The sequence below is a fragment of the Chlamydotis macqueenii genome, chromosome 3 (assembly GCF_036417535.1).
Source record: "Chlamydotis macqueenii isolate bChlMac1 chromosome 3, bChlMac1.mat, whole genome shotgun sequence".
In the NCBI taxonomy this organism is placed as follows: domain Eukaryota; kingdom Metazoa; phylum Chordata; class Aves; order Otidiformes; family Otididae; genus Chlamydotis; species Chlamydotis macqueenii.
Window position 1 is genome coordinate 6,550,113 of NC_141558.1, and position 71,206 is coordinate 6,621,318.

At 50.3% G+C, this 71,206-nt stretch overlaps 1 protein-coding gene across 2 annotated transcripts; it reads right to left on the reverse strand.

Annotated features, from left to right (window-relative positions):
• Window positions 1-8,957: 8,957 nt before the first annotated feature.
• Window positions 8,958-46,735, reverse strand: TNFRSF21 (TNF receptor superfamily member 21). Of its 2 annotated transcripts, XM_086745507.1 has the most exons (7): window positions 46,472-46,735; window positions 38,749-39,403; window positions 36,527-37,024; window positions 21,130-21,395; window positions 14,366-14,419; window positions 11,573-11,792; window positions 8,958-10,434 (listed from the first exon to the last, which is right to left on the reverse strand). In XM_086745507.1, exons 1-7 carry the CDS (start codon window positions 46,514-46,516, stop codon window positions 10,205-10,207), a joined length of 1,968 nt encoding a protein of 655 aa, XP_086601633.1. In that variant the 5' UTR covers window positions 46,517-46,735; the 3' UTR covers window positions 8,958-10,204. The 2 variants fall into 2 exon arrangements, with proteins under 2 accessions (XP_086601633.1, XP_086601634.1); XM_086745508.1 differs by lacking the exon at window positions 14,366-14,419.
• Between the last annotated feature and the right edge of the window lie 24,471 nt (window positions 46,736-71,206).

Here is a 71,206-nt window from a genome sequence, read left to right on the forward strand (position 1 = left end):
TGGAAGGGACCTTCAAAGGTCATCCAGTCCAACCCCCCTACAAGGAGCAGGGACATCTCCAACCAGATCAGGTTGCTCAGAGGCCCGTCCAACCTGGCCTTGAATGTTTCCAGGGATGGGGCATCCACCACCTCTCTGGGCAACCTGTGCCAGTGTTTCACCATTCTCATTGTAAAAAATTTCTTCCTTATTTCTAGTCGGAATCTACCCTCTTTTAGTTTAAAATCATTATCCCTTGTCCTATCTCAACAAGCCCTGCTAAAAAGGGCCACTTAATCTCTTCAAACTCCAGCCTGGAATAGGTGACGACACTGACACCAGTCATGGCAGTGTTGAGCATCATATATTGGGGCACAACAACCACCCCTCGTCTTTAACAAAGAATTTCAGGTGCTTTAGTGGTGTCAGTCACAGGAGTTTCCCAGAGCTTGAGGTTGGGGATGGGGAGGTGTCTCTGGGGTGCTGCAGTGAGAATTACTTTAAATAGGATTTTAATATGGTAACATCAGCTTGCCAAATTCTCCAAAAAATAGAAATCACCGGAAAATCACTGCTCACTCTTGTCAAAATACTAATTTCTTTTTGTCGTCAGAAAAATGTCTCCTCTGGAAGGAAATGGCTGCACACTTAGAGATGGGCAGTGGCAAGACATTGGCATTTCAGTCTGAAAATTACATCTTGTGCTTTTTCGCAGAGCCTTGGGGAATAATGTGAATGAAAAAGTAGAGGACAAATGCTGCAAGGCTTAGTGTCGCACTCTGGCCATTTCCCTCTCTCCCACTGGAGCTACTGGTGGGGAGCATCTGTCCCTCCTTCAAAAAATCGCATGCAATTTATTGCTCTGATATTAAAGACCGGACTATGAGCCCAAACCCCACCCTTGGAGCAGCAGGGTGTAAATCCCTGTCGCTCGCCATGGGTTCTGCCATCACGGCATGGGCATTGTGCTGTCATCTTCAGACTTGGAGGAGGTTTGGGACCAGCTGAGCAGCACTCACGCTTCTTGCAGCCTCGCCTAAGAAATGCTGCTTTGCTTGAGCCTCGGCTCTATAATTAGCAGTGCTGCATCAGCGTGCGTTGATGCCGCAGTGCTAATCACTCAGCTCATTTTCCAGGAGCTGCTGGGACTCCAGACAAATGTGGGGTTATTTCGGGTGACTTGCCCATCGTGCAGTTTCCTCCTGTCTGTCCAACCCTGCTGAGCATAGGTTTCCGCACCCTGTAATGGCAGTGATGGATTTTTGCAGACGGTTCCTCCAGAAGGGTCTCAAATGGACCAGAGCACCCGTGGCTCAGGATGTCAGGCTCAGACTGTGACCTGTGTGGCCATCCATGGCAGCAAAGCACTGTTGGCATTATTCATCCACGGGGAAGACGTACGAGAATGCATCACCTTGGGGATGGAGGCAGGAAAACAGCCCCACCCCAGCCCTTCCCACTCCACATCCTTCCACACTGAGGTCCTCTAAGAGAATCCTCCAGATCAGGGGAAAGTGGAGAAACATGAAGGGAGTGGGAAAGGATGGTAAAGAGGAGGGTGCTTCTGAAGAAGCAGAAAAGACAAGTTACTTTTATTTTTCCCATCGAAAGAGCTTTTTTTTCCCCCTCCATGAAATTGCTTGGGTATCCAAGGGGCATACTAAGCTTCTTCCATAGCACGTGCCCGTGCTCATGAGTTCAAAAACTACATTTGCTAGTGACTTGCCAGGATTCGGTCCGTGTTGGACCAGCTTTTATTTCCCAGTCAGATCCAGAAAACCTTGCAGGTTTGTCTCTTTGGCACTTCATCCCACACTCTCACAGCGCAACCGAGTAGTTGCACTTACCGAGTGAGCGTCACCCCCAATTTATGTCACCGTGGAGGGAGAAGAGCCAGGACTATTATGTGTTTATTATATTAGTGGCCTTATTTCTAGGCTAACAGCAAGACCAAGGTAGGATTTTGCAGAAGCCTGTGTGCTTTATCCCAGGCAACAAATCCTGACTCAGCCTGTTACATAAATTATTTATTGCAATCATGGAAAGTCAGAGGAGAGAAAGGCTGAATTAGTCCAGACAAGGTGGTTGATGGGAGTGAAATGAAAGCATAAGCAAATGCAGGGCTGTGATGAAGTATCCTGGTTTTGCAAGGGCAAAGCTTGCAAACTGAGCATCACTAGAGCCTGCCTGTGAATGCCACCAGTGTGAGGACCATCCTTGGCCCAGTTTTGGCTCAGGAGAGTACAGAGTTAATGTTTCAGATGAGGGGGGGGTCACACCATACCAGCTGGCCCTGGCACTGTTGAGTTTGCTCTCCATCTCAAGAATATTAGGCATAAACAACAAGACTGCAAAGAATTAAAGTAACCAGGGCTTCCCAGCACCGAGGGCCCTCCCTTGAATATCCACAGTGGGAGGGAAGAGGGGAGCAGCCAGGAGTTTTGCTCACTGAATAGCAAAGAGCTTCAAGGAGGAAGACTCGCCACACCATGCAGAAAGCAGAGCTTGAGACAAAGGCAGGTGCAGCCACCAAAAAGAGGCAGGCATCAACAAATATTTAACTTCTTAAATTGCTATCCATTGACCCAAGTCAAGCAAATGCAGGGAGGAATGTTGGAGGGAAGCTGCAAGGAGAAGATCCCCCAGGTCAGTGCAGAGGTGATGTTATTTCACCTTTTGTTAGAGTCATGTGCTGATGGCACGGGGCTGTCTCCATGCATTGGATGTACAAGGGAGGATCCTGAGGTCCAGAGCAGCCATAGCACCAGTTTCCCAAACCGCAGATGGAGGGCGCCCAAGGGGGAAGGACGGACTCACCCACCCAAGGAAAAGGGGTTCTGGCTCATGCTTTCTGCTGGGTTTAGCTGTGGCGGGTGGGGAGACGCCTGCCTCCTCTTCCTCACCTCTGCTGCAGGGGTGAAAATATCTGGAGGTGGAGTGAAGATGCTTGGTGATGAGAAGCCCTTGAACGACCAGTCGTGAGTCAAAATCCTGAGAAAACCTGAGTTCCTGAGCCTAGAAGAAAGCAAAGAGGGAATGGGATCATGGTCTTCAGATACCTCCAGCAGCGCGCCAAGGGTCAGGCAGAGAAGGATAAACATCAAGCGGGGAAAATATTTAATATAGCTGAAGGACCATATTGACACAAGACCAAAACAGGATTATCTGCCTGTGGATACATTTAATTAGAGTGAACTTCCCAGCTGTTAGAGCAGAAGAAAGCAGAGGAGAGGAAAAAAAAAAAAAAAAGGAAAGCTGTTGTCAATATTAAATGTAATTTTAAAATAAAGAAAACTTAGAAGATGGCAACAGCAGAGGTGGGGGAAAGGGACACCTCCTGACACCTCCTTTAGGTGGTCTGACTGTATCTGGGCTGGTGAATTCATCTTCACTGTCCAGTCAAGAATTTTTTGGAGGGTCCCCAGCCTGGATTTGGTGCAGGCCACCTTACAAGCTGGCAATCAGCTTGCAGAGCATCTCCGAGGTGGGGATGGCACGTGGGTGCTCCCTTCCCACAGGAAGGTTTGGAGGTGCCCCCCATCCTGGAGGCTGGTGTAGCCCCAGTCCATCCTCTTCTCATCACTGCCAGCCCCTGCTCCTCTGTCCTTGCGCTGCAGAAATGATGGCTAGATGCAGGTGGGGAGGTCCTTGGGAAAGGAATAAAAGGAGAAAAAAAAACACAAAAGGAGGAAAAAATTGCTGTTGCTCAGCTGAAATCTGTATTTCAACAGCTTTAATTCCCCTCCCTCCATTGAGGGAACCTGATGAGAAGGTTTTTGCTGCACTCATCCAGCTGTGATATCCAGGTGTGAATCCCCTGGCCATGTGGAATTGCTTCCCTTGCAAAGCCAAGAGCTCTGCTCACCGATTTTGGGTTTTTCTTCCATGGACAGCCGTACGGGCATCACTGCCATACCGTGCCCTTGCACGGAGTGGAGAGAAGGAGCATCCTTGGGGAGATGGGACAGGCTGGGGCAAAAGGCAAGAGCAAATGGTTTTCTCTGGTGGAAACAGGGACAGAGGATGGAGGACAGGCCCGTTGTCTCAGGTCTGGAGCTGGACCTTCCTCCCAGCTGCACAAGGTGAGATAGGTGAAGAGGAAGGCAGATGGTCTAATCAGGGAGCCAGTGCAGACATAGATTTATTTCCAGCTTGAAAACTAATTTAATGGGCAAATTAATTAACAGAAAGCACGGTTTGGAACACTGCCTCCAACTCTCAGTGTTTGCTGTTTCTCATACATATAAAATATCAGTAAAAGAGAAGAAGTGGTCACCATGAAAAGTGCTCACCAGCCCATCGAAGCAGCCTGGAAGATCAATGGTTTGATCAATCTAATCCTCACCAAGCATGAGCCTGGAAAGACCTGAGCTGCCAGAAACAAAGGCGGGCAGATTAATGTCCTGCCCACGGCCTTGCTCTCCTGCTGAGCCTGACAGGTCCTGGCAAAAGCTCCTGTGCCCAGAAATGTATTTGGAGGTGAGCATGTTTGCAGAGTAACGTGTTCCCTTCAAATTAAATTGAAGTGAAGTTAATCTTGTCTGCAGTGGGGCGGGAGCAGGAATGGGGTAGGAGGAGCACAGAGAGGCAAGGGTGCGTTGGCCCGGCTCTGCCAAGTCCTGCAAGCTCAAGGGCCTGGGGTACGGTGCCACAACCACAAGCCGCCAGAAATGCCCACGGCTGCCAAAACAGGCAGGTCCCCCATCCTCCCAAGACAGCAGGCCACGATCTGCGGGTTTAGTGAGTTTAACTGGCTCAGGCGAAGGTGCGATGGAAACGAGAACTGGTGGAAGGGGGAAGGAAGGCTGGGCCTCCCCTCCAAACCTGCTATTGAAGAGGAAGTGAAGAAAACAAGACAGCATGCTTGATTTTTACAGCAAAACAGAAGTCTTTCATCTTAGACATGAGGTGTTTTGAGGTTAGGGATGAGGTGAGCTGAGGAATGATGAAGTTTCCAACAATAAAAAAAAGCATTTTCCCCTCCTGGCACTGAAGCTGGATCCACAGACCTGCCCAGGTAGAAGATTGCCAGCGGAAAACAAGAGGACGCTTGGCTTGGGCATTATTGAGTCACTCGCCTTGGGCTAAGGAGTGCCTACATGTACATCTCTCCTATCTTCCCCTGTGGTCTAACCATCTGCTTTTTATACCAAAATTTGGGCAGGAGCCCTGCCTGGCTCAGCTCCCCACCAGGACTGGCTGCTGCTGATCAAGGAACTCCTGCCTGTGCAGGGCAGCTTTTTCCCAATGTTAGGACAAAAAAGGGTCAATCCTAGGGCTCTTCTCCACCTTCACACCTTTCCCAGCCATTCCCAGGGTGAGGTCCCCAGGTTAGGGGCTCACACACCCCCAGGGAAGAAAAGTACAATGGGAAAGTGCCATAATTTGTGTCTGTAAATCACCGATTGTGAGTTTTCTTAGGGGGGTTAGCAAGGCTTCAGTGACGTCCTGAAACAAGAGATTTCCTTTTTTAACATCAGAGAAATAAAAAAAAAAAAAGGAATAAAGAAAAATTTAAAAGAAATGTAACCATTAAAAAGAAAAAATAAAACTTGCAGAGGGTTGCAACATTTTATAACCTTATAAACCTTTTTCCTCCCCAAAAATATGAAAGGAAAGACTAGTTTCTGATTTTGAATTAGATCACTATTACAGATAAATCACACAGTCACAGCAAATCTGAGAAGCAGAGAGAGGAACATCTCTAACATCACTTACGTGATTTCAGAGCCAGATACTCCAAGAGCATTTTAGGCACCTAAAGAACAGAAATGAGAACCTTGCCCGGTGGTAACAGCACCTAAATCCACAGAAAGGTTGGTACACATTTAGGAAATCCCACAAAGTCCCTGCCTGAGCTGCTGGCCAACATAGAATCATAGAATCTTTAAGGTTGGAAAAGACCTCCAAGATCATCAAGGCCAACCATCAACCTAACACCACCATGCCTACTAAACCAAGTCTTGGAGTGCCACGTCTACACGTTCTTTGGACATGCAGCGTCTTCATCAGCAGCTGATACAATGTTATTTGGATTTTTCTGGTTTGATTTTGGGCTTTTTTTCCTTTTTTTTTTCTGGATTATATGGATTAAGAAAATGCTTGAGAAGTGGAGGGAAGCTGGAGGGGAAAATGAAATTACAGCAGAAGGAAGGAAACTGTAAATCTCATAAATGCTCACATGGTGAAGAAGAAGCCGTACTCTAAAGGCTGGTTTGATAAACACCTCAGGGGGTGCCACCACTAGGCATCTACTCGATGAATACACAAATGATGGCTCCTCTGATTTTTCCTCCATCTTCCCATTTTCCTACTGGTTGCCCTGGAAACTTCCCTGTCGCAGTATTCACAGGAGCAAAGTCCACGAGAAGAAAAAGCCACAAAATCTTTGAGACTTGAAGCCCAGGGTGGAGCGTTGCACAGCGCTGCCCCGCAGTCCCAGGGACGGGCACGAACCGCCCCCCACCAAATAACCCCCGCATCCCATGCTGAGCCCGGCGGCATCGCCATCGAACTACCCGCAGGTTTTCACACAAAGGCTGCACAGATGTTTCCTCCTACGCAGAGCCTGGGTTGCAATTCGCCAACCATTAGCTGATGTAAAAGGAGCCGGAGGGCTGAATGACCTCCTGCAAGATCCTGAGATGCTTTTCCAACCTAGAATGTGAGGGTTACAATTAATTCCCCATTAGGATAAATTCCAATTGGGCTGGGTAGGAGGAAAGTGCACCACATATGTTGTTGTTCATGGAAAAAAAAATAAAAAGAGAATTTAAAAAAATATAATCCCAAACCTCATTTGCACTGGAGCACTGAAAGACCCTGGAACAGCAGAACCATCCACTCTGAGGATGCCAGGCCACGCTGAAGGCATCTCTGGAGAGTTTTGTCCCAGCAAACACTGTGACCTTGGGGAGAGGTGCAATTTTCACGCCTCATGTCCAAGCCCGCAGCAAGCAGGACTACAGTGGCTGACTTTTGTGTGATAGACATGAGAAATTTTGGCAAGATGCCTGCAGCAGGCAGAGCAGGAGAGCACGGCTGCACTCATCAAACCCACCGATGTCTGGTTTATTTTCCTAAGGTGTAAGAGAGCCGTCTCAGAGGAAGGGTGGGAGTGCTGGGCTTTTGGCTCCTCACACCTCCCACACCACCAGCAAATATTCTGCCCGTACGTGGGGCTCAGCTGCTCTCAGACATTTCCCCTGCACACCCCCAGATACAGAAAATATTTATATATATATATGATACACATACCAAAAAAAGTAATAATTTTAAAATACATAAATAACACAATATAGAAAGATGATCTCGTATATATTAATATATTTTGTATTAAGTATATAAAATAATAAATATATTGCACACATATGCATATGCATACAGCAAAGGGGTGCTTAGAGGTCACAGCTAGGAAATAGGAAATGATGGAGCCAGGGACAAGACCGACATCCAGGTGCAAGCAAAGGAGGGAGCAATGCTGGAAGCGTGCACAGCACAGAGGGAGCCAAGGATTGCCCAAATCTTGCTGTGTCCCATGACCTGCCACCAAGATGAGTTAAACAAGTCCAAACAGCCCAGGGACCCACCTGCGTCCACTTTCACGGCTTCCTCGTGCCTCCTCAGTATCTCCTGGCCAGGGCACCTTCACGATGTACGCACTTCATGATGTTTCTTCAGCTGCCTGCTAAATCCTCTTCCCAGGACCTTTCTGGTTTTTTTTGCTTTACCTTCAAACCCCGTCGGAAAACAGAACTGGCTGCCTGCGTGGGAATCGGTGCTGCAGGACAGGGCCGGTGGTGGCCTGGGAGGGTGGCACGATGGCTCTGGGTGCTTACAACCTGTGGGTTTCGCTTGGAGCACCTGGACCGTCAGAAAAGCAGGAATCCCCAATTTCCCAGTCAGCCTCACTTCAAGAACCTGCTAAGGATAATTTAAAGCCAGAAGTTTGTGCTCGCCCTAAGCTGCTGATTGAGCCCACAATCACACCCCTTCCCTCCCCTTGCCAATTCTTGCCCAGGCAGATCGACAGCAGAAACCACTGCTCCCACCATGGAGATTAGAAAAACCCAATTTCCAACAGGGTGCTACTGGGCTCCACCTCAAAACACTGCTTTTAACAACCCGGCATAAGCCAGGCGCACAAGCCAGGCTCGCTGTTTCTTCGTGATGCTCTGAAGATGTGCTGCAGGCACCGAGAGCTCAACGCTTCATTGCCAGCAAGGGAAAACCCCACCCCAGCGCTCCCAATAAAGGTTCTCGCTAGTCTGCACCGCACTCCATCTGCCCATGTGTTGAAAAGTTTTAATCCTGTACCTATGTATAGTCCTGTAACAGCGAATTTCAACACCAGCCAGAAGGAAAACACAGCACCCCAGATAGCAGAAAACACTCCAGAGCTAAGTATACAAAATGACAGTATTATAAAGCAGAAGCATTTGTCTCATGAAGGTTTCCATTTGTAGACAGAATAAGAGACAAGTTATCTGGAAATGCAAATTTTTAGGACATTGGTAATGTTAACGGGGCAAGGGAAATGCTGCGGCTGCAAGACCTTCGCTCAGGAGTGACTCAGCACAGCAGCTGCATCCTGGAAAAGCAATACTTCAGCCTCCTCAAAACGCCTGCAAAGCCTTCGAGAGCTTGTAAAAACCAACCCTGGAAGCCCCATCAGCCACCTGATCTGCTCACTGCTGCCGGGATTAACACACGTCTCCCAGCCCAGCTCCTTTCCCTGTGGGGAAGCGTCCCCTGCCGCTCCTGAGAGCTCCAGCAGTGACTGCAGGGACTCCAGGCAGTGTTGTCAAGAGAAAGCAACCACATTTGGGCCAGGAAGCTAATGGAGACAACTGCCTTACCACCCCCCAAATCCCAAAATCTCCCTCCTCACCCCACCACAGGCACCCTGAGCAGCCTCCGCTCCGATCCAGCTACGCCCGAGCAGAGGCAGGTGTTAAGGAGGTTAACACAGAATCATGTCAAGTAACAAACACCTAGTATTTATTAATAAATTAGTACACTGGAAGGCAATTTTTCAATTCATTCCCCTCTTCCCCCACTCCCACCCCTTCCCACGGGGCGGCACACGCCACCCTCGTATCAGGATTTCTTCCAATTGAGCGTAGTACAGACTGTTCGTTACGGGAGCATAACAGTTGCAAATATAATCAGACAGACTTCTTACGATGAAGCTTTTTCCCCCCCAAACCTCCCCCCGCCCCCCCAACTCTTTTTTCTTTTAGTAAAAAGTGAAGTGTGATTTGAAGAGACTATTAAGACCGGGTAAGGTCTTTGGAGACCCTATCGGCCACGTCTGTATAAAAAAAACCCAAGAGACACGAGTGTAAAAGCGTAGCTTGGTTGAAGTCTTACACCACGAGGAGAGCGGGACCACCAGCGGCCGCCTTCGCCTCCCCACGTCCAGCACCGGCTCCCCTCGGGGCCCCGCCGTTTCCGCAAGCAGTGAGGCAAGAGGACTCCTTACATTCCACTGAAGGCAAAGGACTTTTTTTTTTTTTTTTCTTCTCTTCTCATCGCCACGAAGGTTGGTGGCACTGACCCTTTTCTTCACGTTTAAAGCGCTTCTGCTGTAGCTTATAGGAGCGCGATGCACTGTCCAGGTGAAAACCATACAATAAATAACCGTGCTAGTAAAATCTCAGCAATGGATATGAGCTATATAGTACATTTAAAAAAAAAAAAAAAGTCAGCTCAGGTGTGAAGCTCAGCTGCATTAAGAGACAGTAACCAGCAACAACTGGGGTTTTTTTTTTTTGCGTGTTTTTGCCATTTACCGCTCCAAGGCGAAGGTGGTGGTGGGAGACGGTCACTCCGAGCAACAGCTTTGCCAGAAGAAGTGAGTTACAGAGCAATCCCCGATATGATGTGTTAAATTACACCAGGTTTGTGGTCTTTTAGTTTGTTAACTTCATTTTTTATTTTTTTTTTTTTTCTTAAAGTGCATCGACTGATCTGACTGGAATGAGAACAAGGAGAAGAGAGGCTCGGGAAGGGGGCAGAGGGTGCAAAGACTTGGACTGAGCGAAAGAGTTAAGGTGGAGGGGTGCAACGCTGGCAAACTGCCCCCCCTCCAGAAACCAAGGACACCTCAACGAAAATACTGGCCATATATTCTACAACAAAACCTGCCTGCGTATTGTCGGTTGTCTTTAACGAGTGCCAAGCTAGCCCTAGCAGATATTCGGAGTGTGTGGTGACCTGGTGCCTAGAGTAAGTCGGGAAGGTGGCTATAGACAGAGTCCAGGAGGGTCTGGCTGGCTTCCTGGCTCTTGACTCCAGCGATCTCAAATAGCCTGTCCAGCTTGTCTTCGGCCTGCGGGATCTCCTCTATGACGTGGAGCTCCTCAGGGTTGAGGATGTGCAGCATGTCATCAAAGATGGGCTGCAGGTCACAAGGGTCCAAGCGCACCTGGCGCAGGACAGTGTCCTTCTTTTCTGTAGGAGGAAAGGAGAGGGTGGTCAAGAAAACTCTCAAGAAATCTCTGCCAACCAGGACTTTTTCTCCTTGGAGACCTCAGTCCAGCCCCTGGTGCCACCTCTGAAGAGAGACACACTACCAGGAAAAAGTGGAAGGTGGGGTGAGTGGTGGGGAGGAGAGAAGATGGAGAAGCCAGAGCTGCTGAGGCACCTAATCCAGGATCCCGCTAGAGCAAACACAGCATTTCTAAATGCTGAATGGCCAATACGGAAAAGTGAAGAAGAACAGGAGCCAAAAAAGCTGAATTCTGTGCTTTTGAGTTGTTTTCACTGGGTCAGCTTCATTTCCACACTCAAGCATAAATTTGGTAGACTGACTGAGCTCAGTGTTTCACCTTCACCAGAAGTTAAAGAAGGTTAAATGCAGCAAGTTAAATGAAGTAAAATTAACCCCCCTCAAAAAGGGGAGGGTGATTAATGGTGATTTACATTTCAAGACATGCGCTCCAGCAAGCAGGACCAAGGGTGGGGGAAAAAAACCTTCAGTCTTGAAATAACATTTTTCTGGTTTCATCTCATGCAATAACCCATGGGCCAACACAACAGCCAAAAGACAGGAGAACTCCCCTCCAAACACCCAGGAATGCCACAGCTTCTCTGGCAGCACTTCAAAGAGTTAAAAGCCTTTAAAGGTGTTTTCCCCTCTCAAATCTGTAACATCTTCGTGAACAGGATATTCTGGTCTGGAATGAGGATGTGACAAACGTATCCTGGAGAGCCAGTTTTCCCAGTTACTTACTTTAACAATATCACGTTGGGCAGCTTCGCCACCTGCGCTGACCGCAGGGGACACGCTGTGGTATCCCTTCGGTCCTCCTGCTCCTCCCGGCACACCCCCAGGCTGATTTTCATAGAATACGGAATAGTTAGGGTTGGAAGGGACCTTTAAAAGCCATCCAGTCCAACCCCCCTGCAAGGAGCAGGGACGTCTCCAACCAGATCAGGTTGCTCAGAGCCCCGTCCAACCTGGCCTTGAATGTTTCCAGGGATGGGGCATCCACCACCTCTCTGGGCAACCTGGGCCAGTGTTCCACCATCCTTATTGGAAAAAAATTCTTTCTTACACCTAATCCGAATCTACCTTTGGTTTTGGTACCTTTGGTAATAAAAGAGCCTGTCCGGCTGAGCGCAGAGGAGCCGCTGGAGGCTGAGTCGCACCGCAGGAGGGGCTCCGCTTCGTCCACGAAGAAGCATTTCTTCTCCGAAGGAGAGGGCTCTACGGTGAGGACAGCCGCCTCCGGGGGCTTGGGGCTGGGGCTGGGTGCGGGGCCGAGCGGGCTGGGGCTCACCGGCAGCGCCAGTCTGTCAGCTTCCAGCTTTAGGGGGGAAAAAAAGAAAGAAAGAGAAGGAACATTAACTCACAGGGATGCTACACAATGGGCTCGCACTCTAAGCCATCTGCGTCCTTGGCTTTCAACACACCCCAGCCCGTCCTCGGTGAATGGTTCCTGCCTTCGGGTGGCCTCCTCCTCCCAGGGGACCTGCTGAGCCAGAACGGGCACTGGAGGTGACCCGGGGTGGACATCAGCGCTGGCTTTTGGCACCCCAGAGCTCAGCAGGCAGGAGGGGTAACGCGACCTGTGCTCCTGGTAGGAGCAACCGCAGCACCAGGATGGCGCGTGCAACCACAGCAGAGCATTTTAACTCGTTTTTCCTTCTCTCCTAAGGGTATTAAAGCCCAAAGCACAGCTCCTGGGGACAATGTGTGACGATGCCCAAGCAGGTAAGCCCTGCCAAAAACACTGCACCATAGCTATCGTTTCTTAAAAACGACCATAGCCCAGCTCCATGCCTCCAACCGGTGCCAAGGGTGCAGGGAAGCGAAAGCTGCCAGACCCCTTGGAGATCGCCGCCGCAGCGCACTCCAGTTACCAGCTACACAGGTAACATTAACTTGTTTGCTCCATCTCGCTGCTGCTGCCACAAGCATCCCATTAACAAGTGATGGAGGAATCCATCCCACCTGACTCCAAATCCAGGGTCAGGAAGGAGAAGCAGGGGCTGGCACTGACCACAGCATCACCCTTGGCTTTTGCCCCCTTATCCTGACACCAGCCAAGGGCAAGGGATCGGCTCCGTGGTCCCGAAGACGCAGGGAGCAGCAAGCACTGCTAGGACATGCTGCGCTGGGAAGTGGCACTGTTTGGATGCCGGCATGAACCTGCTTCGTAACTTGACCGTGCTCTGCGCCTTCCTTCTTGCATCTGCTTCCTACCAGCATGGCAGCAGCCAACATTATCTACCCTCCTCCATCTCTCTGCATCCCCTCAGAGTGCAAACCTCAAGCAGAGCATTTCTGGTTCCCATTCCCTGCAGGGATGAGAGGCCCAGGGCAGCATCCTCACATCCTGTGATTCTATAGATTAGATATTAGGAAAAATGTCTTTACTGAAAGAGTGGTCAGGCACTGGGACAGGCTGCCCAGGGCAGTGGTGGAGTCACCATCCCTGGAGGTGTGCAGAGAATGTGTAGATGTGGCACCTCAGGATATGGTTTAGTGGACATGGTGGTGTTGGGTTGATGGTTGGACTTGATGATCTTAGAGGTCTCTTACAACCTAAAGATTCTATGATTCTGTTCTATGATCCCTGCTTGGCAGCTTGGGCACGTCCACAGGTCACCAGGTCCCCCCAAGCAGGCTGCTCAAAGGACCATCTAATATTTAACTTCTTCCCAAATCCCTCATCCCTGCTTGACCTGCCAAAGCACAGATTTGCAAGCCTTGCCCACGTGCAACCCACTCTCCCCAACAGCATTTTGCAACCCTGTCCTTTCCTCCTGCAGAGGAAAGATCGGGCCATTCCTGCTCAGACAATTTTTGCCTACCACCCAGGAATTAAAAGGCAAAATTCGAAGTAAAGGCTGCGGGACAGGGAGCTGCTGAGCCACCTCCACGCTGGCATGGATGTGCCTGCGCATTCCTCATCCGTGTCGAGGAATTCACCGCCCACAAATCACATGTCTGCTGGGACGCCCATTAGCTCACATTAAATTAACACTGAAGCCTGTTCCTGGTGGAATAAAAGGGGTTTTTTTTCCCCCCATTGAAAATAAACAGGGGAGGATTTGTTCTAGCTCAGCATGTTACACAATAGGCATGTTAAAAATAAGTCAGCTTTAATTTTTAATTAAAAGAATCTGCCCTCTCCTCTGAAACTCCCTTTCCACTGCAGCTCATCGACAAGCAGCAGCCGACCGCCATTAACAGGGGAAAAGCCAGCGAAGGACCAGAACAGCGGCTGGCCGCTTTCCAAATGGCAACATGCTCTGATTTCCCCTTTAAAAACAACAAACAGGCTTCGTTTTACCTTGTGCAACTCGTCTATTTAATATCCAGCCGCAAACTCACCTCCTGATTTCCAAAAAGTGGGCCCGACGGCCAAGGAGCAATTACACGGAGGGCAGGGAGCAACCGGCCGCCCCGGCTCTGCCTTCCCAGCAGAGGGGAAAAACCCTTCCCAGAAGCGTGCGAGTCATTTGGAGTTTAATTAAACAGCTGCTAAAGCACGCTAGGAAAAAAAAAAAAAAATATCACCCAAGGTTATTTTGGCTGTAGGTTGTCCCAGGAGCCCAACGCTTTTCCAAATAGCTGAGCTTACGAGGCAAAGTCAACAGGATGCTCGGACACGCATTAATATTTAAGCCGCGGGAAGAAAGCGAGTGGGAACGAGGGTTTTGTAAGGGTGGGGAAAGCAAAAGGTTGCTGTGAGGTGAAGCCTGTGGCATAGGTGTAAAAATACCCTATTCACAGCCCGTGACTCATTCACTTGAAACCAATTCCTATTTTTGAGAACGGCGCCGCTCAAGCGAAACTGAGCTCCGGCTGGAAAAAAAAAAAACCCCACCCTCTGCAGCTCTTCTGCCTTTCCGGAGTCACCGCGTTTCTCACCTTTCCGTCACCGTTGCAGGCGTTCTGCGCTTGCCACTGAGGCTGCGTTTGCACCTGCACAGACAGACACATGGGAGACTGTTAGACGCACGCTCCAGCGCGAAAAACCGAAGGCGCCGCGGTGGCTTTGCCGCACTCCCGTGACGGGGTCAGTCGTACCAGAGCGCTCTGCCAATTTTTTTTTTTTTTATTTCTTTTTCTACTGCAGCAAGAGGTATGCAATGCCAAAAAAAAAAAAAAAAAAAATTTCTAAAAGCTCCTGTGTACTTGCAGCCCTTTAGGCTGCTGCTCAGGCACCGACATCCTCTTGGATCCCAAACAGCCTGGGAGCACCTGGGAGGATGCTCTAAGCAGCACAGGGTGTCTGAAGGTCCTTCCTAAAGGAAGACAAGGGGACAGAAGGCAATGGGTGCAGAAGATGACATCAGCTTGGCTTTGTTTTCTTTTCACAGCTGCTCCCAGCAGCTCTGTTTGAACTGGTTGCTCCCATTTTCTGCCTCTGTTTTACTGTACTGCAATAAAAGCTCAAGGCGGGCAAACAGAAACTGCAGCTGCTGTGCTCATGTGAGGACAGAGCAGCCGTGGGCACTAAAAAAAAAAAAAAAAAAAAACACAACCCCTCCCTTGGGCGATGCTTCCCTGTAATTCCTGCTGCAGGAACCAGGCGCTAATAGAAGTCGGTGCCAGGTTTGGTTGCTGCATCAGCCTGGCTTCGTGCAGCAGTGCTTGGGTCAGGTTTTCTTGCCCCAACACAAACATGACTCGAACTACTGCTGGTTTTGAAAACAAACAAACAAACAAAACCAAACAATTAAAAAAAAAAAAAAAGGGAAAATTCCACAGGGAGCTGAGTTTACAGTAGCAACCTCTTCTCGGCATCAGGGATAAATTTAGCACCAAAGCCATTGCTTCCCAGATTCCCTGCCAAAAGACGACAGCTGGCTGACACCAGCCCTATTCCCAGGTCTGGTACGTCTCCGTAGGGGACATGGTGGGAGAAACCCTGGAAGACATGGCAGGGTGGGCTGGGCTGGGTGCAGGCGGTGCTGCGGATGCAGGGTCGTGTCGGGAGATGTTCTTGCTATGGTCCCTACAGGCACAAGGAGGAGCTACATGGACGAGCACATCACGGAACATGTAGCGTTTGGTGGTCCACCTTTGGGTCAGACCAGACCTCGGAAGGCAAAGCACTGCTGGCCAGGCCACAAGATCTCACTAAGGCGGCAGAGATCTCTGCAGGTGCTGTAGAGCAGGAGGCAAGCCCTTGGCCAGGATGGGAAGAGCACAAGGTTGCTCAGCACCCTGCGGTGGGAAAGGCCAAGTGTCCTCTCCATGTCCTTCACCCCTCACTGGCCAGGTTTCAGAAGAGCGCTCACCACCACTGCTGTGGTGGAACCGGTGTCCCTCAACACAAGGCAGCCTGGAGAAGAGCTACTCAAGCCAAGCCTCACCACGACCCACGATGGGCAGTGCTGGATCTGGAGAGGGTTTAGACGCTGATACCAAGACACAGCCATCCATGGAGCAAGCAGCTCTTCCCCACTGGCCCCAGCTATCCATGGGTCAAGTGCTACTCCAAGCAGGAGACAGTGTCCCCATACGAGCTCCGGGTGACTTTTCCTTTCTATGGATTTGCCCAGCCACTTTTTTTCAAATCAAACCATGATAAGGAGTTGAAGAAGCCATGACGAAGAGTTTCTAAACTCAACTACAGGCTGAGTAAGCCAGTACCAAGGTCAGTTTGTTCTGACCCCACCACCTTCTCATCCTGTCTTACACTCCCGAGTACAAAATCCTGTGAAAACACAGACCCAAAGAGATGTGGCTACCACAGCAGGGAAGCCTCAGTTGTAACCACATCTACTAAAAAGTTTATATTTTTGTGTTTACGGTTTTAACATTTGTATTACTTGAAAAATTATTATTTTTTTTTATTATTGCATGTTCTCCAGCCTGGTTCAAACCCAACCTTGGTTTGACAAAAACCACCTGATGGTTTCGAGCAAACCTGGAGGAAAACAGTGATGTCCACTCCAGCAAATCCCCAGCAGCCCTACACCTTCCCCGGGGCTCTGGCCACTTTGTCCTACAGCCTTGTACCTCAAATAAAACCTGATACAAGTCCAGAAGGAAAAACTGCATGCAATTTTATTTTTTTCCTGGCTGCCTGGGCATTTCCCAGTGCTCGGATCGCAGCCCCTGGGCTGGGAAATCCATTGAAGAGCTTCACCGTTGCTCTGCTGCCGACACGCAAGGCTAACGCAGCGCACAACTCATTGCTGACTACTGGTCCCAGCCCGGTTCTGCTTTGCCAAAAGAAGAAACGAAGGAGACGGGCAGCAGCTGTCCGGAGCTGGATTTGGGGAAGGTCGCTCCAGGCTCTTGACCCACCCCGGGGTTTTGACCCACAAAAGAGGAAGGAAAGGAGCCAAAAGGCGCTGCCGTAGCCGCGTGCCTGGACACGGGGCTGCTTTCACATCCTCTTCTCCTCCGGCACCTCCCAAAAACCCCACGGCTTAAGCTCACAGCAGAGCCAGCCCTGACAGATCTGCTGATTCACGGGATTATCCATGGCACGCAATTAGCCACGCATCTAAATCTCATTGGGCTTGGGGCTGCAGCCTCCCCCCTCCATTTTCAACATCTCCCTTATGAATTTATTATTATTTTTTTACAGTTTTGCTAAGGCTGTGGTGCTCAACACCCCGAGCAAGGCTGTTTGCTTTCCCTCCACCCATTCCCTAGAATATTTCAGCTGAGGCCAGCGGAGCCATAAATAATAAGATAAGAGCTTAAAGCATCGCTCACGGGAGGACATTTACGGTAGCCAATGCGGCCAGCTGTGCCAGCAATGCCCTGGTGAGCACAGACACCCCTTGATATCTGCAAAATGCTGCTATGCACCCCAAAAAATCACATTACCCAGTGCATGCACTGCGTTGAACTTTTCTGGTTTTAACCTCCAAACTGAAAATTGAAATTATTTGCCGGGATGGCAGCGAAAAATCTCTCCCTTTCCCTCCTCTACCCCCTTTTTGTTGCTGTTAGCATCGCTAATTTGGGGTGTGCCTGGGCTTGCACGCCGCTGCCTCGCAGCCGCCCCAGTGAGTCTGCCTGCAAGGGCAGAGATTTTGCGAAACCTCGAGCCCGAGAAGCGTTTGTGGCCGGGGCCAGGGCCAGCCGCTACCTGGAGCCCTGCGAGCTAAATGCACTCCGAAAAACCTTCCCGCAGCTGCTGTGCTTGCTGTATTTTCTGGATCAGCTGAAAAAAAAAACAAAAAAACAAAAAAAACAAAAAAAAACCAAACCAAAAAAACCCACAAACCCCTAGCAAAGCGATTCAGCGGGCTAATCTCGTTTTAACCTAAATTCGTCCAGCGCGATGCAAAACCAGCATAATCTTCCCCGGCAAAAAAAAGACAGTAAGACTTGAGCAGAGCCCTTACCTGCCCGAAGGAAAATGTTTCTGCCACGTACCGTAATGCCCCAGGGACTCTCATTAATTCCCCTGTTCCTATCAGGGGTTGTAAATATTTGGATTTCGAACCCCGAAAGGGTGTGAGGGAACGGGGCACTATGGGAGAGAGCAGCTTTGCTTCCACAGGGTTCGCAGGCTGAAGGCAGACGTCGGATGAAGGATTTGGGATGAGGATGCGACAGCGAGTCGGATGGGATGGCGAAGGGAGGCTGGTTGGGTTTAGGGTACCTATCTGCTGTCTGAGACCTATGCCACCCAGTAACACAATTTCTACCTAGGAGTTAGGGATGCTGGTGCTTTCTTACGATGCAGGGCCATGGGGAGAGATGGAAGAGCACCCGTTTGCACCCAGGGATGCCAGGGAAGGGCCAAAGGCATCCCGGATGGCATAGCCACCCACGCGTCCCTCCCGGACAAGACACACTGGCACGCGTTGGACGCTTGCTGCTGGGTTGAGTCACCCCAAGGGCTTCACGCTGTTAGCTGCGGCGAAGATGCAGGCATCTGCATTGCATATGAGTGTCCTCACTCCCTCCACAGCATGAAAAGCTCTTTTAATTTTTTTTTTTTTGTTGTGTTTTGCAAGACTGCTTCTGCAGGGCCGCTTGCTGCAGAGGTGCAGCACAGCACCCATCCCTGCCACCAGTGCAGTGACCTGCTCCTTTGGATCAAACCGGTTCTGTATGGACAGAAACTGCCTCGATTTGCCTGCATTTGCACAGACCAATTACCAAGAGCTAAACCTGGATTAGCTCTAATTAAAGGCTTTCTAATCAGCATAGACTAAAAGAACCTCAAACAAACCGACCTCAACCCCTGCCCCTGGCTCTTAGCAATGGGCTGCCCTGGCCGCTCGTGGTCTGGACCGCAGTGATGCAGCCCAGCCGCCGGCACAAGGCTCCAGGGATTCGGTCTCCCTTCCTCAAGCGGCTTCCCACAGCTCTCTGCATCCCTCCCAGGGCCATTCCATCACACACACACCCGCAGAGTGGGAGCCATTCCAGGGAGAGGAGGCAGATGGGTTACAGCAGGTAACACCTTGCAGAAACGCAGCGCACTGCTGCGCTGAATCCGCACCCCAGGGGTGCTTTCAATCTTCGACATCCCATGCACCGCTGCAGTGACCAGACAGGGACCTTTGGGGAAGAGGGACCTCACAGGAACGGCCAATAGCTAAGGCTGATCTCAGATGAATTTTTAAAACCACCTCATTTGCTGAAAGAAGCCCTGTTTCTCATGCAGATCCATCTGAGCCATCTCTGAAAAGATCAGCAAACCAATTCTACCAATTTCTAGGAAAGCAAGTGAAAGCCACAGGGGACCACCAGGGTCCAGGTGTTGCTGGACAGTGGTGAACACAATGGATTGTTTTAAAAAACAAAGAGAAACATTCTCCAGGAAAGCTAGTTAGGAAATCCAGAAGATCTGCCTACAAGTATCCATGAGATTTGGGTTTGCTTGCTCTGTGGAGTATCTGCTCACTGGATTTTCAGAGTTATGGGCACGTGCAAGGAAACAGCTCGTGTTTACTCCATGATTTGGAGTCCACCATCCTGATGGGTCACCCAAAAACCCCCTTCTTGGAGCTACCACCTGCATTTTTGTGCTATTTGAGAAGAAGCGCCTGATAGTCTCAGCCAAAACAGCACAACACTCAGGGGCATTTGGCACCGCACAACTCACATCTATTAATTACCTGGTGTGCTGATGAACAAGCCCCACGTTTTATCTGATGTCCTAGCCCAGTGCTTTGCTGTAGTATTCAAAGTTAAAAACTAGGAGGACAGAGCTTACTACCTGCTCCAGGAGAGCAAGAGGACAACATGACCCTCTGGGACATGGCACATTCTGGAAACTTTAATCCATCTGTGTATAGATTTTTCTGCGCCTCCTTTTCCCAACCATAATTGTGTCTCAGGCTTTTCACTTCATTTTTTCCATCTTTGACATTAAAAAAAAATAAATCTTGGAACACAGTAGGAAAATGAGGAAGCTACACGCTGCCAAATTATCAGGAGCTGGAAGGGAGAAACCAAATCTGGACGCACACAGCGACTGAACAAGACAGGAGTGAGCATGCAGCTGGCAAAGCAAACCTACCCAAAATTTGGGCAGGATGCACGGGGCAACACTTGGCACACACCTGATCTGGGGTCTCTCAAAAACGCAAGCCCAGGAGCTAACGCATTCAAACCTGTGATTTCACACCATGGTTACCAGTTCGGTATGCTAAATGAAGTCACGTGAAGGGACCACAGTCCCTCTTAGAGCAGGAAAATCTGGGACAGTCAAAATGGGATTTGGGAATCCCCTGCCCTGACAAATGCCCTGCCCCAAAGTCTTTGCTATACATGAAGGTCCCCCTTGCCAGGCCCCCACCAAGTGTCCAGACAGGTTTGCAAGCACCCACCCGTTCCGCTTTGGGTCTGGGTCACTGCTAAGGTCAACGGGAGATGTCTGATCAGCTGGTTTAGGGGGAAAAGCCCTGCCTCAACCACCCCCACCTCCATCCATGTGTTGTCCTATTGTCTTCCACGTTCAGAAGTCTCATCCCTCACCTTTATGAACACCTCCAGAAGGCCACCAAATTATTAGAGCCAAAGAACCAAAAGCACACTGACAAGGTAAGGCAGGGGTGGCTAAAACAAACAGCAAAGGTCACCGAGGCAGCTCCCGATGACTTACATCCGACTGAGACCCTGCTGCAGAATCTTCTGCAACCATTTATTTATTCTCCCAAAATACAGGACAGCTTGTTTTAAGGCCAGAGCTGCCGCAGAAGGGCCACAACTCTAGACGACAGCACGGATGGAACTCCCATGCCACCAGCCACCACCCTGGAGAAGCAACTCGTGCTCTCCAACAAAAACATTTAGTGCCCAATGATGCTCAGCCCTTCTCACAAAATCCTGGGGATTTAGTAACAGCATTTAAGAGCAAGTTGAAAGTGGGATGATTTTTCCTCCATCTCCCCAACGCAAGGGCTCAAGCAGTAAGTTCATCTGGTGACCTTCAAAGACACATGCAAACCACAGTGCACGGGACTCAAGAGCTTGTCAAAACTCTGATAAGGTTTTGAGCAAACTTTGGCAAAGCTTTGCTCAAAAGCAGTGTAAGGCTTAAATACAAGCCCCTGAGGAGCTCCAGAGGGAAATGGAGTCCAACAACTTGTCTATTAGCTAAGCTCGAGGCCACAGCCAGGCCCCACACACCCACACGGTCACCACGGCCACACAAGATGTGCACCGCATCAGACAAGACCGCTCGAAGCCCAGCCCATCGTTACCGGCGTGGTGTCCTCCATCAGGCCTCGGATCTTCTCCACCACGTCGTTGCGGCGGTGCTGGCGGAGGGCGCTGATGAGCTGGGCCAGGCTGGCCTCAGGCCCGCGGATGGTCCAGTGTTGCAAGGCGGCGTAGGCGCGCTCGTGGTCGGCCGCGTAGCCGTTGGAGAAAGCTGCCACCTCGCGCTCGCTGGCGTTGCACAGGAACTGGTAGATGTCCTTCCACTGGCTCCCCACCTGGGCTGCCACCAGCTTCAGGATGTCGATGCCTGTGGAACAGAAAAGCTACAGGTGAGGCATGAGGGTTCGCAGCCTCTTGGCACTGCAGATCTAAGCTTTCCCATCCCTGAATAGCCATGCTTTGCTTTTCTTTGGTTTGTTTTTTTTGTTTGGAGATTTTTATTTTTATAATTATTATAATTATAATTATTTTTAATACCTTTCATGAATCCAGGCTGCAAGGAACTCTGCAGATAAGCAGCACCCCTAACATGCTCAACACCTGCTATGCAAATAAAGGGTGACGGACCCGTAGGTTGCTCCAATTGAGGCACGTGAGCTCTAAAATTAACCATGCTACTTCAACCACAAAATCTCCTGCAGTCTTTGGCATAGGAAGAACCCACGGGTACTCGGCCACCACACAGCTGCAGGAGCAGGGGAGATGGCAACACACTCACCCGTAGGCCTGCACTGCAGCCACCGCTTTGAACAGGAGCTGCATTAGGAGGTGAGTCACCAAGGCATCTTTATAAAGATGAATATTTCCAGAACAGAGCGCCTACAGCAGCTACAGTCCAGTGAGGCACTGGAACAGGCTGCCCAGAGAAGTCACAGATGTCCCATCCCTGGAAGTGTTCAAGGCCAGGTTGGATGGGGCTTTGAGCGACCTGGTCTAGTCGAAGATGTCCCTGCTCCTTGCAGGGGGGTTGGACCAGATGGCCTTTAAAGGTCCCATCCAACCCAAACCATTCTGTGATTCCATGATTTAGAGGCGTTTCCAGTGCAGACTGGTGGGCTGACTCAGTTACAGGATGGGAGACCCTGCACCAGGTGAGCATTGGGTGAATGGCAGATCTGGTGTGGGATCAGAAGAGCAAAAAGGCAAAGCTTCCCTCGGAAAAGCGCTTGAGACACGTTGATTCAAGACCTTGAGGGTTTGCTTCCTTTGGCCTTGAAAGCAATGCAAAAAACACGCTCATCCTCATGCCTATAAGAGATAAGCCATACCTTTTCCATAACAGCTAATTAACCTTGTTTTATCAAGGTGAACACCACCTTGTTTCCAAACACCACGCAAAAGGTCAGCATAGGTGAGCCGCAGAGATAAACTCACTCTTCCCAGAGAAGGGACCACACCTCGGGTTTCCTCGCGAGCCAGCACGCTCTGTCGCTGCGGGGACTATTGCTGCTTCCCTCTGCGGGCACAACAGCTGCGGCAGCAGAAAATAGCTGCTTACGGAGGAAAATCACAGCCAGGGTCTGTCCTGGTGGCCTAAACTTTTAACAATTTCTGACGCAGCTTAGACCAGACTTCCTTCAGGTTGCAGCCCGGACATAGCCAGATAGATACATACATACATATATATCTATATTAAAAAATATATATACATATAAACTATACAGTCTCATATAAATAAATTGATATGTCTTTTTATACATATATATAAAAAGCCTGACATAGATATATCATATATATATATCTAAAAACAATACAGCCTGATATATATTTACATTTTTAATATATATGTATGTGTATATATACACACAGATACATATGATATAGATATTTTATATATGTGTACATATACACATAGATATAAAATATCTATACAGCCTGATACAGATTTTTAATATGTGTGTAAATATATGGATATATCTATCTTTATATATAATATATATTAGACATCTCTATACAACATAGATATTTTATATATGTATCTGTATATATATGCTTATATACACACAGAGAGATCTATATTAAAAAAACCTCTATGGTCTCACACAGGTATTTTTGACCCAAACCTTTCTCACCATTAAAGCAGGTTTATCAATATGTGCTATATATAGCCTTCAGCGTTTACTTCCAAGCCAGATAACGTAGCCACGGCCCCACGGAGCTCAGAGCATCCGCAGCCAGGGTCTGACCCGCTCTGCAGCAGGAATGCCGGAGTACAAACCACATCTTACGTACCCCTACCCTCCTCCCACCGTAACCACCAAACCTCCCTCCGGCTGATTCGTGCCAACGTGCGTGTGCTGTCTCACGTGGAGATGCGAGGGTCGGGGTTTCTCTTGGCATAAAAGCTCAGTCCGTCAGCCCAACTGGAGGTGTAACCCCCAAAAACCAAACCAACCACAGGGCTTGGTTTTAACTACGGAGAGGTTCAGGAAGGAGGAAGACAAAAAATAGAAAAAAAAAAAACCCAAAAAACAAACCACAGCCATCTTCGTTATTCAAAGTAAGTCCAAGATAAAGAAAATATTTCCCAGCACCAAGGACCAAGAAAAGGCTGTGAACATGCTATTGAGATTTATGACGGGGCTAATCATCTGAGGCACAGATAATTATATATATTACATAATAAATATATGCTATCATCCATCACATTTCAACACAGCAGCAGGAACTAAGGCTGGTCTTGTGTGCTGGTTTTGACTGGAGTAGAGTTAATTTTCTTCACAGTAGCTGGTATGGGGCTGTGTTTTGGATTTGTGCTGAAAACAATGCTGATAACACAGGGATGTTTCAGTCACTGCTGAGCAGCGCTTACACAGAGTCAAGGCCTTTCTGCTCCTCACCCCACCCCACCAGTGAATAGGCTGGGGGTGCACAAAAGGCTGGAAGTGGACACAGCCGGGACAGCTGACTCCAGCTGACCAAAGGGATGTTCTGTACCATACGAGATCATGCTCAGGATATGGAGCTGGGGGAAGAAGAAAGAAAGGAGGGACGTTTGGAGTGATGGTGTTTGTTTTCCCACGTAACCCTTACGCGTGACAGAGGCCTGCTTTCCTGGAGATGGCTGAACATCTGCCTGCCGATGGGAAGCAGTGAATTAATTCAGTGTTTTGCTTTGCATGGCTTTACCTGCTAAACTGTCTTTACCTCAACCCATGACTTTTCTTGCTTTTATGATTCCAATTTTCTCCTCCACCCCACCGCAAGGGAGTGAGCGAGCAGCTGCATGGGGCTTACTTGCCAGCTGGGGTTAAACCATGACATTTTGTTAACTTTTCCTGTTACTCAAAGACCCAGCAGTCCTCGGTTCGAGTGGATGCAGGTCACCTGTGGGCTTCCAGGCAAATCCCAAATTCCTGTCCCTCGATCCCTTTGCATTGGGGATGGCCGTCAGTCCTGCACAGGATGGACACACAGCCCAAATCGCATTGGCAGCCAAGCTCAGATATCATACCCTGATGTCGGCAAGAAGCCCAAAAGCCAACTTGGGTTCGAAGTTAGATCCTTTAAACCAGCAAATTCAACTGCTTTTGGCAAAAAAGCTGCAAAAGCACTAAGTTTATGCAGACAAAACGCAATTTCATCGCTCAACCCAAGAGAAAGAAAGAAAAAAAAAAAAAGCAGTTCCTGAATACAAGGTTAGAAAAAGCTCTGCAAGGCTTGTGCACCAAGGTAACAACACTATTGCAAAGAGGAACAAGAAGGTCTGGTGCTGCCCATTATAGATCTAGATATACAGATATACAGAATCATAGAATGGTTGGGTTGGAAGGGACCTTCAAAGGCCATCCAGTCCAACACCCCTGCAAGGAGCAGGGCCATCTCCAACCAGATCATGTTGCTCAGAGCCCCGTCCAACCTGGCCTTGAATGTTTCCAGGGATGGGGCATCCACCACCTCTCTGGGCAACCTCTGCCAGTGTTCTACCACCCTCATTGGAAAAAAAAAAAAAATTCCTAATACCTAATCTAAAACTACCTCCCTCTATTACCCATTGTCCTGTCACAACAGGCCCTACTGAAGAGTTTAGTGCATAAGTCCTTATCTCAGCGCATATGTTATCTCAGAGCTTTTTCTACCCTTGCATTCAGGGATTATTTTTTCCACGGGTTGAGTGATATATGTAGATATATAGACATACAGATATATAGATAATGCTGCCCATTTTTATGGGCATTTTCTATAAAATAAGCAGAGTCCAGTCCCTCTGACAACGCTGCCCTGCGGTGAGACAAAGCTGGGTGGGAGCTTTGCCCACACCCGCTCCCACGCACATCAGTCATACAGAAGCACTAAAATATAATTTGCTGTTTTATGACCCCTGTGTGACACATCTAGTCCTTCCTGGGAAAGAAAAAAAACTCACACACTACCTGCTCCCATCTACGTATTTAATGCTGATAAATCCCAGTATTTACAGCGGCTGTACTGGTGAGAAAAGCTTTCAGCTGGTCGCGACTTGATTTGCACCAGTTTTATGTGGTGGCATGATATTTACATCCCCATGTTCTCACACAAGATTTACGAAAGAAAGCGCTCATGCTCCTACTGATATTTTCAAGTTCAGTATATTTAATCTCACTGTTCAATAAAGTGGCCCCATAAACACATTTATGTCCCTTGGCAATAATATCCCAGGGCACGGAACGCACCAGGAGGACTTAATGGTGCGTAATAATCTTTGGAGAACACATATTCTATTAAAAACGAATTTGGAAATGCCTACCTTAATACTGTAAGAATCTTAAACTCATTTTCTTGCAACTATTAAATGAATTTAAGCCCCATATGTTCGCTACATCCATGACAATATTGTGCAAACAAAACCCCAAAGAGATATGGAAGCGAGACAGATGTGAGCGCAGCTTTGGCTCCAATCAGTTAAAAAAAAAAAAAACATTACTCCCTGTGTTCTTGAAAAATAAGATTAAAACTATTACATGACAAGCTGCTGCTGCACGCTGCCAAGTATTACTGCTCAAGTCATTTACAGTAACTTAATTCACTTGTTTAAAAATAAAATAAAATGTTAATGCTTATAATAAGCTTACAGTCTTACTATTTCCACATCTCCAGAAGCCCTACCAGTTACCCTGTAGAGCACTAATGATGCTGGAGCATCCAGTCGGGACAGGAAGGTGCCCATCAGGATGCACGGAGCAAAAAACTCCAGCTTCATCTCAGGTCCTGGGTCCTCCTCACCCTCCAAACCACATGGACCTTCAGCCACCAGGCTCATCCGCACGCCGAGGCTGGACATGTTGCTCAAAGCCCTCTGGAGCCCAACAATCCCAAGGGAAATGGCTGAGCTCAGCAGGGATGGTGCTTTAACCCACCTGTTTCACGCTTCCCACGTGAGGACCGTCACAGCCATGTTGGTGCAGTGCTAAAGCTGCTCTGAGCTTGCAAAATCTGGAGAACAGCCTGCGTCCTCCTCCTTATTTTAACACTAGCATGGGAACAGCCTGGGAGAGCCGCCACCACCTTGCTGCTAACGCAGGAGGCACCACTGCCCTCTCCATCATCACCACCAGGAACCATTGCTGTTGATCACCCAGCTCTGCTTGCCTCAAAGAACACCAGAATTAAAGAGAAGCCCTTGCTGTGAAACTCGCCCTGGCCATGTCCAGCAGAGCTGTGTGTGCAGCGGCCATCCCAGAGCGGGCAACAGCAGCATCTGAAGGATCCAGGACATCCATGCGCATCCCGGGTACCTGGACAAGTGGCATTTCAATTGCCATTATCTAAACATTGTGATGAGATACTCCATGTAACCACCTAATATTTTAAAGGTGGTGATAAACCTGGAGTAGTGAAGAACTCCCCTTCAAGCCAGAACAAGGCCAACACAAGAAAAGGTAAAGCCTGAGGGTGGATGTACGCACATGGGAACATGTACACGTGGCGTAACCAGGCAGGTCTACAGGCTATGGAGCAAACGTAGACAGCCCTGCTCTCAAAGGCAGCATGGACAGATGCCTGCAGGGCAGTACAAGCAAGCAGCAACGCTGTATAGGTGTCCAGCTCATCTACAAAGATGACGAGTTGAAAGGAGGATCTTCGTGGAGAGGCAGGGCAGGTTTACAAACAGGTTTCTCACCTCCAACTACACTGCTCACCTGCGTCTTCCCCATAAACGCTATTTCAGTGACTTACAGTTGCTTATTTTGAATCTGGTTCAAGGTTTTTCCCAGCCATTTCCAACTCCTTTAGATGTCTCCTGCCTCACTGTGATGTCCACAGTTTGATGGAGACAGAGCAGTCACCCCTTCCGCTCATATCATTGGGATGGTCATCACAAAAGTGCACAGGACCTGGCCATGCTTTAGTGACTCTCTTGAGCTTGTTCTGGACAAGCCTCGCTCATCTCCCACAGTCCTATTTACAAGTTGGACACAAGCCGAGTTCTTTGGTGATCTGTTGGCCTAAAGCAAGGCAAGAAGCCAGCATGGCATGGGGCCATGACCAGCATGCTTACATACGACACCTGCAAGGGACCATTTCTCTTCTCTGACATTTCTTTTTCATGTCTTCAAGCAAACTCAAGAAGGGTGGAGAAGCTACCCTGCCAGAAGGCTACACCCAAGCACCTGGCAGCAGATACAGTAAAGTCTAACCGCAGCCCCGCCACAGAGGAGCTTCAGTTCCTTCCTCTCCCCATCCTTTCACAAACAAAAAGCCATCATTATTTTCATTTTCAGAGCCCAAGTCAAACATCATTTGGCATTTTTCAGAAGAGTGGTCATTGACAAGCTGCCACTTTCAAGGGGAAATCTCACGCTCAAGTCTACAGAGCCCCCCCAAGCCATGCGTCCTCTGGTTCCACTAATAATGAAGGGACACAGCACAGGGAAAAGGGTTAACACAACATCAGTTCAAGTGCTAGGCTGTCTTATACAACTGGGAAGGAAAGGTCAGGAGATCCTCCACAACCTGTGGCACACATGGGCTCATCCAGTGAGCAGCCCATTTGCCCAGGCTTCCAAAGTCAGCTTCATGCATTTTCAGGACACATGGATTTCAGGAAACTCCGTTCTCCGTCCCTTCATTCACAGGGATGGGTCCCACCAGCCCACCCATGACATCTGTGGGAACTGACCTCCACCATCCCAATACCAACCGGAGCTAAAACACCTGGACCTTCCACCGCCTGGTAACTGACACAGGTATCCCAGAGGTGGGCAATATCAGCTGCTACTCCCACAGAGATCAACGGCTTGTTCATCAACGTAACCCAGACCTCCCACAACACAGCCATTGAAATTCGTCCTTTCTCTGCAGAAAGGCCACAATTAGCCATTACTGAGTCCCCATCCTACATGGGAAGAGCTGTCACCTCATCACTTTCCCATTTCAGAGCAGACAGAGCCACGTGGAATGACAAACCCTGACCGTGACAGGCTGGCTGGATTTCGACACTTGCACAGACCTTGAGGATGAAACAACACGGGTGGAGAGCACAGCCCGAGGGCACGCGCAAGTCACCAGGGCGGTGATGCAGCCCAACGCTCCCCTACGTTCAGATAAAAGCTCCAAATCACTGCTAGCTCAGCTCTGTTCCTGAGCTCATCCCACCTACCTCCTCCAAATATCCTCCTGACTCATGCGAAACACAGCCACAGCAACCTATTTTTACCTCCGAGCACACAGCAAGAGCCTGCATGTACAACCGAGCCCGGATGCGGCACATCCAAACGCCACTTGACAAGGCACCACAGCTCAGCCAAACCAGGACTTAAGAAATCCCACACCTCTAACACAAAAACCTTTCCTAAATGTGAAAATTTCACCATCCTTCCCACAATAAAAGGAGAGGTTGTTGGAAACTAAATGCACGACCCTGCCCCCGCAATCATATTTCAGGTCCTAAATGAGGAGGTTTGGAAGACGTGTAGGGTCCTGCACCTGGATTGGGGCAATAACCAGTATTGGCAGACTGGGGGACGAAAAGCAGCCCTGAGGAGAAAGACTTGGAGCTGTTCATTCACGAGAAGCTCAACATGAACCAGCAATGAGCACTCGTGGCCCAGCAACCCAACTGCATCCTGGGCTGCATCAAAAGCAGTGTGGCCAGCAGGTCGAGGGAGGGGATTCTGCCCCTCTGCTCTGGTGAAACCCCACCTGCAGTACTGCGTCAGAAGGACGTGGACCTGTTGGAGAGAGTCCAGAGGAAGCCACGAAGATGATGAGAGGGCTGGAGCAGCTCTGCTGTGAGGACAGGCTGAGAGAGTTGGGGCTGTTCAGCCTGGAGAAGAGAAGGCTCTGGGGAGACCTTATAGCAGCCTTACAGTACCTCAAGGGGGCTACAGGAAAGATGGGGAGAAACTTCAGTAGGGCCTGTTGCAATAGGACGAGGGGTAATGGTTTTAAAATAGAGGGAGGAAGATTTATACTAGAAATAAGAAAGAAATTTTTTTTACACTGAGGGTGGGGGGACACTGTCCCAGGTTGCCCAGAGAGGTGGTGGATGCCCCATCCCTGGAAGGGTTCAGGGCCAGGCTGGACAGGGCTTTGAGCGACCTGGTCTAGCAGAAGGTGTCCCTGCTCCTTGCAGGGGGCTTGGAACTAGATGATCTTTGAACGTCCCTTCCAAGCCAAACTTTTCCATTATTCCCACAACAGTCTTTGCCTGCACAGGAGGAGAGGACCCACTTACGAAGACTTGTTCACCATTTGCTAGTTTTCCCATGGAGGACAGTGCTCGTACCAGACCCTCCCAGGAGCCAGTGATTCACATCCTCAGCAAGTGCTGTTTGGGCAACAAACCACTAAATTGTGGTGTTTGTTTTTCTTTTAAAAACCAAAAAATCTTGCAGGGCAGGAAACTGACTCCTGACAAACACTTCCCACACACTCTGGAAAATAACTGAACCAAACCAAGCAGTCGAGGAAGGTCTGTGATCAGCCACATGCTATTACAAACATGTTTTGGACCCGGGAACTTGAGGGACGGCATGAGACAAGACCTCCCTTCCCACCCCACGCTACGTGGAAATCACCTCTGTAACAGCAGCTTTGGTCCAGCTCTCCCAGAACCCACGTGAGCTCCTGCCCACTGCCTCGGGATGCTCACCCTGCATGTTTCCACACCGGCACTGGGGACCTGCAGCGTAACGTGGCCAGGTGGACTTGCTCCTCCTCTGGTTTAGAAGGGAACGGCTAGCATAAGTATTTTATGTAATTATTAAATTTTAAACGGCTTTTGCAGAGTTAATCTTCATTATAACCCTCTTGGACAGCTGGTAACCCTGAGCAAGCACACCGCCGCGGCCAGAGCCATATAAATATCCAGACACCCAGAGATGCCAATCCAAGGATTAAATTCACCTCCTGCATTTTTTCCCCTAGACAAAGCCTTGGCAAGCAAGGCGAGAAAAAAAAAAAAAATAAAATCTGTTCTGTTATTCAAGGAGTTATGTGCGAGAGCCTTACCAACGTGAGAAATCACAGCCTTCCCAGTGGAGAAACCAGTGTTGGGGTTTTGGCAAAATAAACCCAGGCTCAGCGTGTTTTTCTACGAGGACAACCCTCCTCTCCCTGCAGAGCTGCCCTGCCTCTGACACTTGGCCCTACACCATAATGGGCAGGCACAAATCCCAATCCCTTATTAAATTAATCCACCGGCCACCCAGAAATTTTGACCATGGGACAGTTTGGTTTTTTCCTTATTTTTTTTATTTTTCCCCTCTCTTTCGAAGCAGGTTTGGGAGTAAAAGTACCAGGTTCCCAGGGCAGCTCTGCCCAGCCCTGCGCACGTTGCGGATCAATGGCTGGTGTAGCGATACCCACTAAAAGTGATCAAGCGCTGGTCTTCAGGCCTGCTAAAGCAATAAGGCTGAGGAGCAAGAGATGACAGACCCGCACATGATTAGGTTTCCTCCTCTCTAAGCAGAGCAGCAGCCTCCCTCGTTCATGTTTTCCCAAGGCTGCCTTTCACCATGAAGCCTTGCTCAGCTCCTGCACACACCCTTTGGAAACCAGACAGCTTCCCAAAAGGTCAAGGATGAGTTTGGGGCAAACCGGAGCAAAGTTTTCAGCCGAGTGGTTTGAGGAAGATGGTCAAACTGTCATGAGAAGCCACCCCAAAGCTTCCACGCCAGAGCTGCAGATGCCAGAAGAGAGATTGCTTTGGAAAACAAAAACAAAAACAACCCCAGCACCTTCTGCCTCTCTGTTCTGGCAGGCAGACACACATTAATTCCTCATCTGATGCCTGCCAGAATCATATTAAGGTTTGCACACAAGCCCAGGGCTGCTCCCCTCCAGGCACAACCGCAATTACCAAATTATGTCAGCGGCAACGGGCACACCCACCCACGTGAGATGCTGCCAGCCATCTCTGCCCTACCTGTGGTCTGAGCACAAAACCTTGAGGCCACCACAGTTGGAGACTGGTGAGGCTTTTTTAACCCCACTGCTCCTCCCCAGGCTCTGCACACGTGAAGAAGTGACGGCAGTCCCCAGGGCTGCATTTCTACAGCAGCTCCTCTGCCGTCACCCTGCCTCCCAGCATGACACTGAAAAGATGGGGAGAAACTATTCAGCAGGACCTGTTGTGAAAGGACAGTGGGTAATGGTTTTAAAACAGGAGGTAGATTCACATTGGACATCAGGAAAATTTTTTTTACGATGAGGATGGTGGAACACTGGCCCAGGTTGCCCAGAGAGGTGGTGGATGCCCCATCCCTGGAAACATTCAAGGCCAGGTTGGACGGGGCTCTGAGCAACCTGATCTGGTTGGAGATGTCCCTGCTTCTTACTGGGGTGTTGGACTGGATGGGCTTTGAAGGTCCCTTCCAATCCAAACCATTCTGTGGTGCTGTGAGTACCTGATTCCACGTGAGGACAAGCCTGCAATGACCCCAGACATCCTGACGCACACTGCCAACACACCCATTGGTTACATTCACATGGTGATGCTTCAGAGCTGCAGCACAGGGTCAGGTGCTCCACGGCACAAGGCTTTCCAGCGAGGCTCTGGTCCCTCTTCCACATCCTCACCGACTTTGGAGCCGACCAAGCCCTGGTCCTACAGCAACTGAGCTGCAACCCAAGGGCTGTTCCCCATGAATCACCAACCAATATGGTCCTGGCTCCCAACACGCTGACAATTTGGCATCCCAACAGCTGAGCAACAAGACCCCCCCAAATTCCAACACTCCCTGTCTTTCCAGCATCACCCTTCAACTCCCCACTCTGGTCTTGAGCCATTTTCAGGACATGCTCTTCTACCTGCAGCCAAGCCTGAGCTCCATCTTGGCTGCAAACAGCTTTTGCAGAACAGTTTATTTCTCTGATTATTTAACCAGAGGCTTCCTGGCTTCGCTCTCACCACCCACTGCAGTAATGTGCAGTTACCAGACTTGAAGAAAAATAAAAGGGAAGTGGCACCTCATGACAGGCCAGTGCTGCCAAGACCTGTTCTTCAATCTTTCAACTAAAAAAAAAAAAAAAAAAAAAAAATCACCAAATTCTCTTCTTGCTTGTTGGCATGTCACGTCAGGCAACTGCTTCTATTCTTCTATTCACAGGAGGTTTTACCTCAAAATGTAACATTTTACAGAGCCTGTTGCCTTTCATCTTCTGCTGTTCAATGGGTGAAAGTCAAAGGCAACACTATCGGCAATGTCCACAAGACGATTCCAGGCCCATTTTCATGTTTGGCATAGGCTGATGCCAGGTTTGGCATTTCCAGGAGGTTCAAGACACAGGCTTCTATTCTCCACTTTTATTACAAGCTCAATTCCTTGACTTTGGAAAGAGCTGAGGAAATGAAATGGGTATTTGCTAAAATAAAAACACTGTTAGAAGAGTTTCCAGCGTGTCGGCTGCTCTTGATGTTTTAAAACCTTGTAGTCATACAAGGTTAAAACTACAGAGCACTATCAGCCCAGTACCCACGTCGCTCAGGCACCACACTGATAATTCCTTCGGAAATCTTTGGCAAACTGCTTTTCCGCTTCAGATTCCCACCTGCAGGGCTAGAAAGCAAGTGCCAGCTGAAGCAGCGAGAGGTCCAGCTTCTCCAACCACAGCTGTGCCGTCGACACCGCTCCACCTTTATGATCCTGCACAGATGAGACTTGGGGGCTTCAGGGAGAGCCCCCGCCGTGGGGACAGACACAGGGACAGATGTGGAGGTAGGCTGGCTGCTAACTCAGGCCATTAGTCATCGCAAGCTCTTCCCAGACCTCTGAACCATTTAATCCAGTGAGAATCACCGGCATTTGCTGTCTTGGTTGGAACCCGTCCATGTTAAGGACAGGGGTCTTGTTTTAACACCAGCCTCCCAAGCTTCTGCTATTTTTAGGTTTGGGCTGTTATTTAAGGCACATATTATGACCAGAGAGAGCACAGGGCGTAGATATCAGCTCAGAGGAAGATGAGGACAAGTGAATTGGCCTGTGACAATAACCGCCGCTCAGGATCGCACGCGTATCTCAACTATTTAAGCAATTGAGTATTTCAAGCGCCATCAGGAACCAGCAAGAGTTTGAGGCACTGCTTCCACTCTAAGACCCTCCTTGTTTGGGAAGGAGCCCAACCACAGTGAGATGTCCTTCCTCCAGCACTGAGCAGTGCTGGTTCCACCCTGACCATGCTTCACCCAGAACTGATAGGCTTAAAGAAATTCGGTAATAAAAATTATCATAAAATCCTCCAAATGGGCAAAGCACGGCTCCTCCGAGCAGAGGCTGCAGCGCCTACGTCAGACCCAGTCTTCCTTTTCAAAGGTTAAAGCTGTTTACTGAAAGGATTAGGAGGGAGGAGATGGTAAACGAGGAGGAAGCGAGGGGGAGACTGCGCAACAGCTACGTACGCAGGCTTCGCCCGGCAATAAACACACCCCGGTGTGGTCAGCCAACATACAGGTGGGAAGGTCACATGGACATCAACACATTGCCAGCACCAGCCCCCAGGGCTTCACCCCCAGCCCCAGAATATGATTTAAACCTAACTGCTTGCCCTCCACACCCCCAGTGCAACCACAAACCAGGCTGGTGCCTGAAGAGCAACCATGGTCCTCACATCTATGGAGGCTTTGCTCTGGCCACCTACCATGGTGGGATCAGCGCTAAGACCACGGAAGGGGAAAGATTTCCTCTCTGCAGCAGCCTGAGGTTTGCTCCTGGCTATATTCACCCTTGCCTGAAATGCTGCTTCAGGATGAAGCACGATTTGGGTACAAATACTGCCGGAGCAGCAGAACGCTACGCCATGACGCTGCAGCTCTGCAGTACATCTCAGCTGCACAGCCAGTTATTAAACAAAAGGTCAGTTCCTCTACGGTACTACATCTTCCCTCACTTCAAGTAAACAGTCTTAAGAGCCAGACTTTTCAACAGAAAAATCAAAGAGGGATTTATACACCACCGCGGAGGAGAACAACTTCCATATCTGACAAGCCAGAGCACACAACCAAGTAAGAACTAATGAGCAAGGCCTTTCCAGCTGACGCAACATGACTGAGGCAAGACCAGAGCTGTGCTAAAAGCAAGACAAAGCAGTAATTGGTTTGTGCTCGTCTGTCTGCCTTCGTTGCGCAAAGTTCAGCTGAGGACATTCGGTGGCAGGAGGAAGTCATGACGCCACCCATGCCAAGACGGAACCAACGTGACTACTGCAAGAACGACTGGGAGGGATGTGCAAAACCACTCAGCCATGAGCCCAGAGTAACGGGGCAACTCACTTTCAGACCTGAGCAGCTTGATCAGATACCGGGCCAGTTTATCAGCTAAGTGTGTTTTTTGGTGTTACATCCAGCTTAATTCCCAAGACAAGGGGGAAACCTAGCAAATATCTTGTGAATTTGATGCAGTAGCTGAATTTGGCTGTTAAAGGGTGACAAATAAGTCCAGAACCACTCATCCTGGGAAGCACAGGATGATCCATGAGCGATGCTGTCCCCCAAAGGATGACAAGATTTGGGAGGTGGGGTTATACCTAAATAGGCCAACGTAGCCTCATTGCTCACCACCTATCACCTTCTGTTACCTGCACAGTTTCTTTAACCTGAATTGTGTCTGGTGACCAAATGCACAGCACTGCCAAAGGCAGCTCTAACGTGGCCTCCAGGAGAAGGACCAGCTGCAGTACAAGCATTTCAGCATGGTGTGTCTGAAACACCAGCTTAGAAACCAGAGCTGCACCCACTCAGAGCGACTTCATCTGGTCCCTGCATTCGATCACCCCCGACCCTGTTCAAATTCACACCCAGCTGTGAGACAACAACATTCGCTGCTCAAAAAAAAAATACAAAAAAGTGTGAAATTCAACCAACTGGTAGTTAAGGTCATTGGGGAAAAAGTTACTACAAGTTAGTAACAACCAGCCGCTTTTGGCCAATGAACCATGGCCAAAGCTACGTAGTATTTCTGGTAGCGCTCACAAATAAGGATGTTTATTAAGGTTCTGCAACCCTATTGCAGGTCACTCACCATCGCCCCAAAGACCACGCTTTGGGTACCACAGATTTTAGGGACAGTGGAGTGCAGGGGTTCCTGGAAAAAAGTTATTGCAAAGGGAAAAAAGCTCAAGAAACCACACCTCTAGAATTCAAAAGAGCCAACAGGAAACTGATAAGAAGTACGAACACAAGAGAAGGCACAAAACTCATTCCAACAAGATCTTACTGGTTCTATACAAGCGTTAATGAAGGCAAACAAAGTGTGGGTCTATTAATCAGCAGGAAGGAGCTGAGAGTACATGACAGAAGACGCCCTACTCAAAGCCTTCTTTGCTTTGTACTTAAGCACTCAGGGATGACTTTCATCAAGCAGTGATCTCTTTTAAAGCTTCCAATCTTTTTTCAATCCATTCTTTGTTTGTCTCCTCCTTGTTAAATGTGCTTTTCTAAAGGTTGAGCAACCTCAACCCCAAAGTAAGGACTCATCAGTGTCAGCGCTGCCTGTCTGCACAGCATAAGGAGGGGGTCAAAATTACCACTGTAGCTTTGCAGAAGAACCTCGCATCTTACCAGTGAGATCATGGCTGCTCGGTGCTCACCTTCATACTCATGCTATCACTGATTTTTAAAAATTTAAATTTAATGACCACAACAGGTTATCTTTAAAGTCTCACAAAAAAGCAGACAGCAAGTTATCCGCCAAAAGAACGTAAAACACTACAAAGCAGAGCCTCCAGGAAAATCTCCCAACACTCATGGAGCTGTATGCTCCCATGACACAGCCTTTGAGGACAACCTTCCTGGCTCCAGCACGGGCAAAGGGCTAGGGACACAAGCCAGCAGCCGGGATTCAGGGCTAAGAACCTTAAACTGAGGCGCTGCCAAGAGGCGGGGGATGACTCAGCCTTCCAGAAACAGACAGGGTGAGGGGAAAAAGGATGACTTGAGAGACACCCAGACCCACGTCTGAGTCACTGAGAAAATAAGGAGAGGATGAAACAGAAGAAAAGTCCCCGGTCGCTAATGCTCACCGTGCCCATTGCAGTAATAGATCCACTTCTCCCTGTTCTGCGTGGGGGTGGTGGACTTTTTTATAATAGCTTTTTCCACAATGGCACTGGGATCTTGCCTGGGTCCCTTCTTCAGAGTCCGTGAGCTCTTCCTGACGCTGCAGACGACGATAATCACCAGGACCAGCAGCAGGAAGAGGACGATCATCCACGGCAAGTGTTCGTTGATGTCGAAGTGCTGGTGGACGTTCTGCGGACCTCGCCGGGGGGGCCTGTACGGGACACTGGACTTCTCGCCCCCCGTCATCTCCAGCGACGGCTGCTTCTCCAGCGCTGAGCTGGTCTGCTTGTGCCGGTAGCTCTGTGCCCGGCCAGCAGTGCTGGAGCCCGTGAGGGTCCTGTTGGTGCTGTCCGTCTCGTTGGCAGAGGTTTCGTTGTAGTAGCCCGCTGGCTCCGCTGTGCCACTGGATGTGCGTGACGCGGGAGAGGGGACAAAATGAGGAACTGAAGAGTTCAAACCTGTGAAAGCAGAGGAGAGTTCAGTATCACAGCACCGGAGACGCGATACGGCATCATGTCACAGTCTAAGACCTGCCTGAGCATCTGCTGGGCCGGCAGACAGAAACCCAACGCCAGGCAGCAAGAAAGGGAAGAGGTGAAGTTGAGGTTTGGCTCTGGGAGCAGATGGGTATGGTTACAGAGGTAGGTTCAAGATAAAATTGACCCATGTTGGTTAAGGCTAGTGACAGTTTGTTAAAAAAAAAAAAAAAAAAAAAAAAAAAACCCAAACAACCCAAGTGATTAAAGGCATGCTGTCAACTGGCTTGTCCCACATTTGGTACTTCTCAGAAAACCTACAACCTTGAAGTTTCTTAGGTTTCTGAATGTGGGTTTCATTCCAAACGTGGAAAATGCGGTATTTGGGTGAGAAACACACGAAAATTTGGAGGCCTAGTTATCTCTCTACCGGGCTGTGTTAAGGAAGCACAAACTTTCTTATCGGCACTGCAAGCAGCTGTGGATGAATCAGCTACAAAACAGGTTTCTGGGGGAACAGAAGCAACCCAACCTCCCACCAAGAGATACTTTCCATCTTTACTGAGATTTCTTATCAACCAACAACTCTGAGGTCCCAGCCAGCTGTGTGACCTGGTAAGAAGAGGAAGGGCTTTTGTGGCAAAAACTAGAGCCTACTTGGGAAACTCTGCTTTTGAAGATCACATCTCATCGCGGTTGAGCCAGACAGTGTGTCTAACTAACTTGATTTTGCCTCTGACCTGGTTACCCAAAACACTCTGACCAGGATACCAACAGGGAAAATGCCTTAACTTCCACCTAGCTGTCTACAGTTGATTTCAAAGTTCAGGGAACACCCTCCAGTCCTCTCCCAGTGACACACCAACATCATATCAAGCTTTGAGACTTAATAAAGGAGGAGTACTGGGAGTCTACCACTGTCAACACTTCCCTGCTGTTGCACTGACCCACCCAAGTGTTCAGGCCATCAAAAGTTGCATTTTTAAATTAAAATGCCTTATCTAAGACACTGTAAGGAAGCTGTTTCCCAGGGAGTGTTAAGCATCACCTCAAACAGGGTCCTATCACACGCCAGCAGCCAGCCACGGCTAAAGCATCTCAATACAGAGTGATGATGTACCATTTCCAATCAAGTGAGAGAATGGGGAACTCAACCTGGTTCTCCCCATCAGTAAATCTTAGAGATTGAAGGAAAAAAGTTATGGGACAGCCTAGGGTTTTGGCAAAAGGTCCCATTCAAGCCAATACACTGGCACAGCACAGAGTGAAATGCAGCAGGGAAAGCCTGGGCATGAAAGCAGTGAATCCATCAGGGAAGGAGTCTGGTGGAGCAAAGCTCCTTCCTCCCCCCTCTGGGTTTTCCTGCTGCATCCCAACTCAGGTTTGCCACAAACACACAAAAACTTGTGCCAGCACAACACACAGATGAAAAAAGAGGCTGGGGAATGTGATGTCCTTTCAGTCAAACAGCAGGACAGCCAGGAGTCCAAGCACGACTACAGTCTCAGTGAAAACATACTTAAATGTGGTTTAACACAAGAGAGGGCAACCTGATGCACTCTGGAGCTGCCTTCTGGCCAAGAAGCAAAAGCATTGTCCCTGCTTTAGACCAGGCTCCCCTTTAACAGCCTAAAGCCAACCCTGACTGAGTCAGGAAAGCAACCCCACAACCAAAAACACATCTGCATTTTAGCGGTGGACATTACCTTTGGGAAGATGAGTGGTTGGTGGAACTTCATCGGGCTCTTCATCCGCTACAGTGCTTGACAACGTCAAAGACTTGTTGGGAAGAGATGCTGGAGGACCACAGACATTGTCACTCTCCTTTGTCCCTGGCTTGATGACCACCAGGTTTTTCCCAAAGCAGTCAGTGTATGTTTTGCACTTCATCACACTAGAAGGCACATCAGAAAAGGTACCACGAGGGCACGGCTTGCACCTAACGTCTTCCGTCTCGGTTCCCTTCTTGCGGACGCCCCAGCCGACCGGGCACACCGTGTAAGGGACGCAGGTATCGTTCGTCTGAAACGTACCAGACAGGCAAGTGCACTCACGGTCAGTCAAGGCAGTGCAATGAGTTTTCTCAATCATTGGCAGTTCGCAGGGTTTTCTACAAGTGTGGCACCGCTCTATGCCATTCTCGTGCTTAGTAAAAGTCCCATCCGGACAAGGGCCGCACTCTCTTAAGGTACTCTTCGTACAATGCTTAGACACGTAGGTTCCTGCGGGACATTTGTCGCAGATCAGCTCTTCGTTGGTGGCACGGTCGAAGTGGCGGTACTTGCCAGGGGAGAGGCTGACGGCGTTCTGCTCGGAGGTCAGCTTCGACTGACCATCAGTGGTGCCAAGGAGCATGAGCAGCTGGAAGAGATACAGGAGGTATTAGTTAACAACAGCACGTGACCGGAGCCCTCTCTGACAATGATCCCTTACAAGATCACAAGGGATGTCCCAGAGCCGTGGGACCACGGAGATGATTCTCCACCCAGAGGTGGGAGCTCTGCAAGGTCAGGGTGGAAGAGAACCAGCGCAGACAGCAGCACGCTCTCCGGACACATCGCCAGCTACGATTCTAATTCCTTAAATTTGACACCAGGCTTCTCAGTGAGACTAAGCATCATTTACACCGCAACCCTGCCAGGGCAGTAAATACTGCTAATTGTGTTTCAGTGGTACGCGCTACCTGGCCACGCCAGGAGAATGCAGACCCTCTTTGCATTTCAAGGCTGAGAGGCTCCAGCACGAGCCAGGAGCTTGCCGAGAAGAAAAAAACCACACACAGGTGGCAGCTCGGACCTGTAAAAAACTTTCCTCCTCTGTATTCATTAATCTGTGCTTGTTCAAACAGTTACCTTTCTAAGGAAGGCAAACCAGGATGAAATTTGGGCTAGCGGGCACCACCAAACTATTTCTTAGCCCCTCTGCCCTTCCGTTATTTTTCACGACCCTACGCAAGCGTAGGGTGTGGAGAGACCGCACGGGATATTCTGCTTCAAGCCTCCAACCACATCTGAACCCTCTTTAAACCAGATGCATCAGCAACAGGAGAAAAAACCCGCTGCTATTTTTAAGCCCTTTGAGGAGCTCTGCTGCAACGCAGCTCCTCATTGCATCAGATACAGGTACGAGGTCTCCAGTTTTTAGACACTGAACCACAGCCAGCTGGGCTTGGTTGAGTGATGGCTAATAAATCTGTTTATCTCTACCTGTTTCCAACCCCTGGGCTTTACTCCCTTAATTCCTTAGCATCCAGGCTGGCTCTGTCCTCAGGAGAAGCCCCGTCTACCAAGCAGGGCGTCCACTTCCTCCAGAAGACCTCTGCTCCATGGATTTCACGTCACTTACGCCAGCGGAGGTAAGATACCAAGAACAAAAGGTTTATCAAAAGAAAGGCTGACACAACCTCACACAGCACTCAAAGTGATCGGAAGCACATTTTCAAACAGCCGTAGGCTGCAGCAGGAGGGAGAGAGGACCGAGCCAATGTTATTTGGAATGTCTAAAGCTGTTTTCCTACGCTGGAGGTAGGAAGAGCGAGGACCCCAACGCTTTGCAGTCGCACAGCCCGGCACACAAATCACTTGGCTATGTTATACAAGCCCTCGCTCTCACTCTGCTACCTATTCCGGGCCACCAGCCAGCAAGAAGATATCCAGAAGGAGAAAAAAAAAAAAAAAAAAAAAAAAAAAAACCAGAAAAACCAAAAAGCAGAAGCCTCCCAACAACATGACTCTGCAGAAGGCACATCGCGGCAGAGCCGCAAGCCGCGTCATTTTTGGTGCAGTCTCTTGCTTCCTGGAAACACACAGCACATTTCTGTTTCCCCTGCTAAATAATTTACAGCTAGGGATTCGTACAAAACACTTCCATTTATTTTTTTTTCCTCCTTTTTTTTCTCCCGAAGCAGCAACTACAGCGCAGGCAGAAGCAGGCAAGCCCGCAGGAGCTGACGAGGCTCCTGCAGCAGGCAGGCTAATTACGGCATGTGAAATTAAACAAAAAGCGGGGCTGCCCTGGCAGGCAGCACGGGCTCACAGGATGCGTTTTGGTTTTTCCCCTCCCTCAAGACATGATTAAACAAAGCGCTGAGCTGGCTCGAAGGAAACCTGCCGCCTGTAATCTCCGTGACGCAAGCCTGAATTAGCAAAGCAGACGCGGCAGGATCTGGTCTCCCGAGGCTGCGTGGGGGTTCACCTGTGTTACTCATCCTCCTCCTCGTGCTGGCACCAACTGGGATGGGGCACTGGGAGAGGCTTGAAAAGCGACTCTCCTGCCTCGCCAGGGATGAGCTCTGTGCTGCCATCTCAGATTTCTCCCTCTGCACCAAGCCAGACCTCAGGAAACCCATGGACAACCCGGCTACAAGCACATGCCACAGGTCCATCCCGCTCTCCCTTCTCTTCCCATCTCCAGCATCTTCCCATCAACCATCATGGCAACTACAGCCAGCAGGACCTGTGCTACTGTAACAGCACCAGGTTTGGTTTTTGTTAGGTTTTGGGGTTTTTTTTAAACCCTATCACAAACAAAGCAGCACTGGCGCTTCTGAACATCTTCAGATTTCCAGCCACACACACACTTCCAAGCTTAGGGACAACAGCAAGTCCCAGTGGAGGAAGGCTAAGCAGCGATGAGCATCCGCTGTTTATTCAGATCGGCACTTCTGGTCCCTAAAAAAATCCTGCTGCTCAAGTTTCCTTGCTGGCACCGCTCAGATCTTTGAAAAAGAAGGCCAGGAGCAGGAGGGTCAACAAAAAGGAGCGTCTGCTGGTTTAGTCCCTCATGCTCAGGACTGCCCAGCGGCATGCAAAGCTAGATTTTTCTGGCTGATACACTCGGTTTCTGTGGCAAAAGCAACAGAGTAATGAAACAAGCTCTGCTTAGCCACTAGATCTCAGTTCATTACCTCAATACCAAAGACACTGTATAGGGTGACACAAAAAAAAAAAAAAATCAGTGCAAGATAACACTGAAGAGCATACTTGGTTTCAAGCAGTTTCAGTGCTGCTCTGCGTGCCCAAGGCAGGATCAGCCCTCGACACTGAAGCCAGAAGGGTCAAGAGGGATGGGGCGGCCACGATCCCAAAGAGCATCCCCAGCTCAGCATCGGCACCCTGCACCGCATGGGGGAAGGTGCTTCCCAGCCACCTCCACCTGTTCCAACACGTGGAGTTCTACAGTCTGAGGAAGGGAGATCAGGCTGGGAACGCTCTCAATTTCACCTCCCCACACCGAGGAAACGGCTCAGACAAGGGGACCCTCGTGCTCAGCTGCAAGTGAACCCTGGAGCCAGCGGCACCCACAGCTGACATGGGCACGACCCTCACCTTACCACCATCCAGCCTGACGATTCCACCTCAATTATGGCATCTACGCCATGCCTCCATCACTCTCTTAAATAGCTGCGTGCTGCAGGAGAGACCTGGTGGGCAACTCACACAAAAAACAGCTTTTAGGGGACAACAAGCTTCCCAGGCACGCGCCTGGGGATGTGGCAGGGAATACAGCGGCTCACTCGTGACTCAAACCCTCTGGGTGAGTCAACACGCCAGTGGAAAGTTGGTGGATCAACAGGCACTTGTGTCCTGAAACGGGGTGACACCTCGAGACAGCCAGCGACTCGGGTTGCGTATGGCAACGCCCCACTGCCAGCCCTGCGGGGAGGCAGTGATAAACCTAGAAAATAAAATAAAAGACAAAAAGACCGCTCCATGGCGACGCCTTGGCACAGGTCAGGGATGGGCTGCGCAGCCCATCGCCACTCCCGAAGGTCAGCTGCACCCTCCGCTGACCAGCAACACAAAGTCTCTTGGGACATTTAAGAAGAAAAACTAACTAAATAAAACAAACTCAGAAATGCAAATAAACTGGTCTGGAAGTTTTATGGTAACTTTGCACCCGTCTCCTGCCCTACTCACTGTAAAAAGGATCAAGTTACTCACTCAAAAAAAAAGTTGCCTGTGAGGAGAGCAGAGCAAAGGAAGTTTCTGCTTCTTGCAAACCATGTGGCTATTTCAGCTGGGTCTGGGTTTGTGAAACTGAGAGTCTGGGGCTTACCCTGCTACAGCAGGACCAGTCTCAAGAGCGAAACGCAGGCAGTGGAGTGTGCCAAAACAGCAGCACCGGCACATCTGGTCCCCATGACGGAAAACCCAGCAGCTAATCCTGCAGCCAACAGCGACTGTGGCTCACAAGCATCTGTTTGGCTCCAAGCAGAGGAAACCATAGAGTTGTAGAACCACATAATGGTTGAGTTGGAAGGGACCTTTAAAGGCCATCCAGTCCAACACCCCAGTAAGAAGCAGGGACATCTCCAACCAGATCAGGTTGCTCAGAGCCCCGTCCAACCTGGCCTTGAACGTTTCCAGGGATGGGGCATCCACCAACTCTCTGGGCAACCTGGGACAGTGTTCCACTGCTCTCATTGTAAAGACTTTCCTCCTTATATCTAGTCTAAACCTACTCTCTTCTATTTTAAAACCATTACCCCTCATCCTATCACAAGAGGACCTGATGAAGAGTTTCTCCCCATCTTTCCTGTAGGCCCACTTGAGGTATGCAAGGCCGCTATAAGATCTCCCTGGAGCCTTCTCTTCTGCAGGCTGAACAGCCCCAACTCTCTCAGCCTGTCCTCACAGGAGAGGTGCTCCAGCCCTCTCATCATGTTCATGGCCTCCTCTGGACCCTCTCCAACTGGTCCATGTCCTTCTTATGTTGGGGGCTCCAGAACTGGACGCAGTACTGCAGGTGGGGTCTCACCAGAGCAGAGTAGAGGGTGAGAATCCCCTCCCTCGACCTGCTGGCCATGCTCCTCTTGATGCAGCCCAGAATGCAGTTGGCTTTCTGGGCTGCGAGTGCACATTGACAACTCACGTCCAGCTTTTCATTCACCAGTACCTCCAAGTCCTTCTCCTCAGGGCTGCTCTCAATCTCTTCATCCCCCAGCCTGCACTGATACTGGTGGTTGCCCTGACCCATGTACAGGACCTCGCACTTGGTCTTACTGAACCTCATGAGGTTCGCATGGTCCCACCTCTTGAGCTTTTCCGAGTCCCTCTGGATGGTATCCCGTTCCTCAGGCGTGTCGACTGCACCATACAGCCTGATGTTGTTGACAAACTTGCATAGGGTGCACTGGATTCCACTGTCTATGTCATGAATTAAGATAAATAACAGTACTGGTCCCAATATGGAACCTTGAGGGACACCACATGTCACCGACCTCCAGCTGGACACTGAGCCCTTGACCACTACCCTCTGGATGCAACCATCCAACCGATTCCTCTTCCGCCAAACAGTCCACTCAGCAAATCCATATCTCTCCAATTCCGAAAGAAGGATGTTGTGGGAGACTGTGTCAAAGACTTACACAAGTCCAGGCAGACGACATCCATAGCTCCTCCCTTGTCCACTGATGTAGTCACTTCATCACAGAAGGCCACCCAGGTTGGTGAAGCAGGACTTGGCCTTGATGAAGCCATGCTGGCTGTCTCGAACCACCTCCATGTCCTCCATGTGCCTGTGCACAGCTTCTAGGAGGATCTGTTCCCTGATCTTCTCAGGCAGAAGTGAGGCTGGCAGGTCCGGAGTTCCCAGGATCCTCCTTTTCACCCTTTTTAAAAATGGGTGCAATGTTTCCCTTTTTCCAGTCACCAGGGACTTCACCTGACCACCAGGACTTTTCAAATATCATGGCAAGTGGCTTGGTAACTACATCAGCCAGATCCCTCAGGCCTCTGCATCTTGTCAGGTCCCATAGACCCGACCACAGACCCCAAAACCCCGAGTTGAAGCAAGGCAACATCGTGCTGGTTTCAGACGAGCGCACTGCGGGTGGAAACCACCTTGCAGCAGCCAGCAGGCACTCAGTGTCTGCACCAACCAAGAGAAACCACGACTAACATCAGCCTTACACAACCACTATCACTCAAAAACCAAGCGGCCGGGCAGGTTTGGGTTTGCCGCACCAGTAAGAGACCCACCAGCTCCCAACACACTCCCGTTGAGCAGGAAAGGCATCGACTCTTCGCGGGGCGAAAGGGAGTTGCCCAAAGTTTTGAAGATGAAGACAGCAGCTGAAGAAGGCCTGGCCGGTGGCCAAGGGAGCATCCTGCCTGCTCACGCACACACGGGAATTTCATCTTGCAGCTCGTTCACTTGTACAATCAGCACACGCAGAAGTTCGCATACACGCATACACACGCGTGCTTGCTCAGAACCTCAGCTCCGCTTTACAAAATCGCTGGTGTAAATCCCTACACCTTTATATCATTCTTCCCCCCCGCCTCCTCGTCCCTTTTCCCTCTACACCTGCCATTCCCAACTGACCTCCAGCATCCCACCTGGAGCTCCGTACCTCCAGCTCCACATCAGCATCTCCTCTTCCAGACGTGCAGCACCGCCCGCTTCTCCCAGCGGGAAACCAGCGCTCGGGAGCACCCAGCCAGCAGCGTGCACGGACCCCGGCTGCTCCGTCTCCGTGTAAAGTTACTTTTCGCCTTCAGAGCAACGAGGTCGTTTCCCAGCTAATGCTCTCCTAGCTTTAGATTATTTTGTTGTTGTTGTTTACTCGGATTCCTGTCGAGCCAGCACCAGCTCGCTAAGATCCACCTTGAGTTCAAGAGCAAGTGCGCTCCTCGGTTACACAACCCAGCCGCAGCAGCTGCGGCATGTGCCTGACACACCGAATTACCGTCTCTGCCCAAAAAGACGGGTCGGAGCCCTCAAAAGGCTGATGGGGAAGGGGGTCCTATTTGGGAAGGTACACCTGGAGGGGAAACTGGCCGGAAAACGCTGGTTTGTTTTTTGCGTTAAGCCACGGGAACCGCCTGCAATCGGCAGTTTAGCTGCCTGTCCAAAGGGTGGCAAGAAAAGCAACCGGGGGGATGGATGGATGGATGGATGGAAGGACGGATGGATGCAAGGACGGATGGATGGACAGATGGACGGACCCCAAGCCAGCAGCGAGCTCTGGGAGCGGGTCGAAGCAAGGATCCGCTCAGACCTGGAGGGGCGGCACAGCCCTGGCCCACGCCTGCGGGGAGGATGCAGCAGAACCGGGATGGAGGGGACGGGGCGGGGGATGCTGTACCCAGCCGGTGCCCGCTGCCAGGGCGGGGGGCGCAGGGGCTGGGGCAGGCAGCTGCCCCCCGGGGTGTCCCCGAGAGAGAGAGAGAGAGAGAGGGGACAGCAGAGCACCCAAACACAGGCATATCCCCCCGAAAAACCCCACACCCCTGCTCCTCCGCACCCAGGCAGCACACCCCCCCCCACCCCCAACACACACCCACACCCGTGCAGGCAGCCCCGCACTGCACCACATCCCCGCGCGGATCTTGCGCGGGCGGCGCCGCCGCCACTTCCAACCCTCCCCGACCCCCACCGCCCGGCAGCACGCAGGGTCGGTGCCGCGCCCCGACACCCACTCACCGTGAGGAAGCCGCCGAGCGCGGCATCATCCGCAGCGGCCCCCATGGTGGCGGCCGGGGCCGGGGCTGCGGCCGGGGCCGGTCCAGCCGCGCGGCCTCAGGCGGCGGGGCAGGGGGCCGGCGGCGGCCGGCGAGGCGGCAGCGGCGGCGGAGGTGGTGGGCAGGCGCCCATGGCCGGGGGCCGGGGGCCGGGGCCGGGCGGGGCGGGGGCCCTGCCGCCCGCCGCGCTCCCACCTGCCTGCGGGGCCGCCGGCTGCGCACTGCCGCGGCGGGGCGGCGCGCACGTGGGGCGGCGCGGCGGGGGGGGTGGGAGGTGTAAGGGGTGGCGGGGGGGGGGGAGGTGGAGGGAGGCGGGGCCGCCTTTGTGGCGTCAGCCGCCCGCGCGAGGCACGCGCGCAAGGGCGCCCCCAAGCGCGCGGCGCCGCGCACCCACACCGCGCCCCGAACGCCCCACGCCGGGTCGCCGGCCTTGCGCTGGGCGTCCGCGCGTCGAGCGTCTGGAAAACCGGCGCCCTAGGAGGTGTCGGTGGGATCACCCTCGACCGCCCACCCACCTGGGACCCCAGGCACGGAACCGCAGAATGGTTTGGGTTGGAAAGGACCTTCAAAGGCCATGTGGTCCAACCCCCGGCAAGGAGCAGGGACATCTCCACCCAGATCAGGTTGCTCAGAGCCCCGGCCAACCTGGCCTGGAATGTTTCCAGGGATGGGGCATCCACCACCTCCCTGGGCAACCTGGGACAGTGTTCCACCACCCTCAGTGTAAAAAATTTCTTCCTTATGTCCAGTCTGAATCTACCTCCTTCTATTTTAAAACCATTACCCCTTGACCTGTCACAACAGGCCTTGCTGAAGAGTTTCTCCCCGTCCTCCCTGTAGGCTCCCTTTAGGCACTGGAAGATCGCTGTAAGGTCTCCATGGAGCCTTCTCTTCTCCAGGCTGAACAGCCCCAACTCTCTCAGCCTGACCTTATAGGAAAGGTGCTCCAGCCCTCTCATCATCTTCTGGACTCTCTCCAACTGGTCCATGTCCTTCTGTTGGAGACTCCAGAGCTGGATGCAGTACTGCAGGTGGGGTCTCACCAGAATGGAATAGAGGGCCAGAATCACCTCCCTCAACCTGCTGGCCACACTTCTTTTGATGCAGCCCAGGATGTGGTTGGCTTTCTGGTCTGCTAGTACACATTGCCAGCTCATGTTGAGCTTCTCATCCACCAGCACTCCCAAGTCCTTCTCCTCAGGGCTGGTCTCAATCCATTCTCCGCCCAGCCTGTATTTGTGCCTGGGATTGCCCCAATCCATGTTCAGGACCTTGCACTTGGCCTGGCTGAACTTCATGAGGTTTCCATGGTCCCACCTCTCCAGCCTGTCAAGCCTGAAAGCGCTGTGTAGGACTGCAAAGGAAACGGTTTTCTCCATCTCTGTCCCGGGTTGCTTTATCATCTCCCTCTATCATCCTCCCTAGACATAGGGTAGCAGTAAGTTCCTCTTCCCTGCGGTATTTTTCTCGGGTGGAGCTCAGCCATTGCAAGGCTACAAGCATGGAGAAATTGCAGGGCAGCAACTGTTCAACAGCATCAAATTTTGCGGTGGGATTTTTATATTCTCTCTTTTATTCTTGTTCTCCAACTCAAACTAGACACAAAGAAATTTCTCACAATGAGGGTGGTGGAACACTGGCACAGGTTGCCCAGAGAGGTGGTGGATGCCCCATCCCTGGAAACGTTCAAGGCCAGGTTGGACAGGGCTCTGAGCAACCTGATCTGGTTGGAGATGTCCCTGCTCCTGGCAGGGGGGTTGGACCAGATGGCCTATAGAGGTCCCTTCCAACCCAAACTGGTCTATGATTCTGTGAACACATAGCACATTCCCTGTGATGGAGAAATGCGTCAGGGTGCAGACACATCCCTCCGTGAATGAGGATCGGCTGGAAGCTGAGGGTGGCCACAGCACAGATCAGATTCTGCAGCATCAGAACAGGGTGGGCAGAGCAGGGTGCTGGTCACAGTGTCCATCAGCGGCCGTGGCAAGTGATGGAAACAGGTCCAGCTCCATCCAGGGAGTCAGCAGGAACAAGAGATGGGGTGAGATAGGCAGGACTGGAAAGGCTGCAATGTAATTCCCAGGTCCTTCCAGGAGACAGGAACAGGGATGAGGCGTCAGGTTGGGTCCAAGGTCTGAGCAGGAGACCAGGGCAGGTGTGGGGGAGGCTGCAAGTAAGGTTGTTCAGGGCCTTCAAGGCCTTCAAGGTTTACGAGTGCCCTCAGATCACCCGGCCCCTCTGGGTGCAAGTATATGGCAGTCTACACTGATGGTTGTCTATTGAGGTAAACAGTCAAACACCTGATCTCCAGAGGCTGCAGAAATCCTGCTGACCAGCCGTCACCTTCTGGAGGCATCCTGAAGGCAGATGAAACAAGGGAGGGTTTCAGTGTCACACCAAAACAAACAGCACAGAACCACTGTGAATGACAGAAAATCCCCAGGGGAAAAAAAAAAAAGAAAAAGAAAAAAAGAAAAAAAAAGCTATATTCTTGCTCTACAAGAGCATGTGCTTCATCCAAACCCTTCTGAAGTCCACAAGAAGCCTCCTCCTGTTTTCAGGGTGGGTTGAATCCAGCTAGAAGGCTCCTCTCCCAGTCAAGGTGGACTTACTTCTCCCTGTATTTTCTCCATATCTAATTCTGGAAGGGAGCTGGAAGGGAGCAACGACCCTCGGGAGCCTGGGAATGAGCCTGGAGAAGAACTTCCCTCCCAGAGCGGGGGTGGCAGCAGCAGGATTGCCGTTCCCAGGAGGGGACAAGACAGATCATGTCACGTGCAGGGAGAGGACCTTCTTCCACAGCTGGCCGTGTTGCTGCGCAAGTGCCGCAGAGCTCCGCTTTGGGCTTTGCCTTCCCCCGGGGCCACCAAACCCGGGAACAACACGCTCTTCCCAGGAGGTCAAGGAAGGGGAGCCTCATCCCAAAGAGAGATCACAATGCAAAGCAAGACCCAGTAAGGCTGCCCAGAAGGAAATCTGGGATGCAGCTCACTGCTTTTAATTCAAAATAAATTGGGCAAATAACAGGCAATAACACAGCCGGGTCAACACCGGACTTGTGGATGGTGGAGGGGATTTTAAGTTTAAAAATGTGCAGCTTTGATGAAATTCAGGACAAGTCTTGCCCCACTGGTGTGGAGCTAACCAGGCTGGTTGTGTCTGGGCTAGAAGAGGGTTTGAAATGCCCCAGCAGCACCGACCCTCGCTGGATCCATCAGCAGTGTGAAAGGCAGCGTTTAGATTTTATTAGGGAAAAGCAGAAAAATAATCATCCGGAGGACGGAGTGACTCAGGGGACTGGCAATAAGATGGATCATGTTACTGCCATGGAATGGATTCCAATTAGTTACATCCGCTTTTAATTATTATTATTTATACAGAACCTGAAGGCAGTCCACAGATTATCCAAAAACGCGTGAGCTGATCTGTAAATCCCCCATCCCACCCCCCCTCGCAGCCCTTCCAGTGACAAACACCAGTCACGTTGCCTAGACTGGTTCATACTGGCTGTGATATAAATTGCTCATTAATGTCCAACTTGCTGCATCTCCACTTTTCTCACTCTTCAGAAGGAAAATAGGGAAGTGGGGTGACTGAGGTCAGAGTTTCATGTTAACTGGTTTTGGTAGCAGCAGCGGCTTGAGAAGTTCCTCCTGGCCTCCCTGCATTCGGTTCCTTTTTTCCTCCTTGTGCCACCCCATGAGTCATGCAAATACAAGCCCGTGGGATCAGCCTGGTCAGTGAAATGGTAACTCTGTTAAAAAAATAAAAAACACAAGAAAGAGGGTATTTTTAATTGGAGTTGGTGAACCTCCCTCCCCATGTTGACTGGAGACCCCTGGGTCTTCGCTAAGACGGTGGCGGGAGTCTGATCAAGAGGTGGAGGGACATCCGCTGACCTGGTTTGCCACCAGAAACCATCTTCTCTTCAACAGCAAGCTCTCCTCTCCTGTGAGAAAAAGCCAGTGGTCCTGCGTAGTCATCTGAGGCTGCATAAAGCACATTCATGAAATGAGAGGAAAAGTTTCACCAAGAGAAATTTTGGGGGAAATGTTAAAGAATATGCTACAGAACCGTCACTTGCTTCACCCTGTAGAAACCAGAAGTGTTCTGGGAAGAGATTTCTCATCACTTACTTGCAATAAAAGAAGTCAGGCTAACAGGGCAGATGTCATTGACTTTTGGACTTTCTCATTCTCTGTTTGTGGACCATCACTTCCACATCTGTAGAAACAGAAAATCTCTATGTTCTGTTGCCGTTATGGGAAAGTACCCCCTCCTTGGGAAAATTCACAGCTCCAATTCATACAGAAACAACAGTTATCACTGGCATTAACATAAATTGGGAAGTCAAACCAACAAAGCCCGTAGACTTCCCTGTGTGACGGAAAGGAGAGTTTGGGTGGGAGTTCTCACCCTTCTGGCTCTCCTTATGATCTCCAGGAAACTGGGAAGCAAAACATCTACCAAGAGCAGATGATCCCAGCAGGAACATATATACACACACATATATAAACACTGTGGTTTCTGGTAGGATCCACAGCAAATGCAGGACTGCCTGCAGGAACGTCTTTCGGGTGGCTGAGGAGAGGTGAGAAAACTTTGGTCTGCCAGTGTGAGATGGCAACCGAAAAAGAGCATGAGAATGTCATCCAGATCAGTGGACAGAGCGGCTCCCCCGTGGCCGTTTGTCCAGACTGGGACCTCCTGCCATGGCGAGAAAGGGGAGAGGGGCACACGTGGCTGTGACACGTCAAATCCTTTCCAGGTCAGTGGTCCTCTGTAAAGAGGTTTCGCTTCTGCTCCCGGAGCAGTACAGCAACGCCAGTGCTGCAGAGCAGAACCGTTTATCTCTGGCGGAAAGGCACGGCCGCCTGCGCGTCGAGTTCAGTGCAGGCCGAGCAAGCCCAGCGGTCACGTCTGTACCTTTCAGAGGAAAAACAGTGAGCGCATGTAAAGCTAATGCTTATTTTGGAGGGTTATATCCCTTCAATTGTATAGCATCTTGTTTTGCAGGAGGTCCTTTGGCTCAGCTGGGGAGTGAGGCCCAGATTTTGAAGCCTGCAGGCTCATCTCAACCTCACCAAAAAACACGATGACTCCAGGTACATCATGTAGGGTTCTTGTTTACCTTCCTCCTTCTCCTTGGGTGCCAGTGCTCGGGGCTGAGGCTTGAACGGTGCCTAACAAAGCAGAGCCTTGCTCTCCGCTGGGGCATCTTTATGGCCTTGAAGTTGGAAATGAAAAATTATGAAAGATAATTTTTATGTATCTATCTGAATGTCTCGCAGTGTCCCTAAACTTGCACTGGAGAAATCAAAGCCGCGAATTAAGCAGCATAGCCATGATCAGTGAGCTGGCAGCAAAGCTGAGAGCCTCAGGCTACGCAGAAGACCACGTGTGGTCTTGCTCCTTGGAGCCAGCACAGCCTGAGTGGGACGGGGAGGTGGCAAGGGTGACTTCGGAGAGCACCGCAAAACTCACACTGAGTTTCCCAAACCTGGGAGGGTTGTGCTCTTTTGTAGGTTCAACATCAAAAAGAGAGCAAACAACCCCCCCTGCAAATCTGTGATTCATATCAGCTGTGGACGCAAGATCCCTTTCGTCTCAGATTACCCAGCGCACGTGACGCTGCTGGCTTTACGCTTCGTGTCGCCTGCAGAAGGGCTGCCGGAGTGGCACGGGCAGCCACGGCCTAATCCAGCCTAAATCCTCCTGGTACGGAGATGAACCAGCAAACAACTCCCACCACCTCTAACCCAGCAGGCTCCCTTGCGCTCGGCTCAGCACACTGATTTTTGTTTTGCTCGAACGAGAGCTCAAAGCCAGCTGTACAGCCCTGGGGAGGTTTTTCTTTTTGAGCCCCAGGAGAATGTCACTTCCCGAGTGACCTTGCTCAGCCGCCCCAGCTGCACCCAGCGGGGCGGACCTCATCGCCGAGTGACTGCGGATAATCTTAGCTTAAGGTCTCCATCCACCCCCTCGATGTAAGGGGGACCCGGGGCTGAGGGCACGCGGGGCTTTGCACGTGTCCGTGCCGAGGGGACGATGGCCACCAGATCACGGTGTGCGTGGCGGGAGGATGGCCGGGGCGAGAAGTAACTCACAGGGGCTCTGCTGACCCTGCACGGTGCATCGTATTTGATGTCTTTTTACTCAAGATATGGAGATACCCAGGGCGGCCACTAAATGTGACTACAAAGAGATGCAAAGAGCTTAAAATAACGCCTGACCAGGCAATACGCACACGTAAAACTCAGTGTCCTTGAAGAGGGGCAAGGACTCCCTCCGTGTGGGTTACTGCCAGCTGGGAACGAGATCCCAGAGCCTTTCAGAGACTCTTCTGAACACCAGGTCGCAGCACAGCAGTGGGTGAGGAAGGCAAACAGCCTCCCCTGCATCCGTGAGGATGGGGATGGCTGTGGAGGAGCCTCTGGATGGGGAGGGCTCAGCAGGCGCCGTTGCGTGGGGGACACAAGGCTGAAGTCACAGACGATACAGAGAAAGCCAATGGGGAAATTGGTAACGTATCACTCACAGCGTACGCAGGTGACGGAGCCTGGGAACACGCCGGGTCTCTGAATCACCGGGATTTGTGCAACCTCAGCGCTGGGTGTTCCCCGCCGCAGCAGCGGAGCGCTGCGAGGCAGCCTTTTCTCTGGAACGATGGAAAGCGTGCATGGTCAGCCTGCCGTGACTGTAAGCAGCTGCCTGGGGTCCCAGCAGTGGCTGGATGTCCTCGGCTCGATGGGGTGTGGGGCAAAGCGGCTTGGGAGCCATTCGTGTCTTTCCTGGGCTCCTGCAGTCCGGCACAACCATTTAAAAGCCTCGCCCAAGTTTGGCTGATTTAAATCAGTTCAGGCTATTTAATCATCACATAAACAGACATATCTGAAAAACTAATTCACAGACTTAATGTTGATTGGAGTATCTTGATGGGTTGTATAAGGAGCTGGTTGTGCCATGGAAAGCTTTCAATGGAGACGAAGACCCAGGGAGCAAGACCTCTGGCACAAGGGAGCTCAAGCCTTGCTTTAAGCACCAGTTTAGGAGGCAAGAAGAGCTGGTAGGAAACTCCCCGCAGTCTGGCACTCTCCTGCCTTCACACATTTTTACTGGGTGCAAATCCTTCTCCAGGAAATTTCATATTACCCCTGCTGCTAAATTACTCTGGAAGAGAGCATCTTTAGTGCAGATCATTGCTGGGGAAATTAACGCCCCATCTTGGGGTTTGATGTGTAAAGCAGCACGGAGGTCACAGGCCAGCTCACATGAAGGACACGTCCCTCCCATCTCACCAGCCTCCAGGTCCTTCCCAGGGACCGCGCAGTTTTTCTCTGTTCCTTGGCAGCTTTTCAGCCCCTCTCCTGTGACGGCTTCTGGTCCTGTTTGCCACCGCAGTTATACTCAGGCTGGATAAGAGGAAGAAGGAGGATTAAGTCCCACTCCCTGAGCTCAAATCACCTTCAGCCACGGCTTAAACACGTCAACCTGAATTGACTTACGAGCTTGCCACTGCCAAACACAGAGATCTCATTCCTGTCCCTTCTCCTGCAGCTTCAGGCCACCAGCCCCTGTCCTGCCCTCTGTCTTAGCCCTCACACTGGCCAATTCAGCGCTGACTTAGCAGAAACCTGTTCCATTTTCTCTCTCAGTGTTTTTCTTTTTTTTTTTTTTATGACAGATTAGGAGTCTGGGTTTGTGGAGGCTGTGCAACAACAAAGCTGATGCAAGGGACAGCGACAAGAAGGGGGTGGAGGATGGTCCCAAGCAGCCTGTGGGTGAAGGATGCTCACTACAGATGCAAATACTGCATCAGAAGAAAAGAGAATGCTCTTGGGAGACCTTATAGTGGTCTTCCAGTGCCTAAAGGAGGCTTATAGGAAAGATGAGGAGAAACTCTTTAGCAGGGCCTGTTGTGATAGGACAAGGGGTAATGGTTTTAAAACAGAAGGAAGTAGATTCAGACTGGACATAAGGAAGAAATTTTTTACACTGAGGGTGGTGGAACCCTGGCTCAGGATGCCGAGAGGTGGTGGATGCCCCATCCCTGGAAACATTCCAGGCCAGGTTGGTTGAGGCTCTGAGCAACCTGATCTGGTTGGAGATGTCCCTGCTCCGTGCAGGGGGGTTGGACTGGATGGCCTTTAAAGGCCCCCTCCAATCCTAACCATTCTATGATTCTATGACTATTCCCAGGTCCTATGGGATCAGAGGAGAAGCAGAGAGGGTCATCTGGGGCTACCATGATAACTGAGGTGAAAGGCTTGAGACTGGGGAAACTGGGGAAAGATGTTGGCAGGTTTCTGGCACAATCCCAATGGCAGCTGGGGAATGACCACCATGGCACCGTGATGATGGCTGGGAGGTGCTATGGGAGCTCTGGGGTTGCACCAGGCCTTACTTGTGGTCATCTCACCCAGTGAGCTCGGCCCTATCACTGCGGGGCACTTGCTGGTTGAGTAGCAGCAGGACGGTGGGTACCCAGTGGCATGCCTATGGGATAAGCATGGTCAGAGGCAGCACAGGGCTAGATGTGTTGCCACCATAGAATCATAGAATCATAGAATGGTTAGGGTTGGAAGGGACCTTCAAAGGTCATCTAGTCCAACACCCCTGCAAGGAGCAGGGACATCCCTGACTAGGTCAGGTTGCTCAGAGCCTCATCCAGCCTGGCCTTGAACGTTTCCAGAGATGGGGCCTCCACCACTTTTCTGGGCAACCAGTGTTCTATAACTCGCATCGTAAAAAATTTTTTCCTAATTTCTAATCTAAATCTACCCCCCTCTATTTTAAAACCATTACCTCTCGTCCTATCGCAACAGGCCCTACTAAACAGCCTTTCCCCACCTTTCTTGTAGGCCCCCTTGAGGTACTGGAAGACCGCTATCAGGTCTCCCCGGAGCCTCCTCTTCTCCAGGCTGAACAGCCCCAACTCTCTCAGCCTGTCCTCGTAAGAGAGGTGCTCCAGCCCTTTTATCATCTTCGTGGCCCTCCTCTGGACCTTCTCCAACTGGTCCATGTCCTTCTTCTGTTGGGGGCTCCAGAACTGGACACAGTACTCCAGGTGGGGTCTCACCAGGGCAGAGTAGAGGGGGAGAATCCCCTCCCTCGACCTGCTGGCCACGCTTCTCTTGATGCAGCCCAGGATGTGGTTGGCCTTCTGGGCCGCAAGGGCGCATTGCCAGCTCATGTTAAGCTTCTCATCCACCAGCACTCCCAAGTCCTTCTCCTCAGGGCTGCTCTCAATCCATTCCCCGCCCAGTGTTCCCACTCTTAGCACAGTTCTTTCATTTCACCTCTGGGAACCTCCTTTTCAAGCTCTAAAGTGTCTATGGACAAGCTGTCCTTGAAAATGAGCCAGGGCACAGCCCAAAAAGCTCTAGATGCTGCCCGCAGCCATCCTTCCCCTACCTCCCTTCCCAGCTATCCTTCTCCACTTGTGAGCAAAGAAACTTAAAAAAAAACAACCAAAGCACAAAACAACTGTGCTTCACTGAAAGGAAGAGAGGCAAGGGAAACAGGAAAGCAGATAATAAAACAATAAACAACCACCCCATCCAAAGCACACAGAGAAATGTTCAACTCTGCCTTTCTCTTTGCTTTTCCGGGGCCTCCTAGGAAAGCTGGCTACTGCCTCCATCCTGCATCCTCCCACTGTGTTCAGTGCACTGGTCTCAAGCCTTAGACTATGCATTTCTCCCAGGCAGTAGATATCCATGCATCCATCCATCCATCCATCCATCCATCCATCCATGCATCCATCCACCCACCCACTCACCCACCCACCCACCCATCTCTTCATCCATCCATCCATCCAACTACCCCGTTAGGCACTACTTATCATAAGCTATTCAGTGATGTCCTTAGCAGGAAGCCCATATTCTCATCTCTTAGGAGAACACTTCCTAAAGTCAAAACCCAAGCGCAGCCCATTTTTTTATGCACGATTTCTGACAGCAGTTGTCTTAGTTGACCTTAGTTGAGCTAAGGTCTCAGGGTCATGGAGCGAGAGGAATTTTATCCAGGAACAGGAGTGCTTGTGGACCTCCCATTTCCATCGCTGTGTTCACCTTGCACTCAAGCAGGAGTGGAAGAGGAGAGACTCAGAGCAGAAGCATGGGGAGGTACGCTTCTGGCCGCATTGCCTGATGAGTGCCGCAGTGCCAGGCAAGGGACGAACTGTTCCCCTGCTCATTATTGTTACCAGATGAGTGGAGGACTTTTAAGATCGCTGATTTTGGATAAGCAAACACTGATTGTGACAGAGGAAGGAGGGCTACACTCCTCGTCCCTCCTGCGCCCCACGCTAGGCAGGGAGGGGTAGCAGGCACGGCCCCCTGCCCTGTCCCCTGAGGCTTTGTTCCTAGGGGTGACGCACAGCATCCCAGACGTGACTGCGGATCCCACCCCCCTGCGACGCCCTGCTCCATCTGGGGTTATTGTGTGATGCCCAAAACAATATGTTGTGGTTAGGGATGCCTGGGAGAGCGCCGGGAGGCTCCCTGCTCCCCCTCTCTCTGCTAGTGCTGGGGGGGAGGCAGCTTTCGGCCATCTGGTAGCTGTGGGTTTGGTGGAGGTCCCAGCGCAAGGGAGAAGCAGTCATCAGTCCTGTTCCTAGACAGGAGGCCAGCATTTGGCACTGACTCAGCCACAAATGCGCTGTGTCTCAGGCAAAAGATGCCCTTGGGCACTGTAGGATCACAGGATAGCTCCTGTGGGAAGGGACTGCAGGAGGTCTCCAACCCAACCTCCTGCTCATGCGGGGCCAGCTCTGGGGTCAGACCAGGTTGCCCTGAGCTTTACCCAGCCCAGTCTTGGAAAACTCTGAGGATGGAGGCAGCAGAGCCACTCTGGGCATCCTGTATCAGTGCTGGACTGTCCTCAGGGTGGGAATGTTTATCCTCATATCCAGTCTGAACCTCCCCCATCTCAGCTTATGCCTGATGTCTGTTGTGCTCCCACCATGCACCACTGTGTGGAACTTGCCTTCATCATCCTCATGTCCACCTTGCTATTGGTTCCCCACCAAAGCTCTCTCTTCTCCACCTCTGCACCCTCAGCCTGTGCTCCCATGTGTTGCAGTGCCCTGAGCATCTTGGTGACCCTTTCCTGGACTTGCTCCCGTGTGTCCCTGTCTCTCTTCTATTAGTAGCTGAGAATTGGATGCAATATCCAGACACGGTATCAGTAGGGCTGAGCAGAGGGGAAGGATCCCCTCCCTTGACCCGCTGGCAACACTCTGCCTATAGCAGCCCAAGGGGCTGTTGGCCGCTTTTGCTGCGATGACACATTGCTGGCTTATGGTCAACCTGGTGTCCACCAAGACCCCCAGGTCCTTTTCTGCAGATCTGCTCCCCTGCCAGTCAACCTGTGATGTAGCATGGGGGTTATTCCTTCCCGGGTACCAGACTTGGCATTTGTCCTTGATGAAGTTCATAAATATTCTTGAAGTATCAAGTCGCAGAGAGTGACCAGCCAGCAGATGCCTTCCGGGTTTGCCCTACTTACATGGATTTTTGCTTTGAAATAGTTTGGAAAGTGCCTTGCAGGAAGGACCTACGTGGATCTCGGTGGGGGGCAGAGGGAAGATGTCTAAAATGTCTGGTTTCATTTCTCTGTTTATTTGGGACATTGTGATGGCTGAAAGTTCAGGCACTGATGCAATGTGGGCCAGTGAAAATAACCAAGAACAGGAGAACCACTTGTCAGAAGAAAACCTTCTGCACCACCCAGTGCCAAGGGGAGGACCTGTGGGAGCACTGGGGGACATCAGGTAGGGCTTTTCCTGCAAGTGCTTCATTGCACATGCTTGTGTGTGGCAAGGAGCTGGGCTTTGGGTGGTCTGGACTTCTCTGTCCTTGCTTGCTGGTTGATTCCCCTTGTTACACAGGTCTCCCTGGGCTGAGCCAACCCCCAGAGCCAGCTTGACATGGGATATGTTTGGCCCAGGATCTGTCAGTCATCCTTTGCTGTGTACAAGTCCTTTGGCCGACAAGCGTGTGGGGAGATGGTCATCGCATTTGGTAGAGGGAAGGCAGAATAACATCCTTCTCCAATAATTAGCCAAGGAGCGACAGTATTTTTGAAGGTCATATGAACTAAGATATGTAGGGAGATACCATTTATTCTCTGGATGAAGACAAAAAACCCTTTGGTTTCTTTGACAAGGAGCTCCCATTCTTCCCCAGCTTACCACAGCAGCAGTGCAGGGTCTCACTCTCACCATAGCAAGGTCCCTTCCCCAGACCAGAGTATTTATTCCCAGGACTTCCCCGCTCCAGGGCTGCTCATTCATCTCTCAGATGACATCTCCGCAGACAGAACGGAGCCTGTCACAAGAGCAGATGCAGAGCAGGCAAGAGCTCCCCGTGAGATCCTTCACCACCAGAGATGATAAACAGATGGGGAAATCTGCTGGGAAAGGCATTGACGTCAGAGGTAGGTGAGAGGCTGGAGCATTGTCCCCAGGGAGGTGGAAACACGCTGAGAAAGCTGGATGCAGAGAGCAATGCACAATGGCTCTTTGATTGCCCCAGACAGAGAGCTGCTAATGGACCATTTCCTCTCCCAGCCCTCCTGGAGGGTCGGAGATGTCTTGCCCTCACGTTATCTCTCACCCTGACTTCTTCTTTCCGAGACTTCCTCTGACCCCCTTCAGCAAGCCGCTGGGCTCCGGTCATCCCAGGCTAGCGTTTCCGTGTAACACCTTACTGTCACCAGAGCTGCTGTGGCTGGAGGCATCACCCTTCAGAGAATTTAGCGCTGCAACACGGGCGCACAGCTCCACGGAAAAGCCTCAGCCTTCCCATTGAGGGGAAGAGGTGGGGTCAGGCACTTCTCCAGGACCTTGTGGCTTGGCTCCATCTGACCTGACAGTCCTCTTTGGAGGGGTTTCCACACCAGGGCTGCACCGTACCGCGTCAATCCTTCCTAGAAGGACAGAGCCATCCATGCAATTACCATCCATGCAATTATTGGTGTGTTTTGCCTGGTATACCTCTCCCTTTCCCTCCGAAAATTAAACGGGGAGTAGAGCCCCCAGGGCAGCCCATCCTGTCCCAGCAAGGCAGCCAGCTGCCAGGAGAGCAGGGCCTCGGGCCACCACATCGGGCACACGTGGGGCAGGAGCATGCTGGAGAAACTCATCACGGCAACATCTTTATTATTAAATCTGGTCTTTAGTATTAAATTTTAATTACTGGGGGGTGAATTTTAATAGAGAAACTGTATAATTCCACTTTACATCGCGGCCCCGAGGCCAGGTTGCTAGCATCAAAGAGTCCCTAATGATGAGGTTAGGTTTTTTTTTTTGGGCTAATGCAACAAAAATTCTTATTGGATTTGGAAATACAGGAAAGCAGTTGCCCTGGGGAGGGGGGGAGGGCAGAGGCAGTTACCAGGGCTGCCGGGAGGCTCCAACAGCCAGATGTATATTGCTGTTTATAATACTTAATAGCGAGCAACACTACAAAGACCTTTCTTTATTCATTTTCTCTCCCAACACTTCACAGCACGCAATAACTTGGATTTATAAATTAAACATGCTCCCTCTTTTAATATATCATCTATCTCTTATTCCACTCCTATAATAGGGGGTTTAATTGCCTGTCATCCTCCTCGCCGTGCATCCTCCTCGCCAGCCGGGAGTGTGAGTGTAGCCGTGAGTTCATTGGCCCGTGCCAGTACTAAATGGTGCATTTAAATCTTCACATTAACAAAACTGAGGAGCACGAGCGGGTACGTGGAACAGTCACCATTAAGGAGAATTGTTTTCTGTGGCAAAAAAATGAGGAAAACCAGACCAAAAATACAAACAGATTTCTTTTTCTTTCTTTCCCCTTCAGCTCCCCCAAAGGGAGAAGCATTGCACAGTGTTTTAATTACTGCTGGGTTTGTTTTCAACTGATGGGTGTCCAACAGCGTGAACCAAGATTATGGTCCGAAGGTCTGAGGCCAGGGGCTAGAAGACCCTCTCCAAGGGTGGCCACACACCCATGAGCTGGCACTTAAACGGGACCATCCAGCTCCAGACCCCTGTCCTGCTTCATTTGCTGCAAGAGACGTGGCTGGTTTTCCCCTGCTTCTGTGCTCAGCAATGCTAAAATCTGTGCTGCTGGTTGAGTCAGTCCAGCTGAGATGTCCCTGCCTGGGAACCCCGGGCAGAAGAGGGCACTGGGGAAGGAGACAGAGAACAGTGCAGCGGGTACCATTCTGCTGCTGTACGCAACCTTTGTGCACCCACACGGTGAGCACCGTGTGCCTCTCCGGTCTCCGCACCCCAAATCGGGTGAGCTGGGAGGGGGAAAGGGCTACAAAAAGGCAACTAGGTGGTTAACGGGATGGAGCAGCTGCCCTGTCGGAATTTAATGTGATTTCCTCTTGCAACACTTGAATATCGGCTCTTCGTAACCATTGGCTGTATCCTAGAGCTTTTATCACAGCTTCTCCTTCCTGGCAAAACAAAGTTGAATCCTTCAACCTTTCTACTTTTTCCTATCTTAATCTTTGTTAATTAATTAACATCCTTTTCAAAGTGTACTCTAAATAGGAGACTTGGTCCAACCGAGACCTCATCAGCACGGAGGAAAGCCGAATAATTACCTCCTCTGGCTTACATACAACAGCCTTGTTATTGCGTCCTGGAAAGAGATTTGCTTCTTCTGTTGGTGTTTTCCCAATGGGAGATTTCTCATCCCCATCCTTTCTGACTTGCCATACCTTCTTCCTTTCTGCCACACCGTTACCTGGTAAAAGCTCCCTGGTGGGTACCGTCCATTTGATATCGCTCCTCTCAGAGAAGCAGTTTGTGCTGTTTTTTATTGGGTTTCATCTTGTTCATGTCAGGCTTTTTCTCCAATTTTTCAAGGTCATTTTGAATTCTGATCTGGTCTTCCCATTGCTTGTGGTCCAGCACGACCTGCATATTTTAGAAGTGCATTCCTTGGGCCACCGTTCAAGTCAATAAATTAAAATATGGAATAGAAGCACCTTTACACCTGATCCAGGAGGACACTGCTCGAAATCTCCCTCTCAGCTGGCTGAAAACCATCAGCAGTGACTCCAAGTGTCTTTTACTCAATTGTTCCTAAATTCACTTTCCCATATTTCCTTAATTTGAGATAATTTGTGAAATGTCAGACAGGACTATTTCAAAAGCTTTACCTAAATCAGGGCACATTTCAGCTACCCAAGGGGAACCTGAGCTGAACATTACTCTGCTTTGGACAATTTATTCTTGACAAGATTAATCTCCTCTTCTTATCCCCATATTCTCCTCTATTCTCAACTGTTTGTTTAATAATTTGTTCTGGGAGCTTTCCAAGGCTCAAAGTTAGGCTCCTGGTGTGTAATTCCCGTCTTTTTAAAGAGAGATATTGTGCCTGCCAGTTTCTGCCCTGTGAGACCTTTCCTAGCCCAGGGTGGCTGGGAAGAGCATCGCAATTCCTTCCTCCGCTCACCTCCTGCGGGACCGTCCTCCGCCTGTGCTGCTTCCATCTCCTCTGTCCCACCTAAACCGTCTCCAGCCAGTTTCTTTCTGCTCTGCTCCTTGGTTTGATTAATGTGTAATTAAAGTGAATCAGCTGGTGAGGAGCACTGGCCTTTTCTGAGTCATCCCTTGGTTACTCTCTTTCCTCTTTCTTTTCCTTCTGACGTATTTATAGATCCTCCCGTTGCCTTCCCACCCTTGTTAGCCGAAACTCATTCATCCCTTCCCATATAGTTTCACAATGGGGTGGTTTTGGCTGCAAATGGGTGATGACCTCCCATGGTTCCCACCTCCCTCCGCCCCGTGTTGTTGCTCCCGGGTTTGCAGCAGGACTGCTGGGGTCAAGGTCAGTCATCATGTTTTTGGCCTTCCTCCTGGCAGGATAAACCACCCAGTGCCTTTAGGGTTCCCCCCCACCACACTGGTTGTCCTGCTTCCCCAGGAGCTGCCCACGGCTTCCTCGCCTGTGTCAAAATCAGCTGGTCTGGGTCCACCATCTCTCTGCCCTTGCTCTCGCATCTCCCTGTTTGCAAGAAAAATGAATTCTGCCACTTTGTGATCGCTCTCCCCAAAATCACCCTCTCCTCCAGTTCCCAGCCTGCTCCTCCTGGTGATGTTGTCCCACATCTGTGTCAGTTTACCTCATGTGCAGAAACCAATTAACACGCTGAGTAAAGGTATTGTTTTATTTAATTTTTTTGGCAAAGATGGGTGCTAGGTGGCATTCCACAAAGCTAGCACCTCTCTTAGAAATACAAGGGGTCTTTTACACAAAATAATAACAAGGAGGAAATCACAATAAAATAACTGATTGGTTAGTAATTAACACATCATTTGCCATTGGTTAATTATATTTAAATTAGCCTCACTTGCTGTGTAAATTAGCACACATACTCCTTATAGGTGTGGAGGAGGGCAAGTCTTCCTGGTCCTGAACTGAGCGGGCGGTCGTGATCTCCCCCTGCCACCTTTTGCTCTCCTAGTTACCGTTGCATCTTGCCGACTTCATGCCTTGTTGGCAGTCCATTAATCTTGCGTTATTAAAAGTTCCTCTTCAAGGGAAATGTGATCAGCAAAGTATGCAGGTTTATGTAACGCATTCATTTATTATTCGCTAACTCTTAACTTTGAGTTATCAGTGACAGTCCCACCTGGGTAGCTGTTTTCCATCTGAGCTGCAACTTTATCCCCAGCATCCTAGGGATCTGGTGGACTGCAACCTTGCCTGTCTCACTTCCACTTGTGGGTAATTAAAATGACCTCCTTCGCTTTTGGCCTTGATAATTGGAAAACCCTCTTTTACCTCCTCCTCATGTCTCCTGCCGTGGCCGCATCCCAGGCACAGCCGCACGTGCTCCCAGCACTGCCTTCCTTTCCTCCCTTCTTCCCATATCACCTCTGTAAGGACATCAGTAGGTTTCTGTGCTGTGAGTTTGTTGTGCGTCAAGTCATCATTGTGGCTGTGTCTTAAGAATTCATGTTGTACTTATTTATTTCCTAGGTGATTCTTGCAGGAGGTTGTATAGACACAGTAGATAATCACTGTGTTGCCCTTTTCCCTTCGTCAGGTCACCTTTATCCCAGCACTGGAATTTCTCCAAGAAACTGGATCCTCCCCTGTCCCCCATATTTATGTATCCCAGCCCAGGGTGAGGGGTTCTCAGTTGTGAAAATTCAGCCACCAAAATCCTCATCCCCAGCCAGAGCTGGCTGATGTCTCTCACATCGCTCATCCCAATGACCACGCAGGCTGAAGGCTCAGTTTCCTTTGGTTGGGGTGAAAACCACACACCTCCCAGCTTTGATGTCCTAATTGCATCCAAGCCTAAACATGGAGTACTCTTCGTTTCTGTGGCCACCTGGGGAGCCCCAAGCCCCTCCAAACCCCATAAGCACCAGGGGCTGGGACTCACAGATTTCATCTGCCACCCAAACCAGCAGGTTGAGCCAGCCTGCCTCACAAACAAGAGACTCAGGATGTAGGCGATGGGGTATTTAAAATGGAAATTGGGTTCGGAGATTGGCCCCAGTTTATGGAAATGTACTAATTAATTGTGAGATGCTGCTGCAAATATTGCTGGCTGGAGCAAGAGATTCGAGCATCCTGTCTCTGCTCTTATTCTGCAATCCAAGAGTTTATTTACTGTACATTGCAAAACAGAGCCCTTCCTCCCTCCCCATTTTGTGTTGAACAAACAATGCTATGTCTCTCCTGCCGCTGCAGTATTAGAAAAAACTGGGTCAAGCATGTAATTCTGCAGAGGGAAACAAAAAGCCATTCTGCCCCTGTTGGATCCCATATTTATGGATGCTGTGGCACATTATGGTAATTCTTGCTTGAATCCAGCATTAATTAATAGCTGATAATTTGGCAGTGGCATTTTTACTTGCAGATTTGACATATTCATGTCACAGTGGACAAGTCAGTAAAACATGACTTACACGTAAAACTGCTTGCAGACTTTCCAAGGCACCAGATTCCCACCTCAGCTTTGCCATTCTGGCTTTTCACGCACTCTCCCATTTTGGAGGGTGTTGTTGATAACTAATTCTTTCCTTTGTTTGTATTCTGCTCCATTTTTTTTTTTTTTAATTACGAGCACGTCTGCATGCAAAACTGGACAGTCGAATTTATTAGAAGTGTAATGTCGACATCTGTTCTGTACTCACAAAGGGACAATTTCAGGAAGGTGGTAAATTGTGAGGACATGGGAATACGCTCACCTATCCTTGCTTGTCGTTGTATATGTCGATTTTACAGATGCACAAAGTGGATAAACTCAGCTTTGGCTTGGTGAACAGGCTGAAATCACCAGGAGGCAAAACTGGTGTAAACCCATTGATTTCTGGCACATTTTAATGTTTCTTTCTGTTTCTTTGTGCATTTAGCCAAGTATTATCTCTCATATATGCACTTAGTGACTCGTTGCAGTAAGAGCAATCTCAGGCCAAAGAGATGAAAATAAAAGTAAAAAACCCTAGAAAAATGTTTCCATGGTTGTGACCGAGAACAGAAGTGTTCCTGCTTTGCCGAGGTCAGGATACAACACAACCATTCCCCTCCGAGCAAGGCTGAAGTGAAGAAGGTGATGAAGCAAAAATCACTCCTATTATCACCCTGGGATTATCAGGCATAATCCTGCGGGGTGAGATGAGGTCTCAGGGCATAAACGTTGTCTTCCACACACATCCATTCCTGCACGCCGCTGCATTTCTCTGGCAAATCTAGGGTAACATATGGTCTAGGAGACCAGACTCCTATGGTCTAGGCTCCAGACCCGCCTCCGACTTCCCCAGGCGCACACAGAACTCTGCATCGTTACACATCACCTACACGCTCAATATCCGCTGCTCCTCTTCATCTACGCACTTGTTCTTCAAATAACAGCCAGCTAAGGCTGTGGGGCTGCACTTCCCCATCGCAGCACCTCCCAGTACTGCAGTGCCCATACACAGGTACGCTGCGATCCCCAAAACTGCCTTGTCAAAGAAGGCCCTACGTGTATGATTTCTTCTCATCGATGCTCCAAATAAATTGTGATTCAAGGCACTGACAGGACTTCTGGAGTAAGAGCGAGCAGCAACATCAGAGCTGATATTGCCCTACAGCATCCCATTCAGAAGGATTTTAAGCAGCCCAAGCCCGGCACACATCCCTGTGGCCTCGGGTGCAGGGCAGGTTTGCTCCTTCTGACCTGGAAAAGCGAAACGGCAGGACAGCACTGGGAGCGATGGCTACAGCCTTCCTGCTCCTGGAGGACCAGCAGCATCCCTGCCACCCCTCATTACACAGGGGACTGGGGGATGTGGGCCCTCGGCGGTGCAGGTGGGCATCACCGGGGAGAGCAGGAGATGCACGGGGCAGCGAGGAGCTGTAGGAATGGCCGGCCGCTGCGCACCCTGCCCTGGAGGGGAGAGGGCAGCTTGAGTCTCCTGCCGATGATTAAAAATACCTTACAACAGGGTCATGCTGGCACTGAAACAAGCATTTTGCCATGCTAACTCATGGGCTTTTTGGGCTTAGGCAGGTGATTTGACATGCTCTGTTCCTGGCCCACTCTCTGCCCAGTTCTGTCCTCACTGGTTTTGCTCCTACTGTAGCTGTTCTGCTTCAGATGCAAAGAAAGAAAAATGTGAGCAGAAAAGAGGGAGAGCGAGGCACACACACATTTCATTTTTACGGGCCTTTCACTTTATTTCATCTGTCTTTCATTTAATACAGCAGTGACATTTGCATATTCCTCAAAATGCCACCTAGGCAAGAAAACACATTGAGAAATAGCTTGACATAAAGAGTGAGGCGTCCTTCAGCAGGGCCGGCTGCGAACGCGCCAGGCAGCCCGCAGGCACAGCATCCCTCTGCTCCCAGCTGTCCCCGGGAACCTCTAGGATGCGGTGGCCAGATGTGCCAGCTCTGCACTGCAGATCGCAGAGGCTCCTGCTCTTCGCTTTTGCTTTTTGTAGTCCGGCTGCCACTTCCCAGCAAGGCTGATGTCTGGAAGGTAGGAAATACTTTTGCATGGAGGTGCTCCCCCACCCCCTCCAGTTCTGCTTGTGCTGTGTGCTGTTCCTCCAACGTTTTAATGACTTGCCATTTCTAGGAAACTGCAGGCAGACATGGAGGAGACCATCATAATAATAACAATAATACTGCTGAAGGCGGTTAGTGCTGGGATGCAGATAGCTCCTGCTTCTGGGAAGCTCCCTGAACCAGGCACACCAAGGCAATGGGAACATGGACAGGCTGGTGAATGAGTTTACCCTGCAGACACAGGGGCTCTGGGGCTAATATCACCCATGCTTCAGTGAGGAACTGCTGTTGATAGCCTTAAACTGGGTGGTTGATGGTCTCTGCTGGGAACAAAATGTCTCTGAAACTGTAGCTGACAATTTTGGTACAGACAGACAAGACAACTCTTCTTGGGTTGTGCCCAGGTGGCTAAGAAGGCCAACAGCATCCTGGCTTGTATCAGGAGCAGCGTGGCCAGCTGGAGTAGGGAAGTGATCCTGCACCCGTACTCAGCACTGATGAGGCCACACCTCGAATAGTGTGTGCAGCTTTTGGCCCCGCAGTACAAGGACGTCGAGTTCCTGGAGCACGTCGAGAGAAGGGCAACGAAGCTGGTGAGGGGGTCTGGAGCACGAGTCTTATGAGAAGCTGCTGAGGGAACTGGGGTTGTTTAGTCTGGAGAAGAGGAGGCTGAGGGGAGACCTCATTGCTCTCTACAACTGCCTGAAAGGAGGTTGTAGGGAGGTGGGTGTTGGTCTCTTCTCCCAAATAACTTGTGATAGGACAAGAGGAGATGGCCTCAAGTTGCAGCAGGGGAGGTTCAGGTTGGATATCAGGAAACATTTCTTTACTGAAGGAGTGGTCAGGCACTGGGACAGGCTGCCCGGGGAAGAGATGGAATTACCATCCTTGGAGGTGTGCAGAGAACGTGTAGATGTGGCACTTCAGGACATGGTTTAGTAGGCATGGTGGTGTTGGGTTGATGGTTGGCCTTGATGATATTGGAGGTCTCTTCCCACCTTAAAGATTCTATGATTCTACGATTCTTATCCTCTATATTGTAGATGGCTTTAGAACTGCTATGGCAGTTTGGGTGTGAAGCTCAGCCTGCAGACCCCAAAAGCATACATGGCACTTTGTACCCCGACCCTGGCTGGAGGCCTTACTCACCACTTGTGTCTGCCCTTCCCAGGGGAAAGGGGTCGGATGCTCCAGAAGCACATGTTTGGCCTGAGCACAGCCCTGCGGCTCTCTGGCTCTGGGCTCAAGTCCAGCACTGAAGCTGACCTGTTTCATGCTCTTGGGCAAATCCCTCCACAGGGATAATCATGCCCAATGCCAGTCTCCGAGGGGAGCATGGAGGCTTCATTAGCTGATGGTTAGGAAAGGCTTTGAGCAGGAAAAGTGTATCCAGTGTTAAAAATGAATGAGCATCAGTAAGGTAAAAAATGTGCGTGATGGAGAGGGACATAAAGACAGTAACAGAGAACAAAATGCTCAGGAAGTAAAGAGCTGGCCCAGACAGAGCAAAAGCTTTGCTAGTGCTGAGGTGGAGGGCGTGGCTGCAGCGCTGGCCCTGACACAGTGTCCTTCAGGGACCAGTGGCCCAACTGGCTTATCTCACCCTACCCTGGCACACAGAGCAGTGGAAGTCTGCTAGCATTCTCCTGGGGAGCGACAAGAAGGAGATGTGCTAGTAGTACTTCTTTAAATCATTCCCTCATCACAGTCCTGGGACTCACTGGACTGAAGACATCTCCATTCCACTGAGGTGGCCAGCATCTCAAGGGTTTCCCTCCTTGCAGGGTTCCCATCCTGAGGCTGAGCCTCTGCCGTGCACAGGACACTGTCAGAAAAAATAAAACATGGCTTGGGTTCACAATGGGCTAAGGGAGATGGTAGAGGAGAAAGTCATGTGACTTTTGTGTCACCGCATCATAGATCTGAGCTTGGCCTTGGGTCTGAGTGAGCGTGGAGGGGGCCTTTGTCAGGTGGTCTGGAGCGTTGATCCTTCAGCTGGTCCTGGAGCACTCACCCACACTCCATGGCACTGGATTTCCCTCAGGAAGAGATGACTGGCAGCTTGTCAACTATTTTGTGATGACTGTGTCTTTGTGCCTAGGAGCTTCTAACGGAAGCTAGCAGAGTATGGGATATGCCTTATCACCCCTGGCTACCCCCGACACACTGCCCCTCGAACGCTGCCCATCAGTAGCTTTTCATGACATTTGATTCTGCTTCATACAGCTGAGAGCCTGAATGCAGCCATGACTGAAGAGGCAAACCTGCTGACTCACATCGTTTCTCTGCTGCTCTTCAGGCTCCATCGCACACTGGAAGGAACCTGTCCAGAGCACTCCTCCATGGAGTTCCTCCTGTCCCTCCCAGGCAGCTCAGCTCTTGGCCAGCTGGGACACAGAAGCTCTCTCTGCAACTCCAGCGGATTTCCCAAAGGCTCAAATGGGAAAGGACCTTATAACCCTTCCCTTCCCAGCCCTCTTGCGAAAACCATCTTTGATCTCTTGTGTATTACCACTGTATCTCCCTTGTGACATGGTTCTGTAAGAGGGAAGGAAATGTCCTTTGGTCCCAGTACCCAGGTGAAGGTACGGCTCTCATGCACACATGCTAACAGTACACTGTGCCTCATGCTCCCAGGGAAATGAGGACACTTCCTATTCTCTCCCTGAGGAGCACAGCTGAACCGCTTGCAGTGAATGTACTGCCAAGCTTCCCAGATGAACCGCATGTCACTTCCCACGTCTCTGAAGCAGCAGCTCTGACATCAAGTTAACAAGTGCTGCCAGCACGCTTTCATGCTTTGGGATGTTTTTCCAAACCAAATCCTAGCTCTTAGCCCCTTTGAACTGGTGGCCTACCATTACTGTGGAGCACGAGAACATTTGGAGCAAGTCCTTGGACCCATGTTTCACGTCGCAATTGGTGCCTACAGCATCGGGATCTGCAGAATATTGGTGCCATAGGATCCAGGTAGGATTGAGCGTGAGGTGCAGCAGGACAAGAAGGTTGTGCTGTAATCAGAATTTCTGCTCAAAAGCAGCTTTCCCACTAACAGCACTGGGTGCAGCCTTACGCAACCATAGCTCTCCCAGCCAGCCCACTCCTTGTCAAAGGGGAGGGGAAGGAAGGGAAAAGGAATGAAAACTCTTTGATATTTCTCTTCCAAGGGAGAGAGATTCAGAGGGTGGACACTGGCCATGGGGCTTCAAAGACATTTCTTCAAGTTTCTTCTTTATGATAAACATCGTGTGTGACCCTTGGCAAATCATAAACTTACATTCTGTTGGAACATCTAGTTTGATTTGTTTGACATTGAATTAAAGATGTAACCAGCTCCTCCTGTTGAGCTCAACAGCTTGTGTTTGACCAAAGCACAGATTTCCCATCTGTTCTTCAGCCTCAGTCCTTTTTGCTACACCACCACACTGTGAGCTGGTACAGATGATCCTCCTAAATCCTTCAGATCCTTTTCTAGATGCGTTGAGTCCCCATCCTAAAGGCACTGCTTGTGTTCCTCGTTCCCCGGTGTATCCCACTGCACTGCGTGATATTCATCCTACGCTGCTGGAAGGGATGCAGACCATGTTGCAACTGCTCTGTAACTGCATTTACTGGTTATCCCACCAATCTTTCCACAATTCCCAGTTTTTACAAGCAATGAAATTTATTTTTGCTCTCAAATTAGTGGCAAAGTTGAACAGTACTGGAATTAGCAGCTCTTCCTCCAGAGCCCTGCTGGGGACCCTCTGAAGGGGTGACCCTGGACCTTCTGAAGGGGTGTTCACTGGCGACCTGGACAACGTGTCCGCTGCTATTATAGAGTGAGCATTTCTCTGATGCCATGGAAGGACTATAAGAAAAGTCCATCTTTTCTTTAATAGAAGAAGGGAAGGAAGCTGCTGGGAGCAATGCAGCAGAAGTATATGGAAAGTCTTGGGCTTTGGCTTAGTGTAAGACCTTGTTATCCTCTCATACCACCTTGCTTCTTGCTCTTCTGGAAAGTGGGCACAGCGCTTCCTAAAATCAGCACGGTGGTCCCTCCATGTCTCAGCAACTGGAGACATGGCAGAAGGGATGTAAGAGGGCTGACAACGTCACAGCAGAGAAGGAAGGCTGATTTCCTTAATATTAAGCTGGGATTTGCAGGTTTATTTTCACGTGGAATTGGAGGCAAACCTCAAACAACATTAATGGAACCAAAATCCTGCACAATTTTGTTTTGGAAACACAGTATTTTTTTTAATCTGGCATCCAAGATACCTGGCAGCATTTGGATAAAAGTAACTGGATTCCTGCTGGTTTCAGGGCTGCTCAGGGGAGGGGGAGCTGCCAGGACAGACCATGCCAGACGCCTCCGTTCAATACAATAGGTATGTGGAGAATTGATACTGACTGCTGGATTTTGTTATTTTATCATAACAAAAAAATGAATTTGATGTCAAATTTTGAAGAAGGTCGATGATGGAGGTCATTGAGAGGGGAAGGAGGGCTAGGAGGAAAGGGAAAACCCAATTTCATACCCTTCAGGGGGACTTAGCCAGGCTTACCTCAAGTTAGGCTGGCAGAGCACATAGGCAAGGCTGGGAGTGAGACCTGAACTGATGAACAAACATTTCTTCCAGATGTGGCTTTTCCCTTTCACTCCTGCCCTCACAGGTAGCCAGCCCACAGGG

Excerpts from the sequence above, each read along its gene's own strand:
- TNFRSF21 (XM_086745507.1), bottom strand. The coding sequence starts at position 46,516 with ATGGGGGCCGCTGCGGATGATGCCGCGCTCGGCGGCTTCCTCACG. Across the intron at positions 39,404-46,471 it reads CGCTCGGCGGCTTCCTCACG|CTGCTCATGCTCCTTGGCAC; the intron begins GTGAGTGGGTGT and ends TATCTCTTCCAG. Across the intron at positions 37,025-38,748 it reads AACCACTCATCTTCCCAAAG|GTTTGAACTCTTCAGTTCCT; the intron begins GTAATGTCCACC and ends CTGCTTTCACAG.